The sequence below is a fragment of the Microcebus murinus genome, chromosome 4, assembly GCF_040939455.1.
Source record: "Microcebus murinus isolate Inina chromosome 4, M.murinus_Inina_mat1.0, whole genome shotgun sequence".
Classification (NCBI taxonomy): domain Eukaryota; kingdom Metazoa; phylum Chordata; class Mammalia; order Primates; family Cheirogaleidae; genus Microcebus; species Microcebus murinus.
The window spans coordinates 85,130,667-85,193,786 of record NC_134107.1 but is presented as its reverse complement, the minus strand read 5'-3'; the positions used below and the strand labels follow the sequence as shown (position 1 = coordinate 85,193,786).

The window sequence follows — 63,120 nt, the reverse complement described above, 5'->3', positions numbered from 1 at the left end:
ATTGGTGGTGGGTAAATTCATAATGATGGACATGGTGAGCCACGTAGGTGTAGCAAAGTCATAACATGTAACCAAAATGTTTGTACCCTCATAATACCCTGAAATTAAAAAAAAAAAGAAAAGAAAAGAAAATCCTATACAAATATAAAAAAACATGAAAAAAAAAAAGAAGTCAGATCTTCTCACTTTCTGAATATCTTGTTTTCCAGTATTTCACAAGATGAAAATTACATTCTGTTGGGTTGTGGGTATTTTTAAAAAAATCTTTTCTGATTATTCTAATGTGGTTGGCAGCTATGGTTGAGAAATAAAATCTTGAGAATTGTGAGGTCAGGATGCTCTTGTCAAGTGTACTATTTCTTTACAACCCATTTATTCATAACAGTTCTCTGCAGTATTGCTTGTGGTGTTGCTTGCAGACACCAAGAAAGACACGGCTATTTCACTAGAAAACTTGAATAAGTGAATAAGCCAGGCACAGAAAGACAAACATCATATGATCTCATATACATGTGGGAATTTAAAAAGTTGAACTCAAGTAGAGAGTAGACTGGTGGTTACCAGGGGCTGGGGAGAAGCAGGCGGTGGTGTTGGAGAGATCTTGGTTAAAAGATACAAAACTTCAGTTAGACAGAAAGAATAAGTTCAGTAGATCTATCTATTGTACAACATGATGGGTGTAGTTAATAACAATATATTGCATTCCTGAAAATTGCTAAGAGAGTAGATTTTAAATGTCCTAACCACAAAAAATGATAAGTATGTGAAGTAATGCATATATTAATTAGCTTGATTTAGCCATTTTACAATGTATACATATTTCAGAACAACTTGTATATGATAAATAGATACAATTTTATTTTTCAATAAAAAATAAATACACCGTACAAAAAGAGTATATGTTTTTGTAGTTTAGGGGATATAAAGCATTATTCTGCACCTGAGGCTTGTAGCAATGCAATGTAAATATCTGCTTATCTGTATTTCATAAGGCTATATACATATCAACACATCCTTATTTATCTTGAACCATCTCTGTTCTTAATATCTATTAATACAGTGGTCTTCAGATGGTAGCCATTAGCCTTACAAATTGATTTACTTAAACAGTATTTAAACAAGAAGAATTAATGCCAGAAAAATAAACCTTTTACACATATAGTAAAAAAATAAAAAAGGAAATATCCATTTGAACTCTATCTCTCAAATAGCCACCATAAAGGGGGTTTGTGTGCTCTGCTTCATCATTTCAATTGTTTAGCATATTAATCTTGAAAACCCTGTTATCACTTTTTATTGCAGATTAAAGGAAGCTTTCAAATAATATCTGACATATGTTGAGTTGCTGTTAAAAAGTATGTTGTATGCACACACACGCATGTGTTGTTTTATTTTTTTGGCGATGTAAAAACATACTATATTCAGTATTTACGGAAAGACAATAATAACATTCCTTATTCCCATTTCTTAGGCATGTAAAGCTGTAACCTTTCTTTCTTTTCTACAGTGTTATTAGAATATAGCATCCTTATTCTGAAAAGTCATGGTATCCTAAAACTGCATGAGTACACTTTAGAAAAATGCCACAGCACTTGATAACCTCTTGTCTGTGTTTTGAAGTGTAACATTATGCTCCCTGTTTACCTCAGGCCAAAGTTGTCATTTGCACTATCTGGGCCACCACATTTCCTCTGGCTAGAGGCCTGTCTTGTGTGTACCAGAGGCTTTCTGCTAATGCTGGTGTGCGTGGTCACTCTACATGGATTGGACTTTTGTCATCTATTTGGGGATTAAATACACAATATGCCTAGTTATTTTTTTCTTTGTTATTATATTAAATCTGAATGAAAAAAAAAAAACCCTCAACATTGCCATATGTGAGGCTCAATTATTCATAAACCAAACTAATTATGTATAGATATCAATATGAATGTTGTAAGGTCTAGGAAACTTTAAGGCCAGGTCACACATTTATAAATGCAAGAAAATTCAAGATCAATAAAAGATTCATGTCTACATTAATTGTATTTTTTTTTGGAACCAAAAGAAGCTTCATATAGATTTATGGTGCTAAAACTGTACCTAGGGATGTGATGATTATACAATGGCTGGGTTGAGTTAGATGAAGCATCATGCACTTGGCAAAGCACATTCATCAAGGCCCTCATTCTGAGTTGCCCTTAACACTCTTACTCCCAGGGCAAGTACATGGGAGCAAGTAGAATTAGCTTTTAATTTCTTAAGGAAAATTACTTCCCAGTAATTTGAATGTTAAATATTATAAATTGGGCAATTACATAGGTCTCTCACTTTATTTAAATTCAAAAATACCAGTCAGCCCATGCTGTACCAAAGTCCTAATTTAGCACCTAGTAAAATCTGGCCCCCGAATTAGGCAAACAATGGCTAAGGACCCGGATGACCCTTTCACACTCTCCCTTTCAAAGTGACGGGGAAGAGAGTGGTTTGGGCAGGGAGTCCAAACTCCAAAAGAAGACACATTTCATCAGGTTTGTAAATGCGAATTTTGAACTAGGTGAACGGAAAGCCCTGTTCAACTTTGTGAGTCTGTGTTTCTGTGATTCTCTCAAGAGTTACTAAAAGGAAATTGTGGTAGATTATAATTAATCAGTCGCCATCTATAATGCTAAATCCACATCTTCAGTTGGGCTGAATTACCCAAGTCATTTGTTTTAGGGGAGAAGGGAGATGTGGAAGAAATTGAGAACTCCTCCACCCCCGCTCCCGGAACAGATCCTCAAACTCACGCGCAAATCAAGGTAGAGGGCCAGATTTTACTAGGTGCTAAATTAGGATTTTGGTACAAGATTGGCCGACTAGTAGCTCTGAATTTAAATAAAGCGAGAGACCTATGTAATTGCTCAATTTATATTATTTAATAATCAAATTACTAGAAATAATTTTCTTGAGGAGATTAAAAGCCAATTCTATTTGCTATTACTTAATGAATGCTTATACAGGCCAACCACTATTCTAATGTTTTACAAGAATTACTCACTTAATCTCCATAACAATCTGGTGGGAGAGATACTATTGCTATTCTCATTTTACACAAAAGCAAATCGTAGCCCAGAAAGGTAACTTTCCCAGTTATTACACAGTAGAAGTGGAGAAGCCAGGAATCACAAGCAGATGCGTGGATTGGTCTGATGTCCTTTTGATAGTCCAGCACCTAGTGTCTAGTGCAGATAATTTCAGCAAATGCACATTTTCCTGCCTGGCTATTGCCTGTAGCATAGAAAAGACGACTAACTTGCCTGGAGTCTTTCTTCTAGAATCAGTAGCAATTTCTCATCCACAAGAAAAGAGGTACTTCTTCATTCTTGGCCACAAAGATGAGAAAATGTACATCTTAGCCTCTATCACTGATAGTAAGAGATAACCAAAATGACCCAAAATATGAGAAAAACAAGCTTGAGCATCTTCAGTCATGGACATTTCACTGTCTTTAATTTGGAACTCTTCAAGCTGCTTGAGTATTGTCCTCGCTCTTCTGATTCCACTTCCTCCACCATCGGTGAGAGCTACTCATGGCGGAAAAAAAAATCAGGCTCTAGATGGTGGAATAGCAGCTCTCAGACTCACTCATCAACTTGCCAGAGCTGCTGAAAAATTCATGGCCCACTCCCAGAGACACATCTTGGATATCACTTTATTTGTTGTAATTTTGAATCTTGTCAACTTCCTCCTCTTTTGGACTGGCCTAAAATGCCTTCCATCTGAATTGTATCTTTAGGTTCAACGGCAAAGTTCTATTCTGTTAAAAAAAAGACCTATTGAGAACCCAGGGCTTATGTCGAACACTAACTGATAGAAATACAGAAATGAATATCTAAATACAGGACCTGGGTGCATTTATAGCATGGGATCTTGTCTCCAGTCTACCACTGTTAACATGCACCCATTATTTGAGGGCAATAAGAACAGCAACAACACTACAACAGTAGCTGTTAAATGTGCATTGAGTTATTTACTATGGGCTAGATATTATTAATACTTTGCAAAGTTTATCTTAATAAATTATCATAAAACCCAAATAAATAAGTTGTACTACCCTGATTTTATAAATGTGGAAACTCAGGAATAGAGAAATTGAGTAATTCGGTCAAGATCCCCAGCCTAAACTTCTAACCACTGTGAAAAATAATGGCTTTGGCAGGGAGATGGGAACATCTTTCCTTAATTTTACAATCTCATAGAAGGCAAGATGTAGTTCTTAAATAAGCTAATTCTCACTTCCGAAATTATAAAGGACGGGTGTGAAGAGGTAGAGGTACAGCAGAACCATGTTTTTGCTAAGTAAAGGGGATATTTGAGCTGAGTGTCATGAGAGTAAAAAATTGCAGAGGACGCTGAAGACTTCTCCTCCTGGGCAAGTAGAAGGAGCACCTTATCTAGTTTTTTGGACAATTTGGAGCATCTGAAAAGCAATTGAAAAAAAAATTTCTTTTCTGTAGGCACCTACCATTTTAGCTTATTTGTAACATCTTCTGTTTATGATTGCTCTGTGCTGCTTCTTGGGATTACTTTTAAAATTAGGCAATAAAATAAATCACTATTCATAGTAAATAGCCCTATAAAACCCACTCTTTGATTTCACATTATCCTCTGACAGTTCTTTCTGGCTTCAGGACACTCTGGCTAATTTAGAGTTTGATGGTTGGGGTCCATAGTTGTACCTTGCAGCCAGTTCTTGCACATTGCAAACATCTTCAGAAAAATATGTTCAGCTCTGCTGAGCAGGGTTGTTGTTTTAGGTGTGTTTATCTTTCTAAGCAGGAAGCAGGTGAGTTTGCATTTACCTGTTATGTCAGGAATCACATGTGGATGTTTGAGATAAATAGCACCATGACTTTGATCCCCACCTCCCCTCCATGGCAGACTGAGCAATTGCCTAACCCATGTCTGCACCTGGTTCCTTACTCTGGATTTCTAACAAATACTTACCTTATTTTATAGAGGTTTATGTGCTCTGCTTTACACAACATACATGGAAAAGAGTTGTTTGCGCAGTTTTCACTCAAGTTATTAGTTTTAAGTACCTGGAAAGCAACATGTCAATCATGTGGAAATAGTCATGTCATTTATTGGTAAATCAATGAATCATGTTGACTTTACTGAATCATTTTTTATAATATTTTATTAAATTCTTGTAAAAGTTCTCTTTCTTTGTCTCTTTTTAATATAGTCAAAAAGCTGATATCTTTTAAGGAACTTTTCTTTAAGATAAACATACACATTTAATTACCATTTTTTGTCACCTGAGACTCACAATTCCTTAAATTTCCCAGTATTCATTGAAAATGTAACCATGGAATCAGAGAAAATTCACTAGATGAAACATTTTATTAGTGAAAATGTTCTAGAATCCAGGGCAGATGTAATTTTAGGTTTGAAATCAGAATGATGCTGATGGCAGCATTCTTCCTCCTTGACCTTTATCTGAAAACAGATTGCTTCGGGGGTTTTGAAGAATAAAATATGAAAAAAAGTGGTGTGTCAATTTCCAAAAGATAAGCAAGGATATTAAATGTAGCCTGATTTGAGTGATAAATCATTTTTGTACTCTTATAAAAAGGCATCCTACTTATTAGAATTCTTAAGAGTTCTTTCTTTTGACCATTTTTTGAAGCTACTGCTTATAGTGTGTGAATTGAGAATGTTGAAATTTCCATATAGACCATTGAAAAACATACAATGAGAATAAATAACCCTAAAATACTTGCATTAAAATTTATATTTCCCATGGTAAATTGAATTATTCCTTAAATCTTCACATTGTTTTTAGAAAGGGAAGCTTATATAATAGGAGTTGTTTATGGTAATACGTGGGCAGTGGAACAATATATAAAATGCAGTGAAACAAAAATTTAATCCACCCTCATATTTGCTTTTTTGTAGAAACAGATTAGGAATTTGCTAAATTACAAAAATGAACTCAAATTGAGTCAGAGACAAATATTACATGCCAAGAATAATACCATGATGCACAGGAAAATATTGTTAGAAACTCTGGCATGAATAAACTTTTAAAATTTTGTTATTTACAATGTTTCCTGTGAGCTAAGCTTCAAAGATGTAATGTTTCCAAATCTTCTCCATCCCTCCAGATGCAAGCCTTCAAGATTTGGTAAAAAGAAATTAGAATCCTCAAGAATTGTTGGAAATTTCTGAAATCATGTAATTCTGAAAATACTTTCAACTCTTTACAAATTATTATGGATATCTTTTAAAAATGTTCAATACATAAGAAATTAAAGTGTCAGGATATTTACAAGGAACTGAAGTATAAGGGGACTACTCAAGTACTAAAATGTATCAATGATCCTTATTGGATAGCATTTGAATAATGTAACATCAGGATCATCTAGCAAGTTTAGTAGCATTACACAGTTTCGTGTATTGAAATTGCTGTTTTAAGGTATTATTTTGTTTCTTAAACTTGTTATTTAATAATCACCGTATTTGCAAGAATGACTCATGGTTAGCTGAAGGTAGGACCATAAACACGCTCTTATCCACAACAACAGCGACAGATAAGACTAACCAATGACGTCATGATCGTCTCTTTCCTGCCTGCTCCCGGAAATGGCAACCTTAACCTGAGGGTCTATAGTTCAGCTTTGCTTCCTCCAAACCAGTATAGTCTCTGTGTTGATTTTTAAGATTTAATTCTCAAAGAACAATCACTTTCCTGACTTCTCAACTAATATTTTTCTTGACATTTAATATTGAGAAAAAATATAAATTCCCTGAAAAATACCACAGGAAAATCTACACAGAAACATTGAAAGATAATATTTTTAAATGTATAACTGTGATATTAAAATGGTGGTATTATGGGTTTGTTATTATTTAATTTTTATTTGCTATTACATCATCTTTTCAATAGAAAAAGGATATTCTTACTGAGAGAGTCTTAAAGATTGTAAGAAAAACTACGAGTAATGCTAGATATTGAAATAGCAAATTATAGATATCAATAAATGCTATATGAAATGAGGTTCAGACAAAATTTAAGTGAATGATTACAGGACCTCAAACATAGATTGACCTTTCTTACATTAAAGATCTTCTAGCCAATCAATCCTCTAGCTTCTGTCCTCCTATACAAATATAGCCTATCCTTTAAGAATTGGCTTAAACTACATACTCTCTAACCTGTATTGATTTTCTACCCTGAGTCCTACCTATATCCCTTTAGGACTTCCATCCTTAGCCATTTAAGAAATCTTGGATTGTCCATCTTTTTCAACAGACTTTAACTAACTGAGCTCCCACCAAGATTTTACAAAACGGCAGAGACCTAAGTAGATTTCTGACATATTTGCACCAAATATGGTACAACATTGGCTGACTGATATTTTTGAATTTAAATAAAGTGAGAGACCTATGTAATTGCCCAATTTATAATATTTAATATTCAAATTACTGGGAAGTAATTTTCCTTAAGAAATTAAAAGCTAATTCTACTTGCTCCCATGTACTTGCCCTGGGAGTAAGAGTGTTAAGGGCAACTCAGAATGAGGGCCTTGATGAATGTGCTTTGCCAAGTGCATGATGCTTCATCTAACTCAACCCAGCCATTGTATAATCATCACATCCCTAGGTACAGTTTTAGCACCATAAATCTATATGAAGCTTCTAATTTAGTCCTAATTTAGCACCTAGTAAAATCTGGCCCCCGAATTAGGCAAACAATGGCTAAGGACCCGGATGACCCTTTCACACTCTCCCCTTCAAAGTGACGGGGAAGGGAGTGGTTTGGGCAGGGAGTCCAAACCCCAAAAGAAGACACATTTCATCAGGTTTGTAAATGCGAATTTTGAACTAGGTGAACAGAAAGCCCTGTTCAACTTTGTGAGTCTGTGTTTCTGTGATTCTCTCAAGAGTTACTAAAAGGAAATTGTGGTAGATTATAATTAATCAATCGCCATCTATAATGCTAAATCCACCTCTTCAGTTGGGCTGAATTACCCAAGTCATTTGTTTTAGGGGAGAAGGGAGATGTGGAAGAAATTGAGAACTCCTCCACCCCCGCTCCGGGCACAGATCCTCAATATCTAATAATATAGAATAAGAGATCAATGAGGATTAGTTGGTAGAGTCAGATCCTCTAATAATCTACAATTTCCTTGGTAATTGGCACAAAATTGTTTTAATGATTTTATATATCTTTAACTTAGAAAAAATATAGGCTGTAGTTATTGAATTAAACAGAATTTCAATTCAATTGGCTGCCCATCAGATGACCTCCTTCTTCTCATCCTTTTTCCTCTACTAATATGGAATTCCTGCCAATGTTTTCTTAAATATGCTCTTTCTTCCTAAAATCTGTATGCTTCTACCTTTAAATTGGAGACTTCAAAAAGGTCCTCCATTCTCCACTAGTATAATTTTTTTTTAAAATTGCAAAGTACCTAGATTGCCTCTATATGAAAGTAAAATATACATTTATGATATAGGGCTATTAAAAAATGACAGCCATTTAGTTGTTTGTAAGCTCTGGCAGCTTACAAGGAGTTGGCTCATACTGTATCTCAATGAGTTATATAGGCTTCACTTTCAGTATGTGTGATTGACTGTGGGGCTTGGTATTGAATAAAATAGCTGCTACAGCTGCTCAAAATAGGTATAAATCAACAGTTTTTACTCTTAGTGGCATGTAGCAGTGTGAGAACCTAATTTTCAAGGCAGTATGTCCTTTCAGCAAAAGGTTTGCCCTGGGTAAAAAGCAGGAAGCAACACAAATAGAGCTACAACACATCTCTAGCCATTAAGTATTTCTTTCCTTTTTTTTGGAATCAGAGCATAAATAAGTTGTCAATTTCTGTTCTCTAAACTAATGTATTCTTCCTTCTCAAACACATATGCACCTAAAAAAAATACCCAAGGGCAATTAACAGTTGTTTGTTTTTTTTAAAAAACAGGTGTATTGAGATGAAATTTATATCTCATAAAATCCACCCATTGTAAGTATGCAGCATAATATTTATAGGGATAACTATATCATCTTGGTAAGAGAGAGAGAGAGACACGGAGCAAAACATCAAGGTAATATTCTTTACATGACACCGTAAAACAGCTATCTACCTGACTTACTCCTAGATGAAGCCTTTTACCGCATCCTTTGATAAACTGTATATTCTCACCTAGATTTTTAAAACTTTCCTATAACTGATAGCTACTACTGCACTATTTACTTCACATACTTGTTAGAATCATCCAATTAGTATGAAGGTATTTTAAGATACCAAATAATGCTATCCAAATGCATTATAGCAAATGGTGCCCTTAAATGATTGTTTTTCCCAAAAGAATAGATACATTAAAAACCTTTAAACACATAGCAAATACAGTATCTCTTTGCTTCAGGGCTAAGCAAAAAGGAAACAATGAGAATATGTCTCTAGGAAGGAAACAGAGGTAAGCAAGACAAGCTTCAAAGTACAGGCTTAGATTCACAAAATCTCTGTGAAATCACCTCAAAACTACAATATTTTTCATCTGTGATCCCAACTACGCATCTCTCCAAACATACAGTAGGCTCTGTTTCATGACTGTGCCAAATTCTACAGTTTCAGAGCTGCAGCGTTAGAATGTTGCTTCCAATACAGCAGGATTATGGAAGTGTCACAAAATATGAGATTATTCTGGAGCCAAGAGAAGTCTTCTCTCTTTGCACATAGTATTAGATTGCCCCTCTGATTCGCTGAACTAGAAACAGAACGACAGAAAAAGAGAACTTAGGAGTCAATAATTTGAACTTCTCTTAACACCATCTCCTTGTCAGCATTATACTGCTCATTTAAAAGCAGTGATTCTCAAACGTTCTCAAACTGCAAATACCCCCAGACACACCTAGATGACTTAGAACATCTACTATAAATCCTCAAAGCAAATGGAAAAAAACATTTTATTGTTTAAATTGAGCCTATACCTTTTTGTTGTAAACCACTGACTACACCTCGGGAATACTTCAAAGAAAAAAGGACACGAGAAGGTTTGGGGGTAAAGGCCAAACAACTAGAAGCTTGAGGAAACTGATTTAGTTAGTGCAAATCATTTTGTTTATTGATAACATAGCAAACAAAGCTTGGAAATTCTGATATCTCCATCATCTAGAAGTTTATTCTCACAAACTAAGCTGGAGACACACATGAGTCTCAGCAAGCCTTGCTTTTCTTTGAGACCTGTGAGATGCAATGTCTTAGAAGCATGGTTCATTAACACTGATGTCATTACAACTTTTGTAATGTTTCGAGGAAGTTGAATTTTAAAAAAACAGGGTTAAATAAGTTATGACAAAGGGTAAAAAAGTTTCTTTATTCTAATAATTACCTTGATATAAATGAATATGTGTAATTTTAAAATTTATGTACTAGTTTAATGATTTAAATGAATCTTATTTGACACAACTTCTTTAGGAATTTTAAAAATAACAATTTTTTTTTATTTGAAAACTTGGCAGATACAGAAAAGGCAGAATAAAAGTCAAACTTGTTCTTAATGCCACATTTCATAGATAGCCAGAGATAACCACAATTAAATTTGAAGGTATCTTCCAGTTTATTTATCATACATATATATTATGTGTGTATAGTTGTATAATTCAGCTTACATTTTGTAATTACTGTTCTGTTAAAAACATACTAAAACTTTTCCATGATGTAAAATTTTTTTCTCTAAAACATAAATTTGAATACATTAACAGCATTCATTGTATGGTTATCCCATAATACTATACTTAATAAATTTCCAATTTTCAAAGTTTATTTGGTTTTTAATGTTTTTATTTAATCAGCAATACTATAATAAATATAATTCTAGATTAATCTATGAAAATTTCTGATTATAATTTATAGTACAAATAATATAGTTATTTGATCATTGAAACCACTCCCAAAGTTTTTACCACTTTACAGTTCCACCTGACTGTAAAATAAAAGTCTATTTTAAAATATATTTTTGCCAATTATGGGCACTTTCAATTCTTTATTCTTTGATAATGTGCAAGAAAACATTTTATAAAAGACTTCTCATCATTGTGCTAAATTATATTTCCTTAGCAAAGTGGTTTTAGAACGTGTTTATTAGAATTGCTCAGCCCTAAAATTGTGAATCAACTCTAAGTAACTTTAGACAATTTAATTGTCTTTTTATGTCCCTATTTCCTCATCTATAAAGTAGGTGCTACAATAAAACTCACCTCCTATACTTGCTAGTTTAATTTAGCACAATGCTTGGCATATGGTAAGAACTTAAATGGTAAAAATAATTTTGGTGTTACTTCTAGAGTTACTGCTATTCTAAAATTTATTTGAATTTCTCTTTACATTAATTGAATATGTTTATTTATCCGTAATTACACGTTCATTTTCAAGATATTTCAACGCTATCGGAATTTTCTTTTTCATTGCTTTGTTAAAGTTCTTTACTTTTAAACAGTATTCACCTTTTCAGTGTAATATTTGGTATAAATATGTTATTGCTATTTGTTTTTATTCTTTTAATATGTTGTGATATTTTATGAACTTTAGAATTTTCTAATTTTCTTCAGTGAAATTGAGTGAATTTTCATTTGTTGATTATGGCTTTGCTTTACACTTATAAAGGTTTTTGTCATACTAAGATAAGTAGTAGATATTAACATCAAACCACAGTATGTAATTAAAGGATTGTGTGTGCTAGGAAATCTAGGAGCTAGCAAGATGCCCTGACTGAGAATCTACATAGTTACCATTAGAATTTCTGAAAGAGATCTCCAAATGCATTCAATCCTATAATATTACCATATATTAAAACAATCAAAGTGTCAATCAAAATATACATTTATTTCTATTGAATGGTAAAAAATTCAAGAGCATGATAATAAAAAGTCCTAATAGGGATTATGCCAAATGCCAAAGGACATGCTATGAAAGATTCATAAATAGTGAGTAAAAATGTACATTCAAATAAAGTTATCCAAGTAATGCCTCTGTGTCAAATTGTTTAAAAAGATAGGGTCAACCTTCGTCTCTATAATTTAAAATGATTGCTATCAGCATGTTTGTAAAAATTTACAATACCTAAAAAAAATCTTTGAATTACTGTGTTTTGGAGGTTGGTGTTCTAGTTTCTTTCTCTAAGAACATGCATTAAAATAGTTAAATTTTTATTTGTTTCTGTATGATTAATTTTAATTTTGAGGAGCAGATTTCTAAAACAATAAATGCCTCATGGTGCATTTTAATTTTTTTCTTCATGTATATTAAACACATAGGAAATATGTTTCTTTCCAGTTACTGGTTTTAAATTCAACAACAGACAGACATTTCAGAAAGTACTATGACAGAATTCAAAAGACTGCTACGTCTTTCATCATCATTATCACTGAACCATGGATCATTTCTAGACCTTAAAATGTTTGCATTTTAGTTTAGCCTGAAGATGCTACATAGAAACCATTTTTCATATAGTGCTAAACAAGAAGACTCAAATATAATATTTTCTTTCTTATTTTTAATAAATTTACTGTAAAATTTAAGAAGAAAATAAAGCATTTTGCTCTTTTACAATGTGCTTAATGAAATGATTATTTGTGACGATTAGATAGCCTTTTATGTGAATACTATTTCACAGATAATACTGCCTAAAGTTATAAAGGTTTAGATGAGAGCATATATTATTTGGAAAGAACTTGGCTCCATCTGTGTTAATCACGAAGTCTTCCTGGGATTATTGTTGAATAGTTATTATGGCCATGATCTTTCTCTATATAAATGTAAGTTAATTAGGTATATAGCAGATGACAATAAAATAATCATGGTAGCATTAAAGCATTAGCAGGTTTATCTAGGAGAAATTAATTACTTTGCAGCTAACAAAATAAGAATAGCCAGATATTTTTGCAGGCTTACTATGTAAATATTTTTCTAAGTGCTATACATGCTTTAAATCATTTAATCTTTCCAATAATCCCATGAGATAGTAGTTACATCATCTCCAATTAACAAGTAAGGAAAATGAAATAAACAGGAATTAAGTAGCAGGTCTGAGTTCACATAGCTAGTATGAAAGAGTCCAGTTTTGAATTTAAGCAGAAACATTCCAAGATTCACACTCTTAACCACTAACTACCCTGACTCTGAAAAAAAAAAACAACATCTTATTCTTCAAATTAACTTGAGAGAATACATCTCCAAACTGAGGATGAGTACCAGCTGTCTTATGCTACAGACATGATTCTAACTTTGAACATGACAGTCTAACCTAGGTAGATTTTTCTAGCATTCTTAAGATGTTCCGTATTTCAAAATATAGAACAGAAATAAGGCAATTGTTGAGGAATAGAGGGAGTAAGGGAAGATGGCTGAATCACCTTCCAAAATCTTTCCCATACAAGTTTTTGACTAAGCCTTTGCATTCAGTAAAACTCAAATGAATATAGTCAACATGCCAAGGCAATTTTGGGTAACTTTTAAAAATTGGCTTCAACTTTCATCATTTCCAGTTTCTCCATTCTCACTCTTATTAAACTGCCTCAAATGTATATAAATTTAGCATGTATAATATTATGCAATTATGTACCTTATGAACAAATAGCAAATCCCTAATTTGCTCTATAACCTCCATTTCTCATTCTCAAATCCTTATTTGTGAATTGCAAAAGACTTTTTATTGCTTAAAAGATACATCTGAACATACTTTTAAAGGTTTTTGACTGGGTCCTGGATCTTTATAGGATAAAGGCTGTATGTATTGACATGGTATAGAAGGACTCTCAGCATACTATGTAATTAAATATTGAAAAGAGCAAAAGACTCCTACTTCTAGCCAATGTGGAATAACAGGGACATGACCCACCATTCTTCCCAAAACATCCCAAAACAAACAAACAAACAAAAACACAGAAAAAATACAAAACTACCATTTTTATGATACTGCACCAGACAGTGAAGGATATCTGTCTCTGACAGTTGAGAAAAGAACAAGGTGAGCCCTAGAATTGTTTCAGTTTATTGCTTAGAGAGATATTCCAGGCTGCAGTGCAATGAAGAAGAATCTGGACTGAGTCTAGTGCTTCTCTGAGGTTAGCAGAAGGAGCTGGTAATATGCTAGTAATATGGGTAGGAAAAGCTGGCTAGAATTTGCAGGGGAAAGTGCCAGAGAAAAAGGAAGGGGGGGGGGGGAGAGAGAGAGAGAGAGAGAGAGAGAGAGAATACCTGGAAATATAAAGTTCCCTTAAATCTTCAGCTAAGTACTTATCATGCATACTTATGAGGCAACCACAAGAGACCAGGAAAAAAACAGCCAAAGAATTAGAAGGAACAGTAAGGGGAGCTCACAATGAGCAAGGAATAGTGCCACCAGGCAGAGCGAAAACATAATTTATGAAACACTGGGCACATGGGTACCGTATAAAGAAAGATATTGCTTCATAAGTGAGGTGAAATTAACTGCACACTAATAGCTTCTCTGGTCCTGCCTAAAACAATCTTAAAAATGAAACCAGAAGGATCAATTATTTCCAGATAAATTAACTGCTCAAGGATATATGTGGAAATACAAAAATATCTGTCCCCAAGGTAAGGACAAGATGGTAAAATTAGCAGTGGCTGGCATCCAATACAAAATTGTCAGGTATGAAAAGAAACATGAAAATACAATACATATGAGAAGACGAATTAATCAATTGACACTGACACTGAAAAAAATACAGAGGATAGAATTAATAGATAAAGCCAGCAAAATAGTTATTAAATTTTATCCCATAAATTACAGAAGATAAATCAAACATGTTAAGCAGGGAAGTGGACTATATTGGAAAGATCTAATTCAGACTTCTAGAATTGAAAGCAATGTCTGAAATAAAAAATATACTGAAATTAAAAGTAATACTAAAATTAAAAGTACTTTAAAAAAAAATCCTTCATTTATTTTGATAACATTCATTAGTTTAATACAGGAAAATAAAAAGAAAACAAATAGCCGGGCGCGGTGGCTCACGCCTGTAATCCTAGCTCTCTGGGAGGCCGAGGCGGGCGGATTGCTCGAGGTCAGGAGTTCGAAACCAGCCTGAGCAAGAGCGAGACCCCGTCTCTACTATAAAATAGAAGGAAATTAATTGGCCAACTAATATATATACAAAAAATTAGCCGGGCATGGTGGCGAATGCCTGTAGTCCCAGCTACTTGGGAGGCTGAGGCAGGAGGATTGCTTGAGCCAGGAGTTTGAGGTTGCTGTGAGCTAGGCTGACGCCACGGCACTCACTCTAGCCTGGGCAACAAAGTGAGACTCTGTCTCAAAAAAAAAAAAAAAAAAAAAAAAAAAAAAAAAAAAAAAAAAAAAAAAAAAAGAAAACAAATGAACTGTAATCTTGCTGCCCAAGAATTTCTCTTGACATCATTTTTGGAAATTTTATCTCAGCTTAACGCATGTATAGAAAAGTGTACAAATCAGAAGCACACACCTTCATGTAGGTTCACAAATGGAACATGCCTTTGTTGAAAAAATGTAATAATACAAGTCATTTAAACATTACATAGGAAAATATTGACGATATAGCAATAGAAGCCATTTCTCTTAAAAAAATGGTTTGCTTTCAAAAAAATTGATGAAAACTGTAAATGTAGAGATCCAAGAATCTCAATGAACCCCAAGCACAAGCAAAACTAAGAAAACTATACAAGACATATCATAATTAACGTCCTTAAATCCAATGACGAGGAACTTTTAAAATAGCCAGAGCAAACGGCACCCTGTAGTCAGAGGAAAAAAGATAAGAATAAGAGCAGACTTCTTATCAGAAAACTTCTTATCAGAAAATAAAAGGTTAAATGCATGTGTTGTACAATGTACTGGCAAAGGTGCTTCCTGAAGTTTATAAAGGAGGGCTGGGCTGCCTGTGGTTTCCTGCAGGAAAGAGAAAAAATAGAAGGTCAAGATAGATATTCCTTGCAGCCTTCATCCATCTCTTATCATGATTATTCTTTCATCCTCTCCCATGAGCTCTTGTTGACTTCCATTTATGACCTATGTAGGCTATTCACCAAAACATACTCAGGGTAATCTTTGTGAAACCCAAGTTAGAGTATGTTACTTCTCATTTCAAAGGCATTTAAAGCATTTCTCAACTCACTCCAGATGAAAATTTTAAAAGATTTGCCATGTTATCACCAAGGCCCATGGGATCAGCCGCGTCCCCATTTCATTGAGATTTGTCTCTGCCGTTTTCCCTGCTGCAGTTCTCATTCACTCACAATGTCTCATTGTAGTTCTTTGAACATGTTTAGCACATTTCTGCCCCAGGGCCTGTGCAATTGCTTTATTCTGTGCTGGGACACTTTTCCTGCATAAGAACCACACCATGTGGTTAGGTTCACTGGCTCACTCCCTACTCTGCATATTTGTATTACTTTCTGACCTATGATATATTTACCTGTTTATGTATTCAGAGTCTGTCTCTATTCACTTGCATATAAGGTTTCTGAGGGTAAGGAATCCTTTTATTTTGTTCACTGGTATATTCCCAACATCTAAAACAGAACCTAGTATATGGCAAGTGTGGATAAATATTAGTCAAACAAATATTTCAATGTCCAAATGTGGTCTTATGGGATGAATTAGGCACACACTGGAAGCTGTTCAGTGAAATATCTATGTAATTTTGCAACTAAATTGTCAGAAACCAAGAGTAAGAGTTTGTGTGAGTAAATATTTGAGGTATTGAGATACATTTTATTATTTGATATAAAATACAATTTTAAATGTGTTTCTGAGAAGTCAATTGATAATATGCTTATTATATAGTATCATATAAAGTAGTTACCATTGAAAAAAGTAGTCCTTGGGTCTAATCTCAATGTACCCATTCTAAAATATTTTGACCAATTCCAAAAATGGCTAAGTGTTAACATGGGAGCCTGAAGGATTTTCTGAGCAGTAATTGAGGGTCTAAAAAGCAGACTCTGTTACTTACACTGTGAGAACGGTATGAGGACAGTCTGAGAACCAGAGCCTACCTCAATATAAAGGTTGCAGTCCAAGGTATTTTTTATATGGTCTGGTAATGGTAGCTCAATGTTAGTCATGTGACGTCTGCACTCAGAGAACCAAAGTCCTGCTTTCTCCACAATCAACACCTCTGTTTATTCTGCTCTTTTTTTCCCAGGGTGTGATGCAAACTTTGGTAACTCGTGTGTGTGTGTGTGTGTGTGTGTGTGTGTGTGTGTGTGCGTGTGTGTGTGTGAAAAACAGAGAGAGAGAGAGAGAGAGAGAGAAAGAGACAAAGAGAAAGAGACAGAAAGTGAGAGAGAGACAGAGAAAGAGAAAGAATGAGAGATAAATCAATATAAATAATAATGGAAGCTTGAGTACATTTCTATTTTAATAACTACTACAATGGGTCTTTCGTTGTTTATCATAGCCTGAGAATGAGAGATAAATCAATATAAGTAATAATGGAAGCCTGAGTACATTTCTATTTTAATAACTACTACAATGAGTCTTTCATTGTTTATCATAGCCTGCCTTGGATTTCCTTACCTCTTTGATTGATTAATTGCTTAATTAATTTAGTACACACTTGGGGAAATCCAAATTCATATAAGTAGAATAAAAAATACCAAAAATTAATAAACTAAACTAATGGATAACACTAATTTGACCATCCAAGCAGTCAGCTGCCATTGGTATTGGACCTCACCACCAGCAATACTCTCCCATATATTTCACCCATGCACAGCAACTCTCCAAACTTACAGTGTTCAATTTCCAGGAAAGAGGTAGAAGCATCTTGTCATGGATAGTCGTTCAATGGTGGGCATCTGGGCTCGAACACTTGGTGTTTCAAATGATTGTTGTACCTAAAAAGAAAAAGAAGCTCTAGAGGACGTATGACTCTTTTGAAGACAAAGAAAACATCTTGCCTCATGAACCAGGAAATGCCAGGAATAAGATGCACCCCTGGGGTTGATGGGACAAGCCCATGGATATTCTAATTCTAGGCCAGGGCTACTAGGCTCTTTGAATGGACACTCCATGCCAGACTGTATTTTTTAACTCAAAATAAATACCTCATGCCTAATCCAAGTCCTTTTAACTTCTATTTCCTCTATTTCTCACTTCTGACCTATAGAGCTGACAATCAAATATCCCTTAGATCTGTTCATGAGAACTACATAAAGAAAATCCTCCATTTTCAACCCCCACCAAGGCTGACTCTTCAACTTAAGGAGACCTAATTCCTAGGATCTTATCTTTAAGGCCTGAACACTGAAACTTTCATATACCCACCACCAAGCTGATCTCTGAAGTCTTTTGCATGGACTGATCAATGAGATCCCACTTACCCTAAATCCAGTGTTTTTGGTCTTTGTCTAGAAACACACTTGAAACTATAACATCTAATTCCTATTTATCTGAAGAACTTAACATTTTAGATCCCTATTCATAGGAAACCTGACTCATGCTACCGAGGAATCTTCTCTAATCTACCAAAGGAGTATTTCTCTTTTCCCAACAGAGTATAACTGTTCTCTATGATTTTGAATTTAAAAACAATTACACTCTCCCAGGTTCTTAATATCAAATCAATCCTATTTCTCTAAAAAAAGGGTTGTGGAAGCATGTATCCATTCATTCATGTGTCTATTTCTTCAATGGATATTAACTGAATGTCTGCTTTGTGCCAGGCATGTTGAGGTGTTGAGCAAATCCCTACCTTCATAAAGCTTGCAATTTAGTGAGTAAATACAGGTAAAAAATCAGACACATAAATAAAATAAAAATGACTGGGTGCTGGTAAGAGCTATGAAGAAAAATATAGAAGGAGAAGGAGGAGGACTAAGGAATGTACCAAGTTGGGGAAGGAGTACGAAGTCTTCCTTTCTGGACCATTCCACTCAAAGAATGGATTATTTTAATTTTCTTGCACATGTATTTATGGATCCTATCGCAAGCTGTGATCACACATTTGTTTTTTGACTCAATTTTTAATGTTCATATTACTCACAAAAGTACAAAAGTGTGAGTCCTCAGTAGGCTTAAATACTTGTACCCCATTAACCCCCACCTCTGTCACCAGGATAGAGCCCATTACCTTAGCAGACCACCCAATACATATTTATTTAACATATTAGACAATGAAAATTAATTCAAAATATTTTCTGTGTTTTGAATTTTAAGAACTGATAGCCCATAACATACATATTTATAATTTATATCATTTTGTTCTGCTTTGGTCTCCTGCTGGGATATATTGACATCTTTTCTAAACCAGATTTCAAATCCTAAATGACATATACCAGCTACCACTCTACTTTCTCTTGCCTGATAAAGTCACTTGAAATGTGAATAATGATAGATTCTTGCTGAACAAATAAATGAATAGGAGCAGAAAGAGAAGCTTACCTTCCGAAACACTTCCTGTAGGTGACAGCACCAAGAGTATTTCTGGAAGCATGTGATGAGCTGTGTGATGAAGAGGGAGCCCTTTGTGATGTCTCTCCAGGACATGTTATCTACAACGATAGAAAGTGGTGTGGATTATGGTCTTCACGAATTTCTGTTTTTTGTTTTTGCTTTTTGGACCTTTGTAAAGAGAAAAATATAGCTCAGAAATTATCATAACATATTTAGGGTAAGAACTTATAACCTGACATTAGCTCGTTTGCTACAGAGAAAAAATCAAAAATGCTGGCAGAGGTTGAACTAAAAGGGCAGCATGTCAGAATTTCAAGAGATTGCATAGTGATTTCATTTGCATACCTGGAGCTGACATTGTACTATGCGCCTTTTGTTCATTCACTCAGCTTTGATACACCTGTGATTATCCCACTTTACAGATGAAAGAATAGAAGCTCAGAAAGATGAAGGAACTTCCCTGTGTTCACACAGTGAGTAAGCGACCAAAAATGGCCACCTGGATCCAAGGTGGTTGACACCATTTTGTCTTTAACAATATGAACAACAAAATGGATAAAAGAACCAAAGTTTCAGCTGTAGAAGATGAATACATCAGTGAAATTTACTATATACAGCATAAGGCCAATAGTTAACAATACTGTAATACATAATTCAATATTCACTAAGAGGGTAGATCTTATGTTTAGTGTTCTTATCAGACACACACAAACACACACACACACAATAATGTTAATAAACAGAGAGCTGGAGAAATCTTTTGGAAGGAAGGGATATGTTTACAACAGATATTGTGATGATGGTTTAAAGGGTGTATACTTATCCCCGAAATCAATAAGTTGTATAAATACGTTGAGTTTTATGTATGTCAATTATACCTCAATAAGGAAGTTTAATTATAATGACTAAATAAATTAAGAATTTGCAAATTAGAAATAGTCAAATGTAAGGCTCCTTAGCATGATTACCAGAGGTGAAATGGAACCACTGTTCCCTGTATTGGACCTAATCAGTCCCACCCTACCATTTTCTATTTCTTTCAAACGGCATCCACGTTCCTACTAGGGCATGGAATGGCATGACTGTATGTAGAACCAGATGGGAAATATGGGGGAAAGGGCTTGGAGCTGATAATTTGAGAATGGGCATCCAGTTCTGGGATCCACAAAATCCTTGCTAAAAATGTTAAATGGATATAATAAAAAACTGAACCAATCACTTACGTTTAAATGGTGCTTGGTGAATGGGATTCCTTGTGTTGAGCTGCTCTGATATTTGGTATGCCTTGATTGCAAAGTTAATACTCAAAATAAAAGTACACTTTTTAAAAGTGTGTGTAGTGGGAAGAAAATCTATCCTTACAGCACAGAAAAGATACTGTAAAATACATTGTCAGAACCCAAAAATATCTGTCAGATCATTGAGAGACAGGGCCTATCTTGATTTTCCACATTCATTCAAAGGTGGCCGCAGGCTCCCAAATCCCTGATGCCACTAAAAGTCACATACGTGGGGTGGAAGAGCAGAAAGCAATGAAGTCCTTCTCCACGTGGGTCTTGCAAACAGCATCTTCCTCCAGGTTCTCAGGGGACTGTGAGAAGCTGTCTGCCACAGGGTTCTCAGGTAACTGTGAGGAGCTGGCTGCCGAGGCTTCTGGAGAGTCTCTGACCCACACTTCCCCACGGTTTGCTGTGGAGACACGAACTTGTTGCACACTGCTGAGCCTCTCTCAGAGTGACTATCACAGTTGCTCACCTTGTTCTTTTTGAATATTCATTCTGACTATTAATAGTTTCATACACACATACAAGACCACTTTCCCTTCTCTCTAATGCAATTGAAAAATTTACCAATTAATAGTGACATCATCCTGTAGTTACCAGCTTTTAGCTAAATTATTTCTACTTTTTATTTAAAGAGAGCTCCCAGGCCAGGCATAGTGGCTCACGCCTATAATCCTAGCACTCTGGGAGGCTGAGGTGGGAGAATTGCTTGAGCTTTGGAGCTTCAGACCAGCCTGAGCAAGAGCAAGACACCGTCTCTACTAAAAATAGAAAAATTAGCCAGGCATCAAGGCATGCACCTGTAGTTCCAGCTACTCAGGAGGCTGAGGCAGAAGGATCGCGTGAGCCCAGAATTTTGAGGTTGCTGTGAGCTAGGCTGGTGCCACAGTACTCTACTTGGGGCAACAGAGCAAGACTCTGTCTCAAAAATAAATGAATAAATAAACAAGCAAATAAATCAATAGAGCTCCTAGTAGCCATGACTTTTTGGATTTAAAAAAAAGAAGAAAAGAAAAATTTGATAGCAGTGACCCCAAGTCCTCTGATCCCCAAACTCATTCCCATTCAATAATTACATGGGGAAAAAGGTGCTGCTATTATAACACATGATGGCCTAACTCTCAAAAGTAAAATTATTTCTGTTTAACTTTGATTTAGGGATTCTGATGATCTCCTTCACCACTTCCCCTGGACTAAATTGTATAGAAACTTCTCAGCTGACCAGGCAATCATAATGACACCAGCCCCCTAGACAGAGTTTCCTCATCATTCAGTGCAGTAGATTTGCACTGGGTGGGTTAAGATAGTTTCCCTTAGATATAAGCCATGCATCAAAGGTCTCTGCAAACTCCTTTGTAATTTTTGGATTTTCCATCTGAGAACTCACCACCTCTGCAGGCCTGGACAATGATGACCTTGGGTTTGTCCTTTAGAATAGGGCAGTTGCGGTTGTTGAGTATCCGGAAGACGGTGTCATAAGGCAGCACATCCGATGTTCCCTCACTGTGCTTCGTTCCACAGATTGCATCCAGGATGCCATGAGACATGAGCACCACGAAGGTGCTGTCTGAGGACTTGTGCTCTGGTCGGGCGGCAAATTCCCGCAGCACAGACTCCATATCCTGGAGAAGACCAATGTCTCACTTCAGTAGAGCAAGTGCCACAACCATCTGACCTCCTAGATTTACCACGAGCAGCACAAGAAACGCATGTGACATTCTGTCATGGCGCCTTCACACAGTCCTGACTCAGTGATGACAACTGTTGTCTTTTTCCTTCTTAATAGGACAGTGGGTTCCAACCTTCTCCTGCTGCTGACATACCAGAAACTGTCTTCTCAATATACTGTCTTTTGTTATATGTCACCTTTTCCTGTCCATCTCCATCTTTTCTCTCATTACCTAACAAGGATCATGTGTAATAAAAGCATCATCACACCACTTTCCTTTTTAAACCCATCCCATTGTGCTTAGAATAAAATCAAACCTCTGGCCTGACCCTACTCCATCCTCAGGTTGGCCACACTGGTCTTTTTGTGCCTCTCACCTGCCAGGTTCCTTTTCATTTTAGCCTTTTCACATGTAGCTCCCCCTACTTGGAAGGCCTTTCACTCACATCTTTCCAGAGCCACCTGCTTCTGGTAGTCACGACTCAACTTCCACGCCATCTCCTCACAGGGGCTTCTCTGGACCACCCCATCAAAGGTGCCCCCCAAAACCAATTCTCTTTTATCTCACTTTTCCTTCTCTTTTCAGTTATTTTGACTTTCCTTTTTTTTTTTTTTTTTTTTTGAGGCAGAGTCTCACTCTGTTGCCCAGTCTAGAGTGCTGTGGCGTCAGCCTAGCTCACAGTGACCTCAAACTCCTGGACTCAAGAGATCCTCCTGCCTCAGCCTCCTGAGTATCTGGGACTACAGACATGTGCCACTATGCCCGGCTACATTTTTCTATTTTTAGTAGAGACAGGTAGGTCTCACTCATGCTCAGGCTTGTCTCAAATTCCTGAGCTGAAGCAATCCTTCATCCTTGGCCTTCCAGAGTGCTAGGATTACAGGCGTGAGTCATCATGCCTGGCCCTTATTTTGACTTTCTTATCAAGCTTATGTAGACACATACACACACACAATCTCTGAAATTGTCTGTTTTGCTTATATTTTGACTGTCCCTCTGCACTCTAACCTAGGTCAGTGTGAGCTGGGAGCTTCCCGTCTCACTGAAAGGCCCATCCCAGGTGGCAGGAAAAGCTCCTGACACCCAGTTCAGGACTCAGTATTTGTTTCATGAGTGCACTTCTGCTTGACAGTCACCACTCGGGTTGTCTGGGGAATCTTGGGGCTGACTCACAGTCACCTCACTTTGGAATTCAACAAGAATGGTGAAAACCCACGTCAATCACATTTTGTCCAGTTTCATGGAATTGGGATGGTTGGAGTTCAAAAGAAACACAAATTTTACCTATTATAATACCTTCGTTTTGCCAACACACCTACAAATACAGCCTGAGGATGTTAAAGCATTTGAGGTTTTCTAAAGCTGCCTAGTTAGTGAAAGGGTGAGTGTTGAATACGTGTGAGTTTGGGGTGGGCGAGGGGCCCTTACCCTGGCTGTGAGTTTCTCTTTTACATCCACACTGTAGCCCAGGCCCTCAAGCAGTCCCTTCATCCCCACAATGTCATGGTCAGCCCCATTTCTCCGCTCAAGATGGTCAAACTCTGTGTTGCATATGATGAGAGCCAGGCGAGTGCGATCCTTTTTCTCCTTTATGCGGTAGATCTGCAGGAGATGGATATGCAGTGAGTTGGATTCTGCCCTATTCTATTTTGAAACCCCATACACCCAGCAGTGTTGCTTTATTAAAGCCTCGTACAGCTACCCTCTCCCCCAACCTCTACCAGGAGACCCTGCCGTCCTCTCTCTCAGGAGCCCAGAGCAAGGACAGGGATATATTTGGAAGAGTAACTCAAGAATCTTTACAAACTATTAGTAGAATAATTCCTACTCATCCCTCTCCCCTTTCTTCTCCACCTGATCAAATCTTTCTTAGCATTCAACTTTCAGATCAAAGTTCATAAAAAACAAGAAACATTTGTCATTGGCTCCAATAATAATGAATACACCAAAAATTAATTTGCCTTTGGCAGGATTATTATTTTGATACTATTTTTAACATACCAATTTAATCATTTTCATGCTTTAATTATATTTTTAAAACATGCTTCATGTCTAGGCCTTTCAACTAGATACAAACAGCTACTATTCAGCCATGTTATCTTACAAATATTTTGATTCTATGGCTACAGTTAAAATTGTCATAAGTTGTAAAGATATATATGAACAAAGAAATGAAGAACCAAAGGTGTCTGCATTTTATCACAGTGTTTAAAGAGAATTGGAATCTGCCTAGAGCTCCATGATCTCTTCTTTGCTGGAAGCATCTATGAAAAATGTTACCATAATCTTCACCCTCAGTTACTTAGTGCTTTAAGAAATCATGCATTTAGTGAAAGCAGTTGTTTCTCTCTTTGCTATTTCATGCATACAGCACAGCACCTCATCAGCCCGTTCTTTACTCAGTCTCAAGAAGTCTTTACGAGGGCAAAGCTTGAGGGTATCTGTAGGTTCTGCTGACTCAGCTGGCTCAGCCTTGATTTCCGGAGGAGCTGCAGGATATATAACATCATACTTATTGTGATTTCTGCCTTGGTGACCCAATTTATCAACTCAGAAGTTTGAAAAAGAAAGAATTCCTGGGAAGAAGACTGTTTTGTAGATAGGGGTTATAGTTGTATCTAACCTTTTATGTAAGGAGATGCATGTTACTGGGAAAGAAGAGAGAAGTCTCTGGTAGAGAAAGCAGATTCACTCAGAAATGCAATAATAGTTTCTGATAATTCTGGGGAAAATACCTTGATAACTTGGGGCCAAATCTGGCTCCCCAAATCAAAGCAGTTTGACTTTTCCAATGGTAATAAACTAGGGAACTCATCCATCCAATGTGGACTTTCCATTGTTTCTGAGCAAGAGTATATTGAGTAAATATTTATCAGAGTGCCATCTATTGGAAATATAATGTGAGTTCCACATGCAATAATTAAATTTTATAATATTGACATTAAAGAAGTAAAAATAAACAGGTGGTATTAAGTTTAATAATATATTTTATTTAACATAATACATCCAAAATATTGTCACTTCCACATGTGTTACTAGCCACAATTCAAGTTCTTAATAGCCATATATGGCTACTGGCCATAATACTGGATAGTACAACAACTGGATTTGGAGTGACAGTTCCCTTCTAACCCATGCAACACATAGAGATACAGACACTTAATAGAATCTTGAATGCTATGCCATCCATTATTTTTTCAGAGCTATAGCCTGAATTATTCACTTTTCTACAGGAAATGGGCTTCAATTATCCCTTACCACCTTGTAATGTCAGCTATTTAAAGGAAAAATGCTGTTGAGTAACAAAAAGTGCTGTGTCCAGGATCAGTGTGACAATTTTTTTTTGAGAAATTCTGACATAACTCTGAATCTCTTGCCTCTAAATTGCTGAATGACCAACAGCAAGGTTTTCAAGCAATGCTTTATAATGCAAGGAACTAATACATCTGTTTTGGAGATGTTTGTTTCTGAGTCATTCTGATTCTCTAGGGGATACCTAGAGAAATGTAATATTATCTGACATTGCTTGACCTCATTTGACTGAGATTGTGGAAGAGACTAGGAAATTCCAGAGCCCTCCCTCGAAGGAGAAAAAATAAAGAATTCAGAAGCAAGAATTAGAAGTTTGCCAAGGTCTAAACAATGACGCTTATTGCCATGAAAGGAATGGACAGTACTGTTACTTCTGTTCAGTTATAAAAGCCAACCAAGACATTCTATGGTTAATTTATTTACATGAGAAAAGTAATATTATACTGTGTGAAATTTTTAGTTTTTATATTTTATAATGTCTTTTCCTATTTCAATTATTTGTTTTCATTAGTTTTTTTTAATAATGTTTTAAAATAAATATCCTTCTAAAAAGTGTGATAATGTGTTAACTCTAGAGATAGAGCAAGTTGTAAGAGTGTGTAAGGGTACCAGACTTTCTGAGTAATTTTTTTTCTTAGATTAAATTCTGCCAACATGAAGGCATCCAGGGGCCTGGGATATTTCCTGATCATAGCATATGGTTTCTCATCCATAGTTTCCAGTTTTTTGTTTATTTACAGGTTTGGAGGACTTTTTAATGTAGCAGTATTTTCAGGTAAAATGAGGAATTAGACAGACTTTCTACCTTACATCCAACAGTAACATTAGCATGAAAACAGATTATTTCATTATAAAATAGTAGCTAGTATAATGCAGTCCACTGCTCAAAGAGAGTTCTTATTAGCCTGGCAGTTCAACAGAAAGAAATGAAGAAATCAGAAGTTTAGATACAAATTTTAATTTCTGAGTCTTATCTGTTACCCAGTGAAATGCTCAGGTTTCCCTTTAAATTGACACAGAAGGGAAAAGACTAGTACAAGGTAAAACAAAACTTTTTTCCCTTGGCAGTTTGGGATTCAAGTGGTTATCTCTCAGACTAAATAACAGTGTTTGGCACACAGTATGTATGTATAAAAAGAGATCGTTAAGTGAAACAAACAAACAAATACTCATATCCTTCCTATCCCTCAGTCCATAGTCCCATGCTATGCTGGAAAATCTCGCAATTATACCCTTTACCTAGCCAGGACCTTTACCTATTCTAATAGCCCAGCCCACACGGCTTCCTGGCCTATTGGGCCAGTTCTCCTAAAGTTTCCTGGGATCATTCTGGAGACTTCGAGTGCAGATAGAGCCCAGGGAGCCACTGTGTCCCTCCTGAAAGAGTCTACATCAGCCTCCTTCCTGCCATAGCCTCTGCTGGTCAGATAGCTTATTTCCGCTTAGAGTTTAATGCTCATTGTGACTTCTGGGGCTGCTAAAATAATTTTGAAGCCCTTATTACTTCAAGTTTTATTCCCATTAACTGCATCATCTCTGATTTTATAAAATCAAGATTGTTCCTATGTCATCCCAGGTTTGACAAAAAGCAAAACACCTATAAAACGACCAATTTAAAATATTAATAAGAATACAGCCTAAGTTATAATCTTGTACAACTATCATACTAGCATGTGCTTCCTAATGATGTGAACTTTCCTTTTCATTAGAGAAGGCTTATTGAAAAAGATCATTTGATACAGGAAGGTTGCAACGATTTATGTTGCCTTTTAAGCATATCATCCATGATTATTGGTAAACACTAGTATTTGAGGGCTGAAGATTTCAGCTTAAACTGTATGGCTGATTCAGTCTGTCACTGGAATACTTTGATTTGAGAAAATTTAGGCTGTAATAATATTCATAATTCAATCTGGGTCAAAAGTTTTGAAAAGTTAGAAGATTGTATACATTTTATAGAGGTTTTCCTGATTATATTTTTATAACTCACAGAACTAGGTAAGCACTGGAAAAATCTAAATCTTAGCACCCACATAGTAAGTGCAATAACTAATATTTATTGTATGCATATCCTTCATTTGTTTATTTGTCCTATATTAATTAGATGTCTGCTATGTACCAGGCTCTCTACTAATTACTGTTATTCATTATTAGAAAAACCAGTTACACTCTAGTGGGAGGTACTAGGTAGATGGTAGTTCCGTTTACTGAGATGGAAAGGGGATAAAAGTGGAACAGACTTGGTCAGGGGAACATATGTTAGTTTTATGAAGCCAGTGGAACATTCAAGCAGAAATATTGAATATGCAGGTAAAGCTAAATAAGTCTGGAGCTCCGATGAAAGCTTTCTGGATGAGAGTTGATATCTTAGGAAGTTGTTAGCATATGCCTGGCATTACTATGTTACTAGCCTTACATAGTTTTGTGAGGAAGTCCTTTGGTTGTCCTCATTTCACAGATGGTAAGACTGTAATCGATATCTAAGGAGCTAGGAAGGTTAAGGAACTTGGGAAAATCACATAGTTCACAGGTGACTTAAATCCAGCTTTAAGTTTAGGTATCCCTTACTACAAAGTCTCTACTATTAACTATTTCTATGAACAGGTTATACACAAGGACTCAGCATTTTATCTAACTGGAGTCTGGATCCCACTCCACAAAAGACAAGGTGGCCTCTAAAAGGACAAAGATAGGTTTAGTGAAAATGGCACTTTAGTAAAGGAAGGATAGGGGGATCGCAGAGGATGCTGCCTGGGCTTGGAGTTAGTTGAACAGAATCTGGGAAATTTGAGATGTTTACTATACAGATTCATTCTTACCTTCTTCATTGGTGGGCTTTCCTTCCAGGTGAAGGTAGTTTTCCAGAAGTAATCGAACGGCCTCCTGTTGGTTGTCTCGGAGAGAAGATATCAAAACTCGGGCCTTGTCTTGTGTTTTGGCACCATAAAAATTTTGCTTGTCTTCTGCCTTTACTCTCAGCACATTTTTTTCCATCAAGCTATCGAGAAATTCATTGGCGACATCTTTGCCCAGGGCTTCCAACATCTTAAGTGGATTTTTGTTTTTGTGTTTGTCCTCTGTCAGAAATAAAAGTCTCCTTCAACTGTGGGCACAACCTATAGAGTTTAGCTGACACTGACATAGCTCTCTTTAATGTGAAAGACCCCTGAGAATATACTACACGTCACCATCTCCCCAACAAATTACACATCTTTTTCTGTTGTACCTGTAAGGTTCTCTTACCTGACAAAATTCATACCATGCCGTGTTTAACAATTCATTCCCACTTACAGTTTTTGATAGCTTCTCATCTTTCTCCTGTGGCATTGGGCCTGGTATTAACTCCCCAGACATACATTGTGTTCATATTTCTCTTTCTCTTGCTTACAGCCTATGATGATGAGGAACTACCTGAAATATGTGTTCCTGTGAAAATCCATGTTCTCATCTAGACTGTAAATTCCTCCTGCTAGCCTATAGCGTCTTCCCTTTTCTCTCTATTTGGTTTCCTTAGTGAAAGCCCTATGTATTCAAATTTGTATTTTTTTTTACATGTATCCTATAGTCACATCTTTGTACTCAAAATGCTTTAAAACATTTAATATGCTTGCTAAATATAGGAATTGATAAATAAATGGATAAATGCATCTAAAGCTGTAAATTGTTAAAATTTTGTTTTCAATCAAAATTTAGAATTGATGACTGATCTTCTAGTGTGGTATATTAGTTTGACATTGGGTTAATGTGGTCCTCCTTGGAATATTTTATAGGGAAATGTAGATGTCACAGTAATACAACAAATATTAATTGGACAAGGTGTATATGGAAAGGCTGGATAGCTCATCAGTTGTCAATTAACTCTATAAAGATAGTTATCCAGTCCATCTAGATGTAAGGTAATTTTGACAAAAAAATGACATTTTTTTAAAGAATATAGGTCAAGACAATGAATAAGAAATTTGGCCTCTTACAGATTAAAATCCATGGGTTCAGAATCCTGAGCCCCCACTCTTAAATTATCAAATTGAATTACACTTGGTGAAGAGTCACTTAAGAGAATACAAACAATATACGTTAGGAACTCTGAAAAGATGAGTAAATTCCAGCAGGTAAGATCAGAAATGTATTTTACAAGAGGTGGCAAAAACACTGGTCTTAAAATATACACACAAGCATTAGAAAGTTTAAATATTTGCAAACAGCACCCATCAATGATCCATCAATCACACTATTGGGTATATATCCAAAGGAAATTGAGTCAGTACACCAAAGAGATATCTGCACTTCCATTTTCATTGCAATGATATTCTTAGCAGCCAAGATATGGAATTAACCTAAGTGTCTGTGGATGGATGAATGGATAAAGAAAATGTGATTTATATACACAATGAAATACTATTCAGTTTTAAAAAAGAAAAGAATCCTGTCATTTGTGACACCATGGATAAACCTGGAGGACATTATGTTAAGTGAAATAAGCTTGGAAAGGCACCAAAAGACAGATACCACATGATCTCAATTATATGTAGAATCTAAAAAAGTTGAACTCATAAGAGAGCAGAATAGTGGTTACCAGGGGCCAGGAAGAGAGGCAGATAGAAAGGTTGGGGAGAAGTTGGTCAAAGGCACCAAAATTTCAATTAGATAGGAGGATAAGTTCAAGAGATCAATCATTGAACAGGGTAATTATAGTTAATAATGACATATTATTGAAAATTGTTTAAAAGGATAAATTTTAAGTGTTCTAACCATAACAAGAAAGATACGAATATGAGATAATGCATATGTTATATAGTTTAATTAGGCATTCTACAATGTATACATATTTTAAAACATCATATTGTGCATGATGAATATATACAACTTTATTTATCAATTAAAAACAAATAAATTATGATGAAAAACCAACTAAAGAGATTTGGCATGAAATCTTCTTTTCACAATCTATACATTCTCATGGCATTAATTATAAGATTAAATAATATATAAATGACTCTCAAATTTATAGATTTAGCCCAGACATGAATCACAGTATTAACATCCCTACGTCTAACAATGAGACATCTCTTCTCCCTATCCAACAAACTAATTGAAATAAAACTTTTCAAGCAGAACTGATCATTTTTTATATCCCTCAAAGGAGGAGTCATTCACTCCTCCACATACTAATAAATAATATCTAACCTCCAAGTACAAGAAAGCAGCAAAACCTAGTGACATTAAACCTCTTCTTTATTCTTTATGTCATATTTTCTATCTCAATTCAAAACATATTGATTTTATTTCCTAAATATTTACAAAATCTGAGCAGTTCTCTCAATTCTGCTTGTTCATTACTTCTATTCAGGCCAACATCTTCCCTTTTCTAATTATACTAAGAACCTTATAAATCCACTCTTGCCCCCTTCTAATTTCTTCTTCACTAGGAAGCAGAGGGAGTGTTCTGATATCCAGATTTGATCAGGGAACCTCTCAGCTTAATCTGACCTAGGGCTTCTCATTCAACCTCATCTTCAGATACTGTCCTCACCTTGCTCATTACGTTTTAATCATTATGCTCTTCCTCTTCTTTCAGTTTCTGGAAAGCCCCTACTTTGGGATTTCTATGTAACCAGTCCCCCGACCTTTATTCCCTCCTGTCCTACCACTGCTCTGTGTTTATCCTCAAGTCTCAGGTTAGATGGCACTTTCATCAGGGAATCCCCCCTGACACTCCCAGACTAGATGGAGTGTCAGAAGTTTGTGCTGCTAGGGCACCGTGTTTCTCCCTAGGCCAGCATTTTATTCCATGTAATTGTGATTCTCAGCCTACTTATCAGCATCCACCATTAGATTCTATGCTCTGTGAGGCCAAGGGGCATGAACTAGGCCTGCACTACTTCTAGCATTCAGTAATTATTTACCAAACCATTAGTCAAATAATTATCTATCAATAATTATCTACCAAATCATCAGTCAAATGATTAACGGATCATGGATACAATGGATAAAGAACAATGGATAAAATTTAGGAATGGCCTAACTCTTGAAGAATACTTAATAATGAGCTAAGTAAGTATGAAATAAAATAAAATCTTAAGGCTTCTACCCAACTAGCTAACTGAATGGACCCCCTCCTGGCCAAGGGAATATCCTAAATCTAAACCACTTGCCAGGACGAAGGAGGTCAGATATGCCTCATCATTTCCCCCTCTCTTCTTGGAGACGTCCTTTGTAACTCATTAATAGGCCTAAAGCTAAGTAAGACAAACCTGCAGGTTCTCAATTTATACAACAAATATAACTCTGGTGGCTTGTCTCTGATTATCAGACTTCCCAAACTTAATAGTCCAAGTATTTAGATGAAGCTTCATGTCTTTAACAAATCAAAAAAATCTTTAAACCCACCTATAACCTGTAAGCGCCTGCTTTGAGATGGCCCACCTTTTTGGGCCAAACCAATGTAGCCTTCCATGTATTGATTTATGACTTTACCTGTAATCCCTGTCTCCCTAAAATGTATAAAACCAAACTGTAACTCGGCCACAGAGAGTCTAATTTCTCAAGGCTTCTTGGGAGTGGCTCCAGATCATGATCCTCAAATTTGACCCAGAATAAACCTCTTTCAATTATTTTACAGAGTTTGGCTGCTTTTCCGTTGACATAAGATTGATTGTCTTTAATAGGCCATAAGTGCACATTGGGAGTTCTCAAGCAGAGGGAAGGTAGGTTCACACCCAAATTCATTCAGTAATATTTAATGAGCAACTGTTTGGGAAAGATACTCTGCTATTGTGGGAGGATACCACTTTGGAAAGATATTCCTAGATATCAAAACTTTCAGTCAAGTGGAAAGCTATATATACAAATAGTTAAAATACAAACCATTATCATAACTTAAATAATGGGTGTATGCACAAGGAAGCATGCCAGGAGGAGTATAGCTGCCCTGAGGAGGGAAGACTTGGAACTGAGACTATAACTGGTCTGAGCCTGTCCCCTGGGGAAGCTGGGCGTGGATTCCTGGCAGGGAACAGTGTGAACAGTCACAAAGCCCTTATGTATGACATAAATAGGAAGCTGGGACAGTGGAGCTTTAGAAAGAACAGTACTGCAAGCAGAATACTACTGTTTAGACTGAATCCAGAGTGATCAGAGACAGGGCAGCTATATGAAGACTTTTTGCAGAAAATTGGAGTAATGAAAAGGATCTTGAGAGTAAGGCTAACCTGGAACCACCCCTCTAGGGTAGATATTTGACCCAAGGCAAATTATATAATCTTTGACTCCTTGACTAAGTTCCTTCTTCAGTTATAAAATAGCAATAATAGCATGAACTTAAATGGGTAGTTTTCAATATTCAGAGAGAATACATGAAATAGGTGTCATATGGTAGGTGCATAAAAAAGTTGTTAGGGATTATTTGTTGTCACTGTAATAATCACTAGATTGGAGTTTCAGTGATAATAAAGATGCAGAGAATACTTTAGAGGACAAAACTCCTCAAGACCACAGTTTTGGTCCCAGAAAAACTGATGTAATGTTCTAAGATACCATTCCTCCAATGTTTTAGTTAACAATAGCTAACTACTCAATTGTTTATAATTATTGAACCACTTTACTTATTTATTTATTTATTTTGTCTACTACCTTCCAATTTCTCACATCTGTTATCCAATGATCCTCTGCTTCCAATCCAACAACCAATAAAATGGGCCTGTCTAGCCAAACAGGTAGCCATGAGTATGTGTTTAACTTCTGTCCCCAGCCAAATGCTTTATTAGTATCATGAAGTGGATAAGGAAAGAAAACAATCAATCCCTGAATTTTAGGAGCTTATGTTAAATGCTGTGAGGTGAGACATAAACTCTGAAAAGGTTTATATTACAGGGAGAATCAAAAGAATAAAGAAACACAGTAACAAGAAAGTTTCAATGAGGTAAATACAGCAAATATCTGCATTTTTATGAAGCACAAATCATTCTTTAGAAGAATTAATGGAAAAATGGACAAATATATGTTGAACAGTAGAAAACCTGTCTGGAAAATTCAGACAGTTTTAAAAAAGCAATAGGGAGCCATTTTATGTTCCCGAGTAAGAAAATTACAGTAATAAATACCTAATGTGAGAACTGAGAGTTAACTAACTGATCAACTTTCTTACTAATTCTAATCTAAAGAAAAATCCATGAATTTACGCCAGCAACATAAGAATTATCTGCAGATCTTTAAAAGATTATAAAGGTCTGCAGTCTATTCAAGATTAAGCAATTCTGGGTCAAGGAGGGGACAGTAATTTGATTTTTTATACAACTATAGATTATTAATATATGTGATAAGGCTTAGAAATCTGTCATATAGTCCAACCTCTTACTTTTCAAGTGAAAATAGATCCAAAGAAGTTATCTGATGTGTTAGAATTCTAGTTGCCTAAATAGCTAAGTACTGAATCTCTCACACCTTACCAGCTTCTGTCTATAAGACAGGTGATCTGGAAGGAGTGTGCAGGATGGATTGGAGAGCGAAGCCCTACACAGGGACCTGCACAGTTAAAAAAGTGTGATTGCAACCCAAGGAATATTGTGTTAGAGAGGTTAGTACCAGAACTAGAGAGAAAGGTGGAAAATTGGTATCACTTTAAACAGACGAAGAGTGTCATTCAATATAAGGAATGGGAAAGGGACCAGAACCCAAAGGCTCTCAGATCTGCTTCTGGGAGGAAGGTTTATGATCTGGATGACAACTTTGGAATCAAGAGGAAGCAGAAAGGATTGCAGAGTATGTTTAGACATTTCTAGAGTTGGCTCTCACTCAAATGACTTATTCTGACTGTCTTTTCCCTGCCTTTGATTTCCAGGAGCTGAAAGAAAGGATTTAATTACATTCTTTCTGGCTCGAGGACATCTGGTGACCATACTGTCCTTCAGCGTCTCCAACACCAGGTCCTGAGATTCAAGCTGCACTACCAACAAGAGAAAGATTCGACTTGCACACCATTGGCTCACCTCCCTTTTGTTATTTCTGCCTGTCACACAGCAATAAATAAAATGTTTTTTAATACCTAAATCCCTAGCTTTTAGTCAGAAAAGGACCCCAACTCACCAGCCATGGGGAACAGCCTTCAGTTCCTTTGTATAGCGCTGAAAAAAGCCTCAGACTCAAACTGAAAGTAACTGAGGAAAAAAGCCTCAGATTCAAAATTGAAAGTAACCAGTCTTGCCTTATCTTACGGGGCGGGGACATCCCGTCATAGATTGTGAAACTGCTGCCCAGAACTTGTTGGTTGGGAAATCCCCTGTGATCAGGATATCCACTTACTAGTCCTGAACTCTAGTTTCTTTATTTGGGAAGAAAAAAAAAAAATGGAAATGACAAAATATTGTCCTGTAGGTTGGCACCTCAGACTGGGGTTTCCCTCTTTTTTCCTTTCTTTCTCCACGGCCCCCACACCTTCTTTTATCCATCCTTTTCTTCTAGTTTTGATCTCTCCATATTTCTACCTCTCTGCTCACCTAAAACTCAAATCCTGAAAGAGTTAAAGCTAGCAAATCTCCTTTCATTGCCAGAAAAGAATTAAACAAATATTTTGGTTTTTTCTGTTTAAGTGGTGATAGATCCTGATGGTGTCTTCCCCTCCCTATCTCCCTGTCATCTTACTCCTTAATTAGACGTAGTTCTGACAGAACTATCCTCTCCACTCCCCTAGAATGCTTCTCTTTAACTGCCTAAGATGGCCTTAGTATTCTTAACTTTTAATATATACTGAGAGAGGCTGTTCATCTCTGCTTTTTTATATCCTCTGAGCAAAGACTGATCATGGGATCAGTATCATTATGCATTAGAATAAATGCATGACTGTGCAAAAGAGATATGATCAGAAGAACTGTAAATGAATGTGGGGGAAAGGGGACCATGCCATGTTCATCTTTGAAGGTTTTTCAAAGGTTAGAAGTTCACCTTCAGTGTTAATGAGTTTAGGATTAGAAAAGGTTTACATGAGTAAGTGAAGGGGTGGTTCTTCCAGTCCTTCCTGAATTTTCCCTGCACAACACTGGGCCGTTACTTTGCATAGAACCTTAGCATTGGTTAATAGTGTCATGCACTGTCTGCTATTTGTTTCATATTTCTTGCCTTTCTTGCCTATTTTACCTTCTTAATGGGACTGTGAACTACTAGGGTTCGAGGGCAGAATCAAAATTTACTTTGAATTTCTCAAATACCTTACCAAAGGGTAGAAACATATAGGTTCTGGTCATGTATTTGTCTTAAAAAATTCTAGCATTTGGGAAAAATCAATTATCACACTATGCAGTAACTGTCATTACTGTCTATCTTCTCCACATCTCTCCTGGTGAGCTCAAAATTCTTTTAAGTCAGGTACCTATTGTGATGTGTACCTGTATACCTAAAATAGAAGAACCAGCAAATGGTTTATTGAAGAAAAGAATGGTTCTCTTAGCCATTTTAGTTCTTATGGATCATATCTAAAGACTAAATCCATTATCTACTGCAAGCTCAACTCCTTTTATTCCCATAATGCTAAAAACAAACAAATAAGCAAAAACCAGGACAACCTTTTACTTTTCCTGATTTATTAAAATATTTTAAGAATGTTTATTTCCAACATGTCTGATTCCCAAAACAGGTACAGAATGGCAGCACTCCTGGCTTCCTATGGGAAAAAGAAATGAGACAAACATTTTAAAAAGTTCTGCTAAAAGATGCACAAGTTATAAGGTCACACCAGCAATGGGAACATACACACTCATAAAAGGAAAGAGCCCATGCTATGTCTAAATATCCCCCTGCTGAGGTGAAGGGGAGAAATATCCAAAAGTGAGCTTTCCTAATCTTATGGCCATCTCTAGATCAGTATGAGCCGACCGTAGAGAGAGCAGTCTAACTGCAGAACTGCGAGAGAAGAGCAATGTGCTCTGTACTGTCCAGAAGAAAGGCATCCTGCAGAACCCTCTGTGTATTCCACTGCAGGTTGAGTGTCCCCTACCTGAATGTTTGGGACCAGAATGTTTTGCATTTCAGATTTTTCCAGTTTTTGGAATATCTGCATTATACTTACTGGTTGAACATTTTTAATTTAGAAATCTAAATTCCAAAATGTTTCAAGTTTTAGCATCATGTTGGTGCTCAAAAAGTTTTGGATTTTGGTGGATTTAATATTTCAAATTTTTGGATTATGGATGCTCAACCTATCTACCTGGAGACCTTGATCAGGGTGGAGTTTGAGTGCTCTTTCTCCAACCTCCTTCCTACTCCTAGCCCTCACACCCCCCACACACAGACACACATCTGCCTGCAGACATGCCTACAACTTTATTATTTCAATTTCCTCAGATCCTGGGAAGAGGTAGAAATATTTTATCAAAGTCACTCTTTCTGTGGTGGGCATCTGTGCCCTACCATCTGGCAGCTCAAATGAAAAGGGACCTAACAAAGAAAGGTCTGTAGGCATTTTATCTGAATGGAGGATCTTGATTTAAGCCAGACATACTGCAACAAATATAAAAAAATAAATTACAAAAATAAAAAGTACTTACACCTGTAAAAAGTACAGCAATTGCAAATGTTAACACTGAATAAATCTCCTCACCACTTTTTAAATCTGTTGCTGGACTTGATGGCCATGAGGCACACTTATGTCAAATTAGGGTCCACTCATTTTCTCTTCAGGGAAGGAGGGAAGCTAAAGTAAACGATCATTTTCTAGGGGCTATAGGTCATTACAGATCGGCTTTGCCTTTGAGGTTTGTCAACTCTCCAAAGAACCTCAAAACTCCTTTAAAAAGAAGAGTATTATTGGAAGATCAATAACCCACAGTTGCTTTCTAAATTTTCAACTGGAATATCCAATATCTAAGGAAGTAGACTAGAAGAAGCATCTAGAGCCCTACCTTTTGAAAAATTTTCTCTAGTTCACAGGACCAGACATATTCTTGCAAATTTTTGATGGATTTCATGATAAAAGGAGAGCCCCGTGTGGGGTGTTGACAAGAAACATATGTACATAAAGCACATTTCAAATCTGAGGACAGGTTCTTGCCTGGACACAGAAAAGAAGCCCTAGTATTTCCATACCAGCTGAGGCATGCTATTGAATTTACCGTATTTTCTATACACTACATGCCAATTTTCAGTGTATATATTCAAAGTCCAGTAAGAATATTTTTACCAGAACTCGACAAGGGTCCTGTATGGGTTAAGATATCAGGGTGCCATAGTCCCTGAGTTCAAGAAGCTATAAACTTAGTGGAGAGTTAGGGAAAGGCAGAATGGGGTAAAAGGGAGTGATTGTGTCTTCGGGAAGAAATATTAAAGTTTACATCCCAAGGGTGCCACTTACCACCTGTGATTCTACTTAATTATTCACTCTGAAATACAAGGGCCTCAATTATAAAGGGGAAGGTAATGATTCTTGCCACAAGAGATATCTGAGGATTACACATAAGGCACTACAAGTTTCTGGATAATAGAGCATATATAATATCCACTCTATACAGGATAATTATATTTAAAAATTTTCAATTTATCTACTTCATGAATAATTTTAATGAAAATTAACTCATTGACCATAAGATATTCATACTAAGAAAAAGTTCACTAAATATAAAAATAGTACAAACAGAACAAAAGTACAAATCTAAGAAGGGGTGATGACAGAATGAGTATATCCTATTGGAGGACAAAAAAATTCTTATGGAGAAGAGAAATATTAAAGAAGAAGGATATTAATTTCTTACATAGTCAACACACAAAAGTAATGAAGACATAAAAATTATACAAAAATCTATATGAAAAAAGCAGTAGCAATAGCTGTGTATTTAATCGTGGGCACATTCTTTAATCAAACCTTTTAGCCACTTATAATGATAATAAAGTGTATATTGATAATAAATTATAATTCTATTTAGAACTACAGCTATCTCACAAGGCTGGCTCCACTTAAATGAAGTGGGTAAAAGAGAAAGATGAGAAAGGTGTCTCTATAAATGCTTTGTGAAAATAAAGGAATAGATGGTCATTTTTGTCAGGAAAGCACTATGGAGTAGTTGGGAACATGGAGCTAGGGTTGGTAGTGGGGGTTGAAGATAACTAAATTGGAGTTTCTGGGTGTCATCTGGAAAGGAGGGGTGAGGAAATTGACAGAAAAGAAGGAGACACAAACCAGTGAGATTGACGTTGAGAAGCCGGGGGCCCACAAAGGACTACGTAGACAGAGGTGAGTGTCCTGTAGAAGGCTGGGACCAAAGGATTTTAAAGAACACTTATGTATAATATTAAAGTCTGCTAAATATGAAAATACATATGTTTTCTGTGTTGGATCACTGTTTTGATCATTGGAAAAGTCAGGACATGGACAACACAATGTAGAACCAGGCTCTCTCCTGAGCAGGGCTCTCACTACTGAAAATCTGGAAGGTAAACTACTGCAGCAGACGTAAGGGCCTTTGGGCCAGAAGTGCCCAAGCGAATGTGAGTCCTCAGGAATCTACAAAACCTAGAGAATGAAAAGATTCAAATGACTTTCATTTAAACCTTGGTAAGCAAAGTAACTGAGTTAAGTTACAAAATAGAAAGCTTTTTAATGACAGCATTCATTTCATGTGTGCTTTACCCAGGCATGCTCAATATTTCCCTACTTTACCTCATTCAATCTTTTAGAACAATGATATTTATATTCACATGTACTTGTGAATAATTCAAAGAAAGCCCAGAGAGGCTAAATAACTGGAACTAGTTTACAAAGTGCTAAAGATAAGTAGCAAGATTCTTGCTCCAGGGCTTAGATTTAGAATCACTCAGATGTATTCTGCTTCATACACTCCACATCTCTAGGTAAAACCCACTTTAACTTATGGCTCCAATATGCCTGGCCTGCCCTTCTGCTTCTGTGCTCCCTGTCCTCAGTATTCTCCTAGGCAATTATTAATATAATGGTAATAAAATGTATATTGATAATAAATGACAATTCTATTTAGAACCACAGCTGTATCATGGGCTGATTGCAGTTGAAGGAAGTGGGTAAAAGAGAGGGAGGAGAAAGGTGTCTCTCAAATGCTTTGTGAAATTAAGGAAGTAGATGGTCATTTTCCTTCAGGAGAACACTATGATGTGGCTGGGATTTACACAGGGAACATGGAACAAGTGTTGACAGTGGGAGTTGAGCATAACCAAATTGGAGTCTCTGAGAGTCATCTGGAAATAATTGATGCTTTTGCAAATTGGTCTGCTGAGTGATCCCAGCTTTGCAGACCCTTTCTCTGAGGAGTTAGATTTTAATTCACTTCAATGTAGATAGTCTTCCTTTTCATGTTCTGGTATTCCTCACAATTCCAAGAAAATATTTTGCACCATATAGAGAAGTTCATTAATTCCTAATTCAATGAAAACATATGTAAATTTGGTCTCTGTGGATAAAGACAATTGAATGTATAACTGGGAAAGCAGCTTGAGTTGGTCGTCAGAAGTTTATGGAAATTTCAATGTAGGTGTCTGTGCTCTAAAGGGTGAGTGTGGGTTCCTGTATTGATAACCCCCACAATGATATCCTCTACATAAACCCATTATGTGGTGTTGAAGAGCAGAAAGGAATAAAATCCTTCTCTGTGTGGGCTTTCCTAATGGCATCATCCTCAAAATCTTCTGGAGTCAGTAAGGATAAGTTTCCAGAGGATTGTACTGAATCTTTTAACCACACCACCCTATGGAAAAACAAGATTTTGTTTCCAATTATACCAACTTCTAAGAGATCTAGTTTGTCCTCTAAACCTCTGTTCAATCATGTGTATTAATTTATTTATCTCTATAATTCACATAAACATACACACGTATATCTCAGGAACTATCTTTTCAATTATCCTTATCTCTCCTAAACCTCAAACAAATTCTAACAATATCCAGGCCTCAAAGCTTCCAGCTTGAACATGGAACAAATATCTGCCAACTACTCACACAATTCATAGAAGTCACAATTCTGACTAGTGAGAATAGGTGTTCTTTGACATTAAGAAACAAACACAAAACTGAAAAATACTGGATGCATACAGATAACGAGGTCAGTATTTGAATGTGTTGTGAGTCACAGATAATCAGCACTCACCACCACGACAGGCCCGGATGATGATGATCTTGGATTTGTCCCCTCAGATTTGGATGGTGCAAGGCATTCGACATTCGAAAGATGTTATCAACTTCTAGTATATCTGGGACTTGCTCAGAGCATTTCTTCCCACAAATGCCTTCTTGAATATCATGAGATATGAGCACCAGGGAAGTGTTGTCAGAGGTCCAGTGCTCTAGGTGGGCAGCAAATGCTTCAGCTCTGTAGTCATGTCCTGAAAACTACCAGACCACTAATTTTGGACTATGTGATTCACTGTTGTGACACCTGGGAAATCCAATAAAGAAACATTTAAGGAATTTTGTAAAAAAAAATCCATGAAAATCAATGGAGTGGAAAACAAAATTTAAGTATTAAATTGGAGAAAGGTGAAGAAAAGTGTCATAGGGGTCATCCATGGATTTCTAGTAGAGGGATGGTAGCATTATTGAGTTATTAGAACACATTCCAATTAAAAGTTACCCAGCCTCTTGCTAAAAGATTCTTATGTTAGAAGGGAATATGTAACATCAAGCATCTTCCAAAGGAAAGTTTAGATTTTAGACTATCAAGAGATTATGTTACCTTGGGCTACAACCAAGCTTTTTAACATTACTTATGATTTGAATGGCAAGGCCATTGTCTCTACAGTATGGTAGTCCTTACTGAAGCAATGAGATTTTCTTTCATATACACACAGTACCCTAGATCTTCTAGCAGCTTCTTCATATCTCTGATATCAACATCAGCTCTGGCCCTGCAGGAAGACTGTCAAACTGTGTGTTGCAGATAATGTGAGCAAGATGTGTTTAGGTTAAACCTTTCCATTATTGGTTAAATATTTAGGAAATACAGATTGGATGAACAGCCTCATTCTATCTCATTACATATTAATCTTGTGGGTTTATAACTGTTTTCCCTTCCTAGTCCTATCAAGAAATCAAATTCCATGAGTACACATTAAAAAGAGATAAAGGGATTTAGTCTTGCTACAGGAGTAGGAATGGAGTTTGCAAATGTTCAGATGCCAGCTGAGCTATTAACTTAATTATTCTTGACAGGTAGGATTCTGAAAGATGCATAAACTTTGAAGAAAGAATGACTGGATTTTAAGACTGACTCCTCCAATTTCTGATTTTTTGACTTTGGGCAAAATATTTCACCATCCCATGCCTCAGTTTCTTGATCTATGAAATGGGTTATTTTTAGGTAAAGGGTATCAGTATGTGCAAAATGCTTAGAATAGTGTCTGTGTCATACTAAGCATTCAATAGCTGCCATTGTTGGCATTGTTATGAGTATTTTTATTTACTCAAGGAATGAGACCAAACTTGGAACTCTCTATACAAACTTGGGATTCTAGGACATAGGAATCCTTTATGTAAGGGGAAGGACAGGGTGATTGTCCAGAACCTGTCAGTGAACATGGCTCTATGGAAAAGCCACTGCACTTCAGAATCGCCTCCAGTGCATCTTTCACCCCCCTCCGTCCTTGTGTTCTGAGCATGGCACCTCTGCTGACTGTGCTTCCTCGATCCTTCGGGCTGTTTCAAGGGGACAAAGCTTGAGGCTCCTTCCTGGGCCTGAGGATGAGAGCATAGCTAGGTTGTCCTGCACTGGCTGAGGAGCCACAAGAGACAAGAAACAACCTGGAAAATGGCGTCCGTGTGTGTACTGCTGTATGTTCCTCACAGCATCATCTGCACATGAAGCCACAGAGGAGGAAACACATTCTCGGGAGGATGATACCGATGGAATCATTAACACCGTTCAATGAGTTCACTCCTAATGGAACAGTCCAAGCCAGGGGACATTTCCAGTGGAGTAACACAGGCATCTACCTTCATACCTGAGAATCAGCACTTTTACGAATATTTTAGATAAAAACATAGAGAAGAAACTTTTCAAGGCCATGAATGATAAAACACTCAGAAAACAATCAACATGTTAGATAAAACAGTTGAGATGTAAATTGATTTCAAATTAACAAAATAATAAAAATAAACTTTAAACTTTTTATTATTTCAAAATAAAAAAGAATTGGAAAAAAAAAGAAAAAAAGAAATTCACTAAACACAGATGAACACAGAAAACATAAGCAAAGTCAATTCAGACAGGCATAGGCTTCTCCTCATTCTTAGAAAAAAATGTTCTTGCTTTCAAAGAATACCTCCCTCTGAAGTAGCTTTGGGAGGTGCAGCAGAGATGAGGGGCTGGGAGTCCCCCAGAGCTCCATCTTTCCCATGTGAAAGGTCATAAGCTCAGGGCAGCTCAAAAGCCCCAGCCCTGCATGGGGCCCCAGGGGGACTGGAGCTGGGACGTTAGGCCTCAGATGGTACACAGACTGGTACCCTGCTAATGGGTGATCTCCTCAAAAGAAAATGCAAGGAGGCAACTGTAGGAAAGAGCCCACTTGAAATCCTCACTTTTCTAGAATCATTCAACTTATTCTCGGAGTGCTTACCCATCACTGAAAATATTTTATTTTTCCTAGACAGCAAAATTTTGGAGAGCAGTTATAAAAAGTATTAGATTACAGACCTTAAATCTTCTTGTCAGACAACAATATAAGTGCCTAAGGACACTCTGGACTAAACAAAATTAAATAAATTAGAAATAATAACAACAATAATGTGCCTTGCCAGGAGAACTTGAACATGGAGTATGAAGATTTTCCGAGATGGATCTCATGGACTTTAACAAATGATCTCCCACATACTCAGAACAAGAAGTGAGCTTCAATCACAGGAAGGCCACTGAGGGTGAAGGAACAGGAACAAGAAGAGTCATGGGACATGCAGTAGGCCCTGGTACAGAAATGGGGTCCTGAAGCCAGAGATAAGGAAGTTGTCTGCAAAGTAACGTGACTAATAAAGAAATCAAGTGTCGGGCACAGCGACACAGGGAATGCGTGAACTCTAGTCTGAGCTTTTGACCCTTATCTGAGGAGAGCTTCAGGGTCCCTGCAAGGTGGCAGTCATCTGGGGCCCTTCCCGAATGATAGTGGCAATCAAAGCTCGGGCTTTGTCCATAACTGTAGTATTTTCATCTCTTACTTTCTCTGTCTCTTCCTGGTTCAGCACCCTTCTCTCTAATAATTCATCCAGCAAGCCATTTATGGTACTTGTGCCCACTGAGCGGACAAACTGCCTCCTCTTCTCCTGCAGGACCTTGTGTGTTTGGAGCACAAGGACATCTCAAGTCATGAAAGCCTCATTTTCCTCTCATGCCACCAACAGGGAACGGCCTCCTTGAGCTTTCATCAGTCAAACGTCCCTCTCCACACAGCTGGGCTATCCCTTCCCTTATTCTGCCACCATCCCACTTTTACCCCCAGTGTTACCCATGTATGCTCATGGAGTGGCCTGAAGACAGAATTGCTATTACCAAGTTAGTCTTTGCTTCTCTGAGAAGCAGAGATCATCCTTTAGTGCCCTGTGTTTATTCAACTCTGAATATAAAATAATGAAACTGTGTTTGCCCCCTTCCTTTGGGGACAACAGCTGCTGGTCTTCATCCTGTGCTGATTCTGAGACCTCTGTCAGATTCACAAGGTTGGAGACTTCAGTTAAGGTTGCAAAATGACAGCAGTTAAGAGCACAAGCCCCAGTTCCTTTCTGGTTCGCCCTTTCCTTCTGCTCTCAAGTCTGTGAAAGTCTACTGGGCCTCTTCCCTCCTCCCTCCCATCCCTCTCCCTCAGTTTGGCTCACCTAAACCTCCACAGAACCTAATTATGGCTTCCAGGAGATCTAGCTCCTTCCAAAACCATTTCTTCCCAGAAACTTGTTTATTCAACAGTAAAAACTCACTGGCCATGGCTTTTTTCCTCCTACGGTAGTTGTGTGGAGTGAAACTGAAAGTATGTTTCATCTCCTTTTCAGGATGTCTGGTATCCATATTGAGAAATAGCCACTGCACTTACGTATGCATGTATTCTTTCCCCCCCCCCCCCCCCCAGAGAAATAAGCAGATCGCTTACTGTAGACTACGTCAAAGAGTGTATTCTTGGAAAATTTTCTTCACCAGCACTTGTAAACGGTCAGGGTGGGAAGAGAGTGGGGCTTCGAGAATAAGGTAGGAATGAGAAAGTATGTATACAATTAAACTCACGCAATGAAGAGTCTCGCATTCATTAGGAAGTGTGATTCTGAAAAGAGAAGTTGAACCACAGTTACCCCTGCTCTTCCTCATAGCTCTGGGGTGAGTCCCAGGGTATGTATGTCCCTGTGAAATAGTTTTTTTTCCAAAAAATTGGATACATTGTTTTGACAAAATCAAATCTTTTCTTATCTAATGTTCTTCCTTTTAGATGGCTCTCTTTTGGGGGACATCACATCATAGACACTAAAAGCTCAGCCTATGGACTCAGACCTTCCCTTCTGGGGTAAGATATTGAACTTTTGTATGCATTGGTTTCCCTGTCTGTAAAATAATTTTGTTAATAATATATACCTACATTGTTCTGAGCATTAAGTGAGTAGAAATGTGGAAACTTCATAGGACATTGTCTGGCACATGATAAGCAGCACACAATAAAGAATATTATTTTTAATATAAATATTTCACACCAAAAAAATCAAGGTTAACGGTATGCAGATTGTCTAGTGAAGTTTGTCTTTTGTGAAAATCCTCAGGTATTTTATAAACTAATTCATTTAGTAAATAGGTAAGGGTAACTACTCCATGTCAGACACTGTTCTAGGTGCCATGGGTTCAGTCAAAAGAGACATGGTGTGGTACCTGCCTCCATCCACAATCAAGAGAGCAAGACAAACATGCAGCCCAAAATGTAACTGGGATATTCAGAGTGTCAGAATGTCGTTAAGTGCTAAGAACAACAACAAATTAATTAGGGAAGTGGGTGGTAAAATATTGGAGGACCCATCAAAAGAGTAGACAGAAGGGCCACTGAAGGCCCAAAGAGGTCACTGCTCTTTGTGCATATTCAAATTGGATATTTTAGAAATAAATTCAATGTGCCCAATTTATTTTTTGTGTATTATTTGATGGAAGGTGGACTAATAACCAAATGCAGATAGTGCTTCACATTTATCAATTTCTTTACCAAAAATACTCTTGGGATTATTACCTTATTATCTGAAGAGAATAAGGACCCAGAGTTATTCAAAAGTCCAGATTGAGTGTGTGTTTGTTGTCTGTGTGTCCACTTGAGTGCACATTCATGCATGTGTGTGCACATTCATGCATGTGTGTGCACACACATGACATAATTAAACATTGAAAGCTGGATTACTATTGTTTTAAAACTCTGTGCAATAAAAAGCAAACTTACCTTTTGACATGTGGGCCACCAGTTTTACTGCCAGTGCCCCACGCTAAGTGCTAAATGTGTTTTAGTTAGACCAGAGTTCACTGTGTGGTGGGACAATGACGTAGATATTAAACCGAGGAGCCTCGCAGAGTTTTTTCATTTTTACTTTGCCACTTCCTCAATCCATTTGCAACACCATCTTGGGCTTTTTGCCACAAGGTAGACTTGTTGCATGGACAAAAGCAGAAATTCCATTTGCATTGCTTCTCTTCCATTTGTTTATTAATTTTCCCTAATACCTTCAAGATTTCACATGAGGGTTTCTTCACAAGCCAGGGCCACACACCACTGAGTTGAAACATGACAAAGTGGCATCCAAGACACAGAAACTTTAGCTGGGCCATATGTCTGGGGGATTTATAACCATAAACATTGATTTCTATGTCCTGAGAAACTAAGCAGAGAGACACTATATAGAGATAGCCCACTGTGTCCTCAAAAATGAAGATACCCCAAACTGGAAACAACCCAAATATCTGATACAGGTACATGAATAAACAAATTGTCCAATATGGATACACTGGAATACTACTAAATAAATCATAACTAATAACACAAATGAAAACATAGTTCATTTACTATGAATGAAAGAAGCCATATACAAGAAAACACATAACCTATGATTCCAATTTTATAAAGTTTTAGAGTAGGAAAAACTAATGTATTGTGATAGAAATCAGATCGCTAATTGTCTAAGGGAAAGGTGGAGGGAAATTGGGTGCAAAGGACATGAAAGAACTTTCTGGGGTGATAGAAATGTTGTGCATCTTGACTAGGATGATATTATACTAGAACATACATGCATCATTAATAATCAAATTGTATTCATAAAAAGAATACATTTTATTTGATGAAAATTATACTATAGAAATTTTAAATTTTAAAAACTAAAAAATATCAATAGTTACAATAATAGATTGGACTGGAAAAGATTTTCTTGATTTCAAGACATATTTAAGCCTCCATAAATTAGTCAAAACTCTGATAAGAGGAAAAGGTTCTGAGAGTCACTGAAATGAAATTGCCAACCACCCTAGTTGGATGGGGATTTGTAGACAGAGTGGAGTTAATTTATAGAGATCAGTATATCAACCAAGATATGCACCTGGAAAATAGAATTATACAGATAAAATCATCTTAAAAATAAATGAATACAGCAGTATAACTGCAAGTAGTATTTTAAATGAAGCGTAAGGATTTAAAAATCATGTCAGAATTGTCTATGTTAACTGTGAAAAAATACCGTTTTAAATTACAGAGTAGGTATTATAAAAATCTCTGACATAGGAGGCAGAAAATCCCTGGGCTAGGGTTTTGGTTGTGTCTTTTCCAATTCTTAAGACAGTCACTTACCTTTTCAGTTTATCCAACTAGTATTCTTCTTTACATTTTTGGAATATTAGGACATTTTGATGAACTTAGAAAAGTAATCAACTGTAACATTTTATTTTATTTTATTTTTCTTTGTCTAAAACCTTCCTTTCTTTTGTACAGCTTATTAACATGGACTTTGGGATCTAATGGTCCTGAGATTGACTTCCATTTACTAGCTGTAGATGTTGGACAAGTTATTAAGTGAGGCTAAGCCTCCTATTTCTCTTCTACATGAAGGAGCTCACAATTATTCTTACTTTCTAGACTGCAATGGTGGGTATGAAGACAGTGCCACAGTACCTCCCATCAGTGGTGGTCATGACTACAGCCCAGAAGCAAGGTTAGGTCAAAACATACTTCTTTGTAAAGTGCTTCTAAATTGCTCACATGCTTTGTGTCATGGCCTGTCATCAACAAGTGCATAAGTTAAACAGGTTAAATAAGCATTAATTCCATTTGATGAATAAGAAGACCAGGTGAAAATTGTTTCAAAGATTTGGGAAATACAAGTTACAGGATTCAGTGGAAAGCCAGCCTGTTCTTTCCACAATACTTGCTCATGGAGGATATAAACAGAGCATAGCACTGAACCCATGCTCTTTGGAATTGAAGATAATTTAGGGGACATAAAGTATAAGAATAAATAATAATTATAATGACAATAAAAGAGGCATAAATAAAAGTGAGGTGAAACATCTGAAGATAGTTATGTATGGCCTGGTGCTAGCAGGGAAGGATGCTCCACGCTGGCAGGACACGCTCTGCAGCTGTAGGACAGATGGTTTCTGGGTTGGTAATGGGAGGAGAGAGAAGGTAACCAATGTATTGACTCATTTCTGTGTTCCGTTGGATGATAGGTCCTTTGATGTACTCAACAAGGTTGGGAAATTGTTACTAGTATTCCAATTTTAAAGATCAGTAAACTGAGGCTAAGAATGGATGTGCATTTCTCAATAATAGAACCTGTAAGTACAAGGTATAATTTTCATTGCTTTACTTCAAAGTCTGTGGTTGTTTTTTGTTTTTTGGGTTTTTTTTTAATTTATAGAGAGTAGAGATGTGAGACCAGTGCAATCCAATGAGAGAGAATAATATGAACAAAACTTAGAGGCCAGAGTTATAGGAGAGAGGGGAAAAAAAATAAAAACCTAATTTTACTTGAGTCAAAAGGAGCTTGTTTGGGATCAGTGGGAAGTAAGTTTTAAGAGATAAACTGAGCCCAATATGATGATTTATGATAGTCAACTTTAGTAAAGGATTTAAATAGATGTGACAGCAATAGGGAGTCAATGTGGCTTCTTGAGTAACAGAGTGATGTTAATATGCCACTAAAGTAACTATTTTGTACTGAATGTTTAACAAGACTCAGGCTCTGGAATAACTACTTTGCCTATATTATTTCTGCTAGCCAAACCTTTTGAAAATATTAGTACTCGGGCTAACCCCAAATTATCAAGTCAGAATCTCACCCGAGCTTCCAAGAATGAAGCTCAAGATTATGAATAAGTAAAAATAACCCCATGTGCCTTTGATGTAGGTCCTGTATTGAATATCACTGCTAGACTACTGAATGTCCTAACCTAATATCAGAAATAAATACCACAACATCCAGAATTTAATAGGATATGTTCTTTGAGACATTGCTGGTCCCATATGAACCAGGATCTGGGCCCTAAATCAGGGTGTTGGGGTCAGGAGCAGGGGGAGGAGTGCCTTGGAATTGGGGCTGACTTCAAAAAGCAGCTGCAGTAGAGGAGGGGACATGACGGGGAGCAGCAAAGATCTTGCCTGGACTGGCAGGCAGCCAGGAGGGGTAGGGTCTCCTTGTGTAAAATGCAGCTACCAATAGTACAGAAAATACTGACCCATGCAATTTCCACAAGGTGGAAAGGCTGATCTTGGAACTAGATTTGGGCAAATCCTTGAGGAGGATGGACATAGACTTGAATCCAGTGTGTTGTCTGGCATCAGAAGCAGAAGCAATGCTCCCTCAAGTTCAGCCCACACATCTTCCACTCAAAATATGAGCTATACTGACAGATAAAGTTCACACAACACTAGAAAGCTAGCCAGAGAAGGAGTTTGTAGTGTTATCTCAGGGATAGCAGATGCAGAAAACATAGAGGATGTGGAAAAGGAGGCAAGAGTGGCAAGTACACTTAGTATAACTTTACAGTGATACTATTATACATAATTTCTGCCTGCATTTTGCTTTTTCATTTTTCTATTTCTATATGGTAGAGATCCTTCATCCATCATTTGCTTTAGTTTCAGTGCCCATATTGTAGAAGGGTCCATGTCATAAAAGAGGTCAAATGCAGCCTTGAATAATTGGAACCCTTCTGCCTGATTGTCACTTGTCAATTGTTTTCTGGAACTGCTGCCTCTTTATTGTCTTTCTCATCATCTGGCACTGGTTAAGAAGCACTCATCTTCTGTTAATTTCTCTAGTGTGGGATCTATTAGCTCTTTAATTTCTCTGAGATCTATGTCTTAAATCCCTTCACTCTCCTCACCTTTTTGCCTTATCTACAATATCTTCCATGATTTCCTTGATTGGCTCTGTTGTAAATGCTGTGAAGTCATTCTCAATATCTGGACACAGTTTTCTCCAGTAGAAGTTATTGTTTTGAGCTTGATGGCTTTCATGAATTTTTCTATAATTATGATGGTATCTTCAATGGTATAATACTTCCAGACATTCATGATGTTCTCCCTATGGGGTTCTCTTCCATAGCATTGACAATCCTTTTCTAAGAGTATCATGTGTGATATTGTCCAATATTGAAAGAATGTTAAAAAAACAGCACCTTACTGGCAAGGTACTTCTTGATTTCAAGGGCAAAGCATCAACGGAACAAATCAAGAAAAAGGATTCTGCTTGTCAAAGCAGTGCTGATCATAAAACCCAACTGCATCTGCATAAAACTATTGTTAGCCTATTCCTTCCTGCCTTAAGTCCTGACACTCTCCTCTTTTCCTTACTAATAAATGCCCTTTGTGGCATTTTTTCTATCATAAGTTGCTTTCATCTGCATCAAGAAGCTGTTCAGGCAGATATTCTTTTTCCTCAATGATATTCTTAATGGCACCTGGGAGATTGCTGCCTCTTGGTTGGCAGAAGCTGCTTCTCCCTTTATCTTGACATTTTTTTCAGCCAAACATCTTTCTAAAATTATCAAACCATCCTTTGCTGGTATTTAATTCTCCAGGTTTAGATCTTTCACATCCTTTTGCTTTAAGTTGTCATATAATGACTTCACTTTTTCTTGAATCATTATAATCTATGGGCATGTGTTTGTCATAGCAATCCTGTACCCACATACAAGCTGCATTTTCAAACCATATAAAAAGGTACTTCTCAAAAATGTTCATGCCTACTACAGCAGCTATGCTGTTGGCTATATATATATATATATATATTTTTTTTTTACTGTAGTCCTCACACAAGCCTCATTTATCCTGAAATGTCAGGCAACCACAGCTGCAAACCTCAGTCTACAGTACATAATCAAACAACTCAACTTTTTCTTATAGCATCTTGACTCCTCTCTGCTTCTTGGGAGCACTTTGTCACTACTGGCACTTCATATGGTTCCCATGGTTTTATTCAAGGATTATGATATTGCACTAAATATGATGAAAAATCCACGAGAATTGTGAGAGATCACTTCTTACTGCAATACACAATTTACTAGAGGGACTAACTGCTCACATGGAGATGATTAGAATCACACAGCATTCTAAGTAGATAATCACAACACTCAAGCTCACTGTAATAGCAATAGGATGTGTCTATGAAATTATTATAGTATTATAGTATGTACCACAGTTAATTGTATGCAGTTAAGATTTAATGATGCATCTTTATGTTTGTTTATATTTTATCTACTGCAAGTGGCACCATGTATGCTCTGTAAATATGTGTGTACATTATAGTGAATATTAATTTTATAACAAATGTGTGTATATTTTATGGTAGTAACTGATAAACTAGTATCCACATATATATTAGGCATTCAAGACATACTTAAATTTTTTCTTAATTTTTCAATATTTCTAGTCTATGTGGTTCATCTGCGAGTGTTTTCAAATTGTTGAGAATATCAAAAAATTCCTAATATTTTTATTTTTTAAAAAATCCATGTATAAATAGACCCCCATATTTCAAACCCATATTGTTCAATGGTCAGATGTAACTTATTCAGAATATAACAAACAGAGATAAGAAGCTGGATAATTTGAAACACAGAATCAGAGATATGAAGGATGAAATGAGACATTCTAAGGTATATCTGATCAAAATTCCAGATAGTACAGAAAGAATAGAAAAGAGACAAAAGTTAAAAAGAATTTTCCAGAACCTAGGAAAAATAAGATTTCAGTGAATGAGGAAGAATAATGTATCTCAAATAAGATAAATTCTTAAAATAACTGCTTTACAGCAGCTCTGTGAGCAAGGCATTCTTATAGGTTGAATTGTGTCCCATAAAAATATATTGAAGTCCTAACCCCCCATAACTCAAAATGTACCCTTATTGGAAATAAGATCCTTACAGATGTAATTAGTTAAAATGAGGGCATATTTGATTAGGGTGGGCTCTTAATACAGTATGTCTGATGTCCTTGTAAAAGAAAAGAAGCTCAGGGACAAAGAATGACAGTGGGACCTGCGAAGACACAGACATCCAGAGGGAAGGCAGCAATATGACGACAAAGGCAGAGATTGGAGTAGTGCAGCTGCCAGCAAGGAACTCCAGAGACTGCCTGGAGCAACCAGAAGTGAGGAGAACATGGCACTACTGACACCTTGATTCTGACCTGCAGAACTCTGAGAGAATGAATGTTCATATGAAGCCACTCAGTTTGTGGTAACTTGTTATGGCAGCCCTGGGAAATGAATACAGGCATTTTGCAGATGAGAAAACAGAGTCTCAGAAAGATTAACTCCTTAGCCACGTGAGTGAGGAGCATTCTCACCTCACAGATATATAATCTAGTAGTGGAGCAGAGAGCATACCGACTAGAACACAAGTCAACAATTGGCGACCCACAGATGCCATCATGGGCACATACATACTTTCCTTCACCCTCAGAGATGTGATTTCTGTTAACATTGAATTATTTATCATAAGTTTAAAGATTGTAAGATTTCAAATAAAATTTTAGATTTCAGGCCTCTCTTGCCTGAATTTCCGCATGGAAATAATTAATTATGTGGAACTGAGTCTATGATGCTGCATTCCTGCATTCTTTTGCTCTCCTGTTTTTTTCTGTCCCTGCCTAACTTGATTAACTTACTAAATGTTCCCTGCCAAGCCTATGGGGTTGATATATTTGTAGTATTTGCTGGGGAGATAAGAGACTAGACTTTAGACTCAATCAATCTTAAGGTTGCTGTTAATATTTTTTATTAATTATTATTAATCTCAATAATTTCCACTGGTGCAATGACCAGCATGCTAATTATTCACTTCAAGTCTCCATTTTACTATCTGTAAACCACTGGCCTTTCAGAGGTTGTTGAATTAAATTGAATGTCTAGAAAACCTGTTATACATGTTAAAGAGCAAACATACAGAAATGTAATTTATTAACTTAATACAATTCTTTAAGTATCTAGAATGCCAGAACAATATGAGAAATATCACGAGAGAAAAGTTTGCAAAAGAAAATTATAGCATATTCTCACAAGAAGTTCAAAGGGTGAGCAACTGCATCCATTTCAAGAGGGAGGGGAGAATTATATTGAATTATATATAGAATTATACTGATTATAATTATACATAGAATTATATTAATTAACAAAAGAAAATAAATTTACTGGATAAAGAATATAGCATGAGTTTGACAAGCAATGCAGTATGTGATGTTAATTTGCTTTATGAATCTGAGAAAATTGTTGTCCTCACATGCCACACTTCTTCAGTCCCCCTGATTTTAGTGCTGCTGTGGTGGAGAGTTTACCTCATGTGGTCAGTGTCACACATCAAGCCACTGTGCCTCAGATTCATTCTGCTTCATTGCATGGAGATGTTCACCTGCTTTATTGTGTTTCTGTGGGGAAAGAAATTTGGGAGAAGCAAGGGCCTGCCCCTGGGTGCAAATTTCAACCAATGGATGGCAGTAGTCAGTTGATGAATGTCCCCAGTTCCCCATCTTCTAGTAAAGTAGGTTCTTCATTATTCCAGAGTTTCCCCAGAAAGACTGAAACCCAGTTGCTTGGAACACTAATGAATTCATGAATGCAACATTCTTTGATTATCTTCCTTTCATCTCCTTTCCTCAATCCCACCCTCGTGTGTATGGAGAACACTGTCCCAATAGGCTACCTGCACTCAGGTTCCTGACTCTGTCTTTGCTTTCAGGGGCATCCGAATTGAGACAGTATAATCATCATCATCACCACTACCACCATCATCATCATCACCATCATGGTCATCATCACAACCATCATCATTATCATCACTATCATCACCACCACCATTATCTTTACTGAGCACTCTCCCCATGGAAAGCGCTGTACTAATTTCCTACATATAACATGTCTGTGATTCTTGCTACTCTTAGCTCTCCTCACAGACAAAAATCTGTAGCTAAGATTAATTACACAGTAAATCACATATCTAATAACAAGTATGGGAAAGAGGTAGATTTGGATACATATCCAGACTAGTGTAACTCCCCAAATTCAGTCTAAGCAGAGGACTAGATTCTTATATTTTTAAAAGCTCCTGTTTCTCAGCACAGCCTTCTTACCTTCACCTTAAAGTCTTGAAATTGTGCTCCTCTGATGACTTATCAGACTCATGTCTCAGCACCCTCCACAATGACCATTCACTAGCTTGAGGCAACCAAAACACTGAATGATCCCTAAATATCCATCTTCTCTGCCTGGTCACACTACAAGATTTTTGATTTTTTGGTTTTGTTGTATCTTAATTTTGTCTTAAGGGACTCTAAATAATCTTCTGAGATTCTTCTACTACCCTTTGAAGAGGCCATTAAATGACAGGTATACTGCATGTTGTAGGAATAGTTCATATAGTGTTATTTTCTGTGTATAGTGGAATGTGAGATGGCATAAAATGGAGGAACACATACAATAATGTGCAAAAATCACTGTAAACACTAAGACCATAGTTTTGGCTGTTTAAGCTTCTCTTAGGTCTGCATATCACATGGCCTCCTGCTCCTTCCATTTCTGGTTGTATTGATGTCTGGGTGCTGGCGACCCCAAATCATAAAAAGTGTCTAGGACACTGCTTGCTAGAAATTGAAGGATATAAAGGGAAAAAGAAAAAAAAATCTTCCTCCCATGGGTTTTATTAATGATATGTTCTTACCTTCTCTAGTGAGTTTTTCACCTATATATATTCTTCATTCACAGAATAGATTGCTTATATTGCTTCTAGTCACTGAAAAGAAACAAAGGTTTGTGCAATTTTCATCATATTTTCTAACTTCTCTTATAGTGTCCTTTCTTCCCCACCACATCCCCTACTATTCCTCTCTGTCTCTATCTCTGTCTCTGTGTCTTTCTGTCTCTCTCTCTCACACACACACCCTAAGTCACAGTCTGCTACCCCACCTTCCCACAAATAGTCAAGGTTATATTCTGCCTTTCCTGAAAAGAATGCTAATTGAGCACAATAGACTTTGAAAACATATATAAAAAAAGTCATTGTTTAGCAGTAACCACTGGATCCAGTGAAAAACACTACATAAACCACATAAAAAATTTGCCAATCTCTTATGGCCCCTGCACTAGAGCAACACAACGCTCACTGATAGTATTCCTGGATGATGACAGTTTTCAGTTTGTCCTTAAAATCTGGTCCAGTTCCACGCATCCCGCATTTGGAAGGTGGTGTTGCGGCAAGTTCGCAGCATTTGCAGCACCCACTAGATCTGTGAAAGTCAAAGTCAGTCTCTACTGCAGCAGCAGTGGAACTGTGGAAATGCAGAATCTCAGGCTCTACCCAGACCTGCTGATTCTGAGTTGGCATTTTTAAAACAAAACTGCCAGGTGGTTTATTTGTATATTTCAGATTGAGAACACTGCTCTAAATATTTCTTCCCACTAATATCCTGTGAGATATCACAAGATACAAACACAGGAAAAGTTACCAATAGCAATCCAATGTTCTGGGCAGACAGGAAATGATTTAATACATCGTGAAAAGATTCCAGAGCTACTGAATTTGGATTCAGCTGAAGTATAGCTTGCTCATTACAGCAAATTGAAGAAACAGTGAGTGTTACATTAGCAAATCCTCTCCCCGAATCTCAAGGTTCTTCCACTTACCAATTTCCTCATGGACCATTGTATTTCCCATTACAGAACTCAAAAGACAAAGCATTAATTTGTTTTATACTTTCTTTAAATACAGCAAGAAATAACATAAATTTGGAGGACTAGCAAATTTGCTTTTAGTCCAGATAGGCTGGATTATCGTTTACTGCAGAAATGAAGGAGAAAAGGGAATTTGAAAAAAGCCACCTTAAGCCATTTCCTGAAATAACAATGGCCTCATTATGTACACTATTACTTCTTAGTCACCAAATGTGTCCTTATCTATTAAAGAATCGTAAGGAATTACAAAGAGATGTTTGTAGGGGAGTGCAGTAACATTATCCTAAAATAACTAGGAATGGTCAACAAGTCTTGACATAAGTAATGATGGGTATTCTTCTGGAATATCTATAACTGGGTGATTGATGATAAATACTAGATGTCTTATTAATTATCATACTGAATTGATTTCAGAACATAATACTAAGTGTGCTAGCAATTAAAAGTCTACTAAATGTAAGTTTCCTAGAACTAATGATGGCTATTCTTATGTATAAATGAATTGTGGACTGACATCAATACACACATTTAAAAAGGTTTTGGTCACAGAGAGGTCTGACTGTTAGCATGAGAAATTTGAGATGTATCTGAAGAGTAAGTTAGTGAACATAAGGTTTCTGATGCTTGTATTGTTAGAGCCGGGACAGAGAGACAGAGTCACTGAGGCTGTAATTATCAAAGGAATTTTATTGTCTAGCTCGGGCTAGGGTCCATGCCCAAGAGCACCAGTTCTGGCAGGGACCCCACACGGTGTGGGAGTGAGCTTTTTGTACTCAACACACACAAGCTGTTCACGCGCTGATCATGCATCTGCCCTCTACAGTGATTGGTGAGCCCCCTATCCGCCATCTTTCCCCAGCCTCTTATTTCACCCTGCCCCGAATTGGTTCTAACCTGTTCCGGGTCCTAGCCCAGAGGCTTCAGTCTCAGCGCTTTTCCTCTGCATCTTATTTCAACCATAATGCACCCATAATGCCCTGTGGTTAGCTGCGGTCAGCAAGCAAGAAGTAAACAGAAGCTGGAAGATGGCCGTTAGCCTAATAGCCCAGTATCTTACAGTATGCATTGTAAAAAATATTTGAATAGGGCAACAAAAAGACTACTGTCAACATTAGATATTTCCATGATTCTTCATGATAATTTCAAACCAGAGCCACTTAAAGATATTTGTGCACTCAGTTGATCTAAAACCTGGTTTCTCTGTGGTTGACCATCTCTGCTGAATCAGGGTCTAATTATTCACACTGATGTATTACAATGTGTGTGGGTTTTTTACATGGGTATATCTGAATAAATTATTCATTTCAAAGGGATGCCCTTTTCATTACAGAATGTAGGCTTGCTTTAATTTTTTGTTTTAAAAGTCAGGAAAAAACAGCAGTTAAATGAAATTATTACCATGCCACCAGTGGTCCATTAGGACCCGGTTTATCATAAATTGCATCTTCAACTCTGATCATTTTGGATAAGTTGCCAAGACAGCTATTTTAATGTTTAATTGTTTAATTGCCGGTGAAATGATAAACATATCTTGTGAATAATATTACCATTTTGGGCCTCTTGGCCTTTATACCTAGTTGTTCAAATTATTGTTGTAACTGGATATAAAATAAGTTAGGGCCTAAGTCTTTCCTAGGAAGAAAATATATTGCACAATGGCCTAAGCTAAAGATAACTTGAATCGAGAATGCTGCTGGAGTTATGAGGGAGGCCAAGCTTTATTATCTTCAAATGAGGTCTGGCCTTCAGGCATTCGGAGGACCACGCAGGCCATAGAAACTCTTTACTATGACCCCTAGGTCACAGCCCAAACTTTACCTGGAAACAAACTCTTCAAGCCCAAGATTATTCAATATTCATGACTTCACATCCTTTCTGTGCTCACCAGATTGGGATTCTTTTTCTTTTTTTACCTTTCTCTTTAAAACTTTATTTTAAAAATTCAGAATTATACCATAGTTTTTACTTTTCAGTATTACTTATATCTCAGGATTAATTAATATATTATTTTAGAAATTCCCATATTTAAAGTATGTACTTAGCACTTCCTCTTATCCACTAACTTGTAAAGGTGAGATGAGCTATAAAAGAGACTCCTAATCTAGCTAACAGATATAATTTAGTGAACATAATAAAGATAACTCTCCTTTTTTTTCCATAGCTCTATATTTACATTTCTTATCTATTTAGTTATGTACTATCTATTTGATCAAAGTCACAGTCTTTCATTTATCATTTTTATTAAATGCTGTGGCCATTTAATAGCCTTTTTTTTCTTTGCCACTTTATTGTAATATTCGACAAAGTGATTTAACTATATGATGATTGATTGATCAGGGTGGCTAATTTTAAATATTCTATTATTATATACATTTTAAATTTAATTTACCTGGTAATTTATTTATTTATTTATGTATTTCAGAATATTATGGGGGTACAGACATTTTGTTATGTATAATGTTTTTGCCTCACCCATGTCAGGACTACAAGCGTGCCCTTTCTCCATACAGTGAGCTCTACTTCCATTAGTTCTGAGTTTACTCCCCCTACCAAACCCCACCAACCTGACCAGCACCCAATTAATATTACTTCCATGTGAGGACCTTGGTTTTGATCAGTTAGTACCAATTTGATGGTGAGTACATGGGAGAAAATATTTGCTTTCCACACATCTGATTAAAGGATGATGGCAAGAATCTATATACAACTTAAGAAAATTAACAAGAAAAAAATCAAACAACCCCATCAATAAATGGGCAAAGGACATGAACAGAAACTTTTCAAAAGAAGACAGACTAATGGCCACAAAACATACAAAAAAAAGTGCTCAACATCTCTCATTATTAGGGAAATGCAAATCAAAACTACAATGAGATATCACCTCACTTCAGTGAGAATATCCTTTATCAAAAAGTCCTAAAACAACCAATGCTGGCATGGATGTGGAGTGACTAGAACACTCTTACACTGCTGCTGGGACTGCAAATTAGTACAACACCTGTGGAAAGTAATTTGGAAATACCTCAAAGAACTGAAAATAGAAATACCATTTGATCCAGCAATCTCACTACTAGGTATCAACCCAGAGAAAAAGAAGACATTCTAAAATAAAGACATCTGCACTCGAATGTTTACAGCAGCACAGTTCACAATTACAAAGAGGTGGAAATAACCCAAGTGCCCATTAATATATAATTGGATTAATAAATTGTGGTATATGTATACATGAAATACTACTCAACTAAAAAAAACAATGGTGAACTAGCTCCTCTTATATTATCCTGGATAGAGATTGAGCCCATCCTTTGAAATGAGGTATCACAAGGATGGAAAAACAAGCATCACATGTACTCACAATCAAATTGGTACTAACTGATCAGCACTAAGGTGTTAGTTCACATGGTAGTATTACTTATTGGGTGCCAATCAGATTGGGTGGGGAGTTGGGGGTAAACCAACAACTAATGGAAGTGGAGTGCACTGTATGGGGGAAGGACATGCTTGTAGCCCTGGCTTGGGCAAGGCAAATAAATGCATTACATGTAACCAAAATGTTTGTACCCTCATAATATCCTGAATTAAAAATATATAATTAATATATATATATAAATGAAAAAAAAACAACCAGAAATCCTGCAGCTGAAGAATTTAATGCACATCATAATAAATACAACAGAGAACTTTAAGAACAGACTGTAGCAAACAAAAGAAAGGACCTCTGAACTTGCAGATAGGTTGCTTGAAATTCCAAGTCAGAGCAAAAAAGAATGCATAAGAATTGAAAAGAGTAAAGAAATCCTACAAGATTTATGGGATACTATATTTGTATTTTGATAGTTAGAAAAGGAGAAGAGAACAAAAAGGCATAGAAGAACAACTTAATCAAATACTAGTTTAAAAATTCCCAAGTCTGAAATGAGATGTACATATAGATCCAGTAAGCTCAAAGATCCCCAAATAGATTCAACCTAAAAGATTCTTCATGAGGCACATTATAGTCAAATTGTCAAAGTCAAAGAAAAAGAAAGAATTTGAGAAATAAAAACAGGAAAATATGTCAAGTCCCATGTAAGTTAATCTCTATTAAACTAACAGCAGATTTTTTTTTTTTTTTTACAGAAAATTACTGGGCTGGGATTGAATGGGTTGATAGACTTAAAGTACTGAAAGAAAAGTAATTTTTTTAACATGAATACTATACCAACCAAAGTTATCTGTCAGAAATAGAGATAATCTTTCCCAAACAAGCAAAAGCTGAGCAAATTCATCACTAATATATTTGCCTTAAAAGAAATGCTCAAGAAAATCCTACATCTGAAAGCAAAAAGATGATAGACTCAATCATCAGAACTCTGAAAAGTATAAAACTAATTGGTAGAGCAGATACACAAAGTAGAAAGAGAAAACAATCACATCTTATCACTTCAGAAAACCAACCAACCACAATAACAAACAATAAGAGACCCAGAAAGCAACGAAAGCAGTACAGAATAACCAGAAAACAATTAACAAAATGTCAGGAATAAGACCTCAACTATTAATAAGAACTTGAATGTAAACAGATTAAATTCTCCACTTAACAGATATAGACTGGCATGAATGAATTAAAAAAATATAGCCCAACTTTATGTTGCCTGCAAGAAACTCACTTCACCTCTATGGACACATATAGACTGAAAGTGAAGGTTTGGAAAAATGTATTCCACACAAAAAGAAACCAAAAGCAACCGGGAGTAGCTGTACTTATATCAAATAAAACAGACTTTAAATAAAAATTATAGAAAGAGACAAAGAAGGCCATTAGATAATGATAATGGGATCAATTTAATAAAGGGAGATAACAATTCTAAATACATATGCACCCAACATCAGTGCCCCTCAACATTTAAAGCAAATATTAACAGATCTAAATGGAGAGAAAGATCACAATATAATAATGATTGGACCTAAACGTCACACTGTCAACATTTAACAGATTATTTAAACAGATTATCAATGAAGAAATGTTGGATTTAAACGCACTTTAGACCAAATGGACCACACAGATGATATTTACATAACACTTCATCCAATATATACAGAATGCACATTGTTTTCATCACCACAGGGAACACTTACCAAGATTGCTCACATGTTAGGCCAAAAAATAACTCTCAAAAATTTAAAAGATTCACAGCCATATAAAGTACCATTTCTGACCTCACTGGCATAAAAGTAGTAATCAATAACAAGAGGAAATTTCAAAATTGTAACAATAAATGAAAGTTAAACAACATTCTCCTGAACAACCACTGGTCAATGAAGAAATAAAGAAGGAAATATAAAAAAATTCTTGAAACAAATGAAAATAGAAACATACCAAAATATTTTGAATACAGCAAAAGCAGTATTAAGAGAAAACTTTCAAGCAATAAACACCTATATCAATAAAGTAGAAAGATTTAAAATAATCAACCTAATGATGCATCTCTGAGAAGGAAGGAAGAAAGAACAAACCAGAGCCAAATTAATTGAAGAAAAAAAGTGATAAATGTCAGATTAGAGATAAACAAAATTATTACTAATAAAGAATACAAAAGACCAAACAAAACAAAAAGTTGGTTTTTTGAAAATATAAAAAAGATTGACAAACAATTAATTAGACTAACCAAGAAAAAAGAGAAAATACCCAAATAAAGAAAACTAGAAACAGAAAAGGAGACATTGCAACTGATATTACAGAAATACAAAGGATCATTAGAGATTATTATGAAAAAATATACACTGACAAATTACAAAGCTGACAAAAATGAATAAATTCCTGGACACATATAACTCACCACAATTGAACCAAAAATAAATAGAAAACCTGAACAAAGCAATTACGAATAAAGAGATTGAATCTCTAATAAAAGTCTCGCATCACATTAAAGCCCAGAGACCTACGGCTTTACTACAAAATTCCACCACACATTTAAATAAAAACTAACACCAATTCTTCTCAAACATTTCCAGAAAATTGAAGAAGAGGCTATTCTTCCAAACTCATTCTCCGAGGCCAGCATTAGCCTGAGACTAACACTATATAAGAATGAACGCACAAAACTAAAACTGTAGGCCAATATCCCTGATGAACATTGATGCAAAAATCTTCAAGAAAATACTAGAAAGCTGAATTCATCAGCACATTAAAAAATGATTCACCATGATCAAGTGAGATCTATCTCAGGGATGTAAGGATGGCTCAACATATGAAAATTAATAAATGTGACACATCTCACATCAACAGAATGAAGGACAAAAACTGTACGATCAGCCAGCTGTGGCGGCCCAAACCCTTAGTCTCAGCTACTTGGGAAGCTGATGCAGGAAGATAGTTTGAACCCAGGAGTTTGCGGTTGCAGTGAGCTACAATGATATCACTGCATTCTAGCCAGGGTAACAGAGAAATACTCTGTCTCTGATATATATATAATATATATATTATTAGATTATATAATATATAATTATATATTATATGTTACATGATATATAATATATAATCTATAATATGATATATATATATATAATATCTCAATAGTAGACCTGGAAAAAGCATTTGATAAAATTCAATATCCTTTCATAATAAAAACTCTCAACAAGTTAGGTATAGAATGAATGCACATTGATACAATAAAGGCCAATCAATAAAGACCATATGTGACTAACCCAAGCCAATATCATACTGAATGAAAAAAAGCTGAAAATTTTTTTCTTAAGATCTGGAAAAATACAAGGGTGCCCATTTCCACCACTTTTATTCAACATAGTACTGAAAGTCCTAGCCATAGAAATTAGACAAAAAAAAAAAAAAAAAAATTAAAGGCATCTAAATTGGACATTTTAAAAATCAGATTATTTATTTTATTGCTGGTGAGTTGTTTGAATTTTTTGTATTGTCTGGATATTAATCCTTTCTCAAATGAATAGTTTGCAAATATTTTCTCCCATTCTACAGGTTGTCTCTCCACTCTGTTGCTTTGTTTCCTTTAAGGTGCAGAAGCTTTTTAGTTTCCTATAATCTCATTTTTCAATTTTTCCTTTTGTCTCCTATGATCTTGAGGTTTTCTCCATAAAGTCTTTACCGAGACCAATGGCCTGAATTATTTCCTCTATTTTCTTCTCAGAAAAACTATTCATATCTCAAAAGAATAATATACATTTCTCAAAAGAAGACATACAGATGTACAACAGGTATATAAAAAGTGCTCAGCATCACTAATTATCAGAACCACTATGAGATATCATCTCAC

The 63,120-nt window shown here is 36.4% G+C and overlaps 1 protein-coding gene across 1 annotated transcript; it reads right to left on the bottom strand.

Annotated features, from left to right (window-relative positions):
- Positions 1–11,836: 11,836 nt before the first annotated feature.
- Positions 11,837–34,864, bottom strand: LOC105862471 (caspase-13-like). The gene is made up of 9 exons (XM_012748755.3): positions 34,775–34,864; positions 28,513–28,770; positions 24,761–24,870; positions 23,810–23,983; positions 22,099–22,333; positions 20,938–21,117; positions 19,417–19,526; positions 17,767–17,870; positions 11,837–15,918 (listed from the first exon to the last, which is right to left on the bottom strand). Exons 1-8 carry the CDS (start codon positions 34,779–34,781, stop codon positions 17,772–17,774), a joined length of 1,173 nt encoding a protein of 390 aa, XP_012604209.2. The 5' UTR covers positions 34,782–34,864; the 3' UTR covers positions 11,837–15,918; positions 17,767–17,771.
- Between the last annotated feature and the right edge of the window lie 28,256 nt (positions 34,865–63,120).

Excerpts from the sequence above, each read along its gene's own strand:
- LOC105862471 (XM_012748755.3), bottom strand. Across the intron at positions 19,527-20,937 it reads TTTCTGCTCTTCCACCCCAC|ATAACATGTCCTGGAGAGAC; the intron begins GTATGTGACTTT and ends CTATCGTTGTAG. Across the intron at positions 17,871-19,416 it reads TACAGGAAGTGTTTCGGAAG|GTACAACAATCATTTGAAAC; the intron begins GTAAGCTTCTCT and ends TTTTCTTTTTAG.